General features: G+C 36.8%; 3 protein-coding genes across 3 annotated transcripts; 1 reads left to right on the top strand and 2 right to left on the bottom strand.

Moving 5' to 3' along the window:
• The first annotated feature begins 17,036 nt into the window (after nt 1-17,036).
• LOC127791049 (cinnamoyl-CoA reductase 1-like) lies at nt 17,037-22,489 on the top strand. Its single transcript, XM_052320784.1, has 5 exons — nt 17,037-17,266; nt 17,374-17,528; nt 18,647-18,832; nt 19,396-19,748; nt 22,068-22,489. Exons 1-5 carry the CDS (start codon nt 17,146-17,148, stop codon nt 22,261-22,263), a joined length of 1,011 nt encoding a protein of 336 aa, XP_052176744.1. The 5' UTR covers nt 17,037-17,145; the 3' UTR covers nt 22,264-22,489.
• Nucleotides 22,490-33,369: 10,880 nt separating this feature from the next.
• On the bottom strand, nt 33,370-51,419 carry LOC127790583 (mitochondrial import inner membrane translocase subunit PAM16 like 2-like). Its single transcript, XM_052320153.1, has 5 exons — nt 51,207-51,419; nt 35,996-36,100; nt 35,505-35,592; nt 33,739-33,872; nt 33,370-33,631 (listed from the first exon to the last, which is right to left on the bottom strand). The coding sequence occupies exons 2-5, from the start codon at nt 35,996-35,998 to the stop codon at nt 33,500-33,502; spliced, it is 357 nt and encodes a 118-aa protein (XP_052176113.1). The 5' UTR covers nt 35,999-36,100; nt 51,207-51,419; the 3' UTR covers nt 33,370-33,499.
• Nucleotides 46,477-47,509, bottom strand: LOC127790980 (uncharacterized). Its single transcript, XM_052320718.1, has 2 exons — nt 47,105-47,509; nt 46,477-46,863 (listed from the first exon to the last, which is right to left on the bottom strand). Exons 1-2 carry the CDS (start codon nt 47,507-47,509, stop codon nt 46,477-46,479), a joined length of 792 nt encoding a protein of 263 aa, XP_052176678.1.
• Nucleotides 51,420-72,089: the final 20,670 nt, after the last annotated feature.

The following is a 72,089-nucleotide window of genomic DNA, read 5'->3' as shown; positions in this document are numbered from 1 at the left end:
ATAAGGGAAATTAAAAACCTAAGCGCCATCAAGAAGTGAATTTGCACTAACAGGTCGAAAAGAATGCAACCAAGACAACCATTTATCATAGTGTATTTGTATTGATTTGCCATTGTCGACCTAATAACTAATGCATCTTCCAACAAAAACTTAGCATGCCATGTACATCTCCACACCTATGATGGGTTAGCACCAAGGCTAGATTGAAGAAATGAAGAATGGGGAAACATCAACCTTTCAATATCTTAGTAACAAGAGAATCAGGATATGACAAAAGGCACCACCTTTATTTAGCAAGAATGGCAAACACTCTAAACCAAGTTCACCTAACTCTTTTGGTAAACACTTTTATTAACCTTTGACAAGTGAGTTGAGTTTTTTTTTTTTTTTGTAAAATTTTATGTAATTATGGTAAAAAGTTTAATAAAAAGTGCATATTATAGCAAATCTCAATATATTTATGTAATTATCCTTTTTATTTTTTATGAGATGCTTATAAAATAAAAACAATTCTTGATTTAGTATGGGTACAAATACAGCATCCTTTGGCTTGTCCTAGATTTTCATATAACTTTAAATATTTTTAGATTTTATTTAGAAAAAATTATTAATGTTTAGATAAGCCAAATTTGAGCCTAAATACCTTATCAACTATTCTTTATATTCTTTTGAATCTTCAAAAATGATATTTTTTGTATTATTTTAGTGTCTTGAACTTTAATAGCAACTAGTGTTAAACCCGTGCGATATACGAGAGATGTAATCAAAATAAATTTATAAATTTAAAAATAAAAAATTAACATTGTTATTTTAAATGACTAGCAAGACTGATAACCACAGTTTTTTTTTCTTTTAATACTCAGTCTTTTATCAAAATTTAAATTTAATTAATTATCTGTCATTCAATGTACTGTCATTTAATGTGCTAAAAAATAATTAACATATTAAGTAGGTTGTCAAATTTTTTCGCTTGTCCTTCCACAAAATTCTTGGCACTTAGCATTGTTTTTGTCAACGACCTCTCCAATTATATCTTTAATAAAATTGAAAAAAAAAAGTGTCAGTTATAAGGGCATAAATAATTGCATAATCAACTTTATACTTATCAAATAATTATTTTTCGTTAAGTTCAACAACACTCAAAATATTAATAAATGATCTAAAGATAAAATTTTGTATTGGAAAAGTTTCATCCATAGCATTTACAATAGTAGTCTTTGACATTAAGTTTATGACTGCCAAAAAAATAATAATAAATAAATAGTCTAAGAATAAGAAATGCCACGTCGCAGCCCCAGGATCTGCCATGTGGAAGGCCATCAAGTTGCCACCTAGCTGCTTCATGCAACTAGGAGGGGGAACCACGTATGACCGCTTCGTGCAACCAAGAAGGGGGTCCCCAGGTCGCATGGAAGCGACCACAGTGGTCATTTCCCCCTTTACGCTACCATGTAGCAGCGTGGCCATAGAAATTGGGGGCCTCCACCCCTGAGAGACCTCTCTTAGGGGTACTTCACACCCCCAAGGAAGGTCCATCGGGGGTGCCTAATGCGCGCCTCAGCGCATACACCTGCATACGTTCGCATGCCTGCACCTATGAGCCCTCACGCCGATGACCCCACAAGACTCAATCAAAACCGCTTCTAAGATGCCCACCGAGAAAATCAGGCCACTCGACACATGGATGCCCCTTTAATCACTATAAATAAAGGGTTTTTTCCCTCATTCGATATGCAATCTCTCATACTCACATCTCCTTCTTGCATTCGACTACTTTACATTTTCGAGAGACTAACTTAGGCATCGGAAGGTGTGCGCGGGGATCCTCACCTGCGCCCCTAACCGATCTTCTTTCTTGAATAGGTCATCCATCGCTCTCAACCTAGCCGAGGGATTCATCCATCGTTGTTGCTACCCTTGGGAGACTCATCCATCGCTGTTGTTACCCTCGAGAGACTATCATCCATCAATGTTGCTACCCTCGGGAGACTCATTCATCGATGTCGCTCCACCCTAAGAGAGTCACCCATCTCTTTCGATAATTACTCATCATTTCGATAATCCACACCTCACCTATCGCCTGAAGGAGTCATTTGTAACACCCCGCCTTCCCAGGACGTTAGGTAACGTAAGATTCGGGGGATATATATTTTTTCCAACGGAAACTCAACACAAAAATTGTTCTCCGAATATCTCGTTACACCTTCTCAGTATATCAACTTAGAATCATTAATAAACTAAGGCAGGTAAATCACTTCAAATGCAAAAGCTAGATTGAAACCTCAATAAAACATAACCGAAATCACTTTATTCATAACATAAAGTCAAACCAACGTTTTACATGATATTATCAAAATAAACAAAATAATTGAAAACGAAATATTATAAACTATCCACTAATCGTCGTCATTCCTTGGCAATCCCTTTTCCCTTTGCACCACTGCCTTCACCTGGAACATTTGAATATTTCAAGGACAAAGTCCATATTAGATGATGAATCATCTAAGTGAGAGTTCAAACACACATTTTCATGAATGAATGCAAGACATAAAATAAACCAACACAACCTGGCAAACCCTAGCCCAAGAGAACCCCACACAGTGCTCAACCTTACCACGGGGAGAGAGCAATCTCTCTAAAGGCCATGCCACCATACCAACGCATCGACACGACGCAGTCCTAGCTTAAGAAGGGTAAGGTCAACGCATCTCCCCAACATCTCGAGAACAATCATTACCACTCCTGGCCTAGGAGCGTCACATCAACGCAAGAACCCGGCTCACCATAATTACGTTAGGGATTACGTTCCCACTCAAAAGCATCTAGGAATCACTATCCAATCCCAACTCAAATCCCATATGGACCACCTAATCATCCTAGTGTAACTTCCCTGACCATACGGTCTAGCACGAAAACCTAGGCGGCTATCCCGGCATGCACACTAGCACAAGATACCCTTATATATTATTCCGACAACATCCTTGGGGAATTACGGCTACACTATCCAGACAACATTCTAGGCTGACATTCCATATGAACAACACAAAACACATGATAATGCCACATTTCACAACTCAATGCATCATATAAACAATATTTTATAAAATACAATGCACAAGTACAAAACATTTAGGGACGAACCTCCCTCATGAAATCAACCATCACCGGTTATCATTCGCATGCAACAAAATCATTTTGCATGAAATCATAACACATTTAGGTAGAACAAAACCAAGTTTTTTAGTAGAACATTCACAAGTCAAAACCAAGTTTTTAGGATAAAATCACTCACAATAAATCAAGTTTTAGGGCCAAACACTCACCTTGAACGAAACTCAGAACACCTTAAATCTTGTGTCCAACCTCGATTTTCGTGCAACTCCTCAAGTCTTTTGTCCAAACCACCACCTTACACACCCTCACGTGCTGCCCAAGTGCTCTACGCATGTGAAGCCTCGTGTATACTTTAAAAACCCTCTATCCACTAAACCCAAAGCACTCTCGTCTAGCACGAATTTATCACAATTTTGAATGAGAGAATCCTTAGCCATAAACACCCTATTTATAGACTTTGGAAACTTAGCTACCAAGTAAGTCACATTATAATACAATATTCCTTAATCATTTCAAATTGCAAAATCTTCTCCAATCATTCCAAATCTTTTAAGATCTTCTGCAATCATTCCAAATCTTGAAGATCTTCTGCAATCATTCTAAATCTTCTAAGATTTTATATAATCATTCCAAATCTTCTAAGATCTTCTACAATCATTCTAATTGTTTTGAGATTTTCTATAATCATTTCAAATCTTATCCAAATCAAATCTTATCTTATCTTTAAGGTCATCATGAGCCTTCATCTTATCTCTAACATCATCATTAGCTTTTATCTTATCTCGGAAGTCATCATGAGCCTTCATCTTATCTCTAACGTCATCATGAGCCTTTTCCTAAATCTCCCAAATTCCCCTTGGAAAAAGGTTTCAAGAATTACACTTTACCCCGAACTTTTTGGGTAATTGCACTTAGACCCTTTTCAACATGGTCCTGAGCTAATTTTTAATTGTATTTTTGTCCCTAAAGAAAGGATTAATTACACTAATATCAATAAGTTTTAGGTAAATTACACTTTTCTCGAACCTCAAAAATTATGATTTTGCCTCTAGCTCAAAAATTAAACTTTTGTCTCCAGACTTCCACAATCCCTTGAAATATCATGTTTCATCAAGTGTTTGAATCCAAAAATCTTGAGTATTACATCTTTTATGATCATTCGATTTTCCAGGCTAAAATTAGTAGTACCGAGAAATTATTTTTGTTCCAATCACTTTCAGTGTCATAAATCTTGTCTCAAGACACTCGTCAATGACATACCTCTTTCCTTAGATATTTACGTTTTGGGGTACTCCATTCCGTCAATTCGATAATTACTTAACTAAATTCTCAAACTAATTTCTAGTTCCATGAACTTACTTAACACTACGAAATATGAGGTATTACATCATCCATCCCCCGAGTGAGTCATTCATCGAGCAGATACGCCACACAAGAGCCATCCATCGACAGTTTCCCATCTACAAATTTATTGTTGTAATTATGCAACAACAATTAGCGTCATTTGTGGGAAACCAACAAAAGGCCAAGAAATCCTCATTCACCATGGCATAAACTAGAAGCAGCTTACAAACCCTCTCCTGTGGTGCACAATTACCTAGACAACTGACTCTTTCCCATGTGGAAGATCAACATCCCCTTACCCATCAGCCCCCTCGTGAGGGCCAGCTCGCTCTCATCCATCAGTCCTCCCGTGAGGGCCCGCCACCCCTCACCCATCAATCCCTATGTGAGGGTCATCCACCTCTCACTCAGCAACTGCTCTTCCTAAGGCATTCACATCCGTTGGAGATTCAGTTCCAAGCTCCACCACTTATCAACTCGCATGCCCTTCCAGGACCCTATTTTCCTACTCGCATTAGCTTAAGTGTACCAGCCCCACCCATGGTTCCTCAGGCTAAGTATGAAGCACTGCAGCACAGCATGCTGAGAGGATGCAAGCCCTCGTGAAATGGTTGGGATATTGCAAGGTTTGGTTCCTCGAGCCTCGATGCCAGCTACCTTAAGGAAGTTTATACCAGAAACAACTCCATCTAATGGGACATGTCAAGAGGTGCCAAGAAATGGCTCCTATCGAGTGGTTACTCCTGACTCTCATGCTCAATCTGCCCCTTCTCGAAACAGACGACCAAGGTCTCCTACCCAAGGGGCTCCTACCCAAATCTTTCCCTATCAAGAAAATCAATGAGGGGTCGAACTTCCAAAGGAAGGTAGGCGAAGCCCTCATAGGGAGAGATTTTCTAAGACAGTGGCCAACACCTCCATGAAGGGAGAATAAAACTCTTTTAAACTAGTGTCAAGGTGGAATGATGAGCCCAATGACAACCCTACAACCTTTAGTGCCCGAGAGACGAGATATATGAAGAAAATGATTGAGCGATTGTTATAGCAAAATAAATTATTACCAGTTTCAGAAGAGCAATCATGAGGGAGGTTGCCATTTGTGGTAGAAGTAATGGAAAAGCCCTTGCCCAAGAAATTTAAGATGCCCCAAATAACCCCTTACTCTGGCAAAGATGATCCTTACGATCACATGCAAAACTACAAGTCTTTGATGATGCTCCATGGATGGGACGATGGTTAACCCTAGTTGAACATGCTCGAGCTTGGTTTAATGGTTTACCCAAAGTATCCATTTCCTCGTTTGGGCAACTAAAAGCAGAATTTATCATAGCATTCATTATTAACAGCCAAAGAAAGAAAGACGCGACATACCTCCTTAGCATTCGATAGGGAAGCAAAAAGACTCTACGCCATTATGTGGACAGATTTCGGAACGCTACGCTTGAGATTCACAACCTACCAATTGAGATGGCAGTGTTCGACATGTTCCAAAGGGTGCGATTGACTTCTTTTCAAGAATCCTTATCTTTAGACCCGCCAAAATCCTTGGCAGATTTGTTCGTCAGGGCTAATAAATATACCGAGTACCGGCTAGATAAATATTTCTGATTAATTAAGCTAGTGATGGCGCGGCAACAAGCGAGATATTGAAGAAGACCTTAATTGGTAACAAGAGAGGGCCTGAAGACTGGATTATGTCAGGGCCCAGTTTAATCACTATACCTAGCTCACAGCCATTGCTAACTTTTGTATTTTTTTTTTTTTTTAGTGATGGGGGTGCCCCCGTCGCTAACTTTTGTATAATAAATTTATTTTTTTCTCTTTTTTTTACAATGGCTTCATCCTCGTCGCTAACATTTTTTATTTTTAATTTATTTTTTCTTTTTCAGCGACGAATTTTTTCGTCGCAAAATTTTAAATTTATTAAAAATATTAAAAATTATTTAGTGATTGATTTTTCCTTAGCTAAATGTAGTGACAGGTCTTTTCGTCACTGAATTAAAAAAATGTTTAAAAAAATTAGCGATGAAAATCTGTCGCTAATCCGTCGCTAAATGGTGACAGATTTATCCCGTCGCTAATTCTGTCACTAAATAGTGTATTTCTTGTAGTGTCTACCATATTAGCAGCCATAGTATGATCAGGCCTAATCAGACTTCCAAAAAATATGATCGACTTATAGGGAAGAATCAAGATGAGTACTGCCAATGCCATAGGACTCGTGGCCATTCCACTGATTAATGTCAGGAATTGAAAAATCAAATTGAGATGTTTATCTGGAAAGGGAACTTATAAAGATATGTACGAGAAGAAGAAGGAAATAACAGGGAGCCACAAAAAAGGGAAGAGAGGCCTGAACCACATGAAAGACATAATCCAAGACAGCAAGAGAAAGGGAGCAACCACAAACAGAATCCCCCTTAGATAATAAACCAACACATCAAGCTATACACGTCATTTCAGGCGGTGAAACCTTGGCTGGAGACAACTCCTCTTCCTGAAAGGCCTATGCCCATTTGGCCTAACAAGTCAATTTAGTAATGGAGGTTAGAGAAAATGAAAAGCCTATTATGTTCACACCTGCTGACAGAGGAGATGTAATCATTCCTCATAATGACCCGATGGTAATCTCAATTATCATTGCAAAGCACCCAATTGGGAGAATTTTGGTGGACAATGGCAGCTCTATTAACCTCATTTACTGGAATTGTCTCCTGCAAATGCACATTTCCCAAGATCAACTAAAAATGTCTCTTTCTTTTTATATAGTTTCACTGGGGAGACTATCTCGGTGGCTAGTTCAATTCAATTGCCAGTCACATTGGGCTCTAATCCTCAGAGCACAACACGCCAGGTCTACTTTGTGGTGGTAATTAAAATCTCATCAACTGCATACAACATAATTTTTGGTCGTCCCCTACTCAACGACATGAGGGTTGTAATCTCTTCCTACTATCTATTGATGAAATTTCCTACACCTCAAGGAGTGGGACAAGTCCAAGGGGATCAAAGGAAAGCCCGCACGTGCTATATTGCCTCTACAAAAGGAAAAAAAAAAAATGAAGAGACTTTATCAATTGCCAAGCAAACTATGCAAGACTAAGTTATATTATTTCTTTCATTTCAATTATTTGTATTGTAATAATATGGGTGCAAAACGGAATTGTGGACGTAGGCACATTTAGCTGAACCACATCAAAATGCTTGTACTCACTCCTACAAATAAATTATCGTTATTGTGTCCATTATTATCTACTAGATTCCATCAAGGGTTCTTTTCAAACGAAAAGCTTGTTGCCCCGTGCATAGCCCGGTAACGAGGTGAAAGCTAAAGGCCCGTTGCCCCATGCATAGCCCGACAACAAGGTGAAAGCTAAAAGCCCGTTGCCCTGCTCATAGCCCGGCAACGAAGTGAAAGTTAAAAGCTTGTTGCCCCGCGCATAGCCTAACAATGAGGTGAGAGCTAAAAGCTTGTTACCCTGCTCATAGCTCGACAACAAGGGAGATAGCAAGGCCATTGTCCCACACGTAACCCTACAATAAGGGAAAAATAAGACATTGTCTTGCATATAGCCCGATAATAGATATTTTTTCTAATCGCAGACATAGACGTTATGTCGAACAGCAAAAAAAAAACAAAAAACAAAATATTTACGCCACTTAATTGCGGACATAGACATTATGTCGAACTGCAAAAAAATAAAATATTGATGCCACTTAATTGCTGACGTAGGCGTCACACAGAACCACAAGAAAAAAAACATGTTGCAAATGTAGACATTGGCCTACAATACCAACAAGCATGTACACACGAAACTAGGGAGCCATGATATTATAACAAACAAAAACCCATTGCCCCGCTCACAGCCTGACAACAAGGAAGCACATCCCATTGCCCTACACGTAGCTGACCATGAGAAGGCATAAGGCCATTGTCCCGCGATTAGCCATACATCGAGGAAGCATAATATTAATGGCCTCGCAAGCGACTTATGCCACTTCGGTTAGCGTCCGAATGGCGCAATAACTATTGTCCTGCAAGAAGAGATGTCATATTCATCATTTTGCAAGTAATCTGACAAACCAGGAAATGAAACGCCAATCATCATGAACACCCTTGGATTCAAAGAAAATTCCCTAATATGCTAATTCATCTCTCGACAAAATGTATATACATATATAAGCCAATAATGGCATGGTCACTCTTGAGTTGATTTGAAGATCCTTTCAAGCTCCTGTCACCTCGGGAGCTAGGAGAGTATGAAGAAATCATGTCTATACTCCTAGAAGATTAAGAACTGAATGCATGAACCACCGCTACAAAGGCGAGAGCTTTGGCACGCCATGTGAAAACTCTGCCACATCTTCTTAAAGTCATTGGCGCTTATGAGAAGTCAAAATAAGAAAATGCCAGAGCTACAAATAACGTTGAAGACTCATTGAAACAATGGCCAAATGAGAAGCTCAAGCCTCCTTTTATAAAGGCACACAGGGAGCAGAATGTCAAATACAGCTATGAAAGACATGAAGGAGAAGATTACTACAAAATAAAAGAGAAAAAATAGCCTCTTAAAAATAAGGCAGTGCTACAAGCAAAATACTCTTCTTCTCGGGAGACCCGACAGAAAGAGTAAGGAGCAATTGTTATGCCTGCCAAAAAAAAAAAACTAATAATAATAATAAATAAATAATCCAAGAAGAAGAAATGCCTCGTTGTAACGCCCCACTTTTCCAAATACACAATGATGTAAAATATTAGCCAACATCATTCCGGGCGTTATGGAAACCCTTGCCAACGGAAGCATTTGGATCGAACCTGCAAGCTTAACCAAAGCTAAATAAAAGGGTTTCCGCTAGACTTTCTTTACAAGAGTAATAAATGCACATGGCTTCCAATACACCAAAAACACATCACACCACTATACGTACAGTTGTAGGACACCCACATACACACATCTCTTACAACCTTGAGTACCCTAGCTGCTATTCACAATACATTACTTAGATTATAAGGGTACATAATGAAACCAAGATCCCAAACCTAATGAAGCTCCATCTCCTTGCCCATGCTTTGATCTTGCAACCTGAAACACTTGATACTTCTGACAAAATTGGGACGATGAATGTCCCAGGGGTATAAACACCCGAGTTAGATTATTACATCTAAGTGAGTGGTAAGAAAGAAAGAAATAGTGCATGCAAGAGTAATATGTAGCTTTGCTAGGAAACATGCAGAAATAAGAATGAAATCTCTCCATGATCACGGCTCGCCACAAGAGCAAGAGGTCTAAGCTCACCTCAAGAGCACGAAACTCCCTGTGATGTCTCAACAACTGGCCACAAATACAAATATCGAGATGCATACAAAAATAAATAAGATGTACTCAAGGCAACAAGCATGAGATGTAACCTCTCGGCCCCCTTACACAGGCACGAGATATCCTCCTTACTTACCATATATGAACCTCTCGGCCCCCTTACACAAGCTTGAGGTTGCCCCCTTACACAGGCCCCCATGGTAGTTCACACACGTCAAGCCACTAACTCGCCACAGTCACCCAAATGACACGATGTCCGACAAAGCAGAAGGAATATACATAGCCAAGGGAAAATAAGATGTGTAAGCCACAAAGGCATGATATGCAAGCCAACATCCACACACAAGTGAAGCAACATATGCTCAAAGTGTCACAAAACATGCAGGAATCACTCACCTCGTTCGTTTCCCTTCAGTAGCACTATTTGTAGCCTTGTTTTCCAGTACTAGGGTTGTTTCTACAGAAATCACGGATTTAGGTGAACCCAAACTTAAATATTACTACATGGAGTTGTGGAAAATTAAAATAGGAGAATAATGATGAAAATTTTAGGCCAAACGGAGGCCGGACGCGTCCTCACACGCCCCTGGAAGGTTGGCCACGCCCAACCTCCTTCCCTATTACGGATTTTGCTTTCGAAGATTAAAACAGCTATAACTTTTTCATTTTAACTCCGATTCATCTTCCGTTTGAACCTACGGACTCCCCTTTCAGAGTACTAAGACCCTATGGAAAGAAAAGTGGCTTACCTCTTTGGTTTCTTCTCCGTTTTTGGTGTTTTCTCAAGCTGGTCTTCCTATTTTGGCTTCTTTTGTTTCCTTTCTTTGGATTCTTCTCTCCTTTGCTTTTCTCTTCTACTTTTCCTCTACGTGGTCCACTTCTCCAACCCCTTTATAGCCTCTTTTATCTCCAAGCTCAAGGTTGCACTTATCCCTTTTAAGTTGGCTATTTTCTTCCTTAGCCATAATTGCTATCTTTGAAAACTTACCATTTGATTCTATCTTCTCTTGGAAGCTTTTACTCTTCCAATCTAATTCCTCCATTTGCTCCTTTCGTGACTTTCTAAACAACCCATCTTATCTTCATCTTTTAGAGGGCCAATAGAATTCTTCCAAATCTACATACTTTGAATTTAGGGATATGAGTAATTATGGTTATCTTAACTTTAAGACTTTTGAGTTAAATCCTCCAATACAATTTCACCAACTCAAGGCTTCTCAAACAAGCCTTTATCATGACAACTATTTGGAGAAGTTACCCTTTATTTTTCATTTAAGTCCTTAAAACCATTTCCGTTTGCACTTAAATCCAAAACTTCTATTAAAACACTTTATTGCATTATCCAACTTCTACATTAAATTTTTGGGGTATTACACTCGTGGCAGCCCCAGGAGCTGCCACGTGGCAGGCCATCAAGTTGCCACCTGGCTACTTCATGCTGCCAGAAGGGGGAACCCCTACGTATGGTTGCTTTGTACGACTAAGAGAGAGACCCCCAGGCTACATGGAAGCAGCCACAGTGGCCGCTTCCTCCCCCCCCCCCCCCCCACGCTGCCACGCAGCACGTGGCTAAGAAAATAGGGGGGGGACTCCATCCCCGAGAGATGTCTCTTAGGCGTATTCTCACGCCCCTGAGAAACCTCTCTCAGGGGTACTTCACACCTCCGAATGAGGTCATTCAGGGGTGCCTAATGCGTACCTCTACGCTCGCACATGCATACGCTCACGTGCCTGCACCTATGCTCCCTTGCATTGATGGTCCCACAAGATTTAGTTAAAACCGCTTCTGAGATGCCCATTGAGAAAATCGAGCCACTCGACACATTGATGCCCCTCCCATCGCTATAAATAGAGTGTCTTTTTCCCTCATTCGATATGCAATCTCTCACACTTACATCTCCCTCTTGCATTCGACTACTTTACATTTTCGAAAGACTAACTTAAGCATCGGAGTGTCTGCGCGGGGATCCTTACTCGAGCCCTTAACCGATCTTCTTTCTTGAATAGGTCATCCATTGCTCTCAACCTAGCCAAGGGATTCATCTATCGCTGTTGCTATCATTGGGAGACTCATCCATCACTATTGTTACTCCCAGAAGACTCATCGATTATTGTTGCTATCCCCGGGAGATCCATCCATCGTTGTCACTCCACCCCAAGAGAGTCACCCATCTTTCCCGATAATTACTCATCGTTTGGATAATCCACACATCACCCATTGCCCGAATGAGTCATTCATCTCCCGAGTGAGTCATCCATCGCTCGGATACACCACACAAGAGTCATCCATCACTCAGATAAGCCACATGTGGGTCATCCATCGGCAGTTCCCATCTGCAAATTTATGGTTGTAATCGTGCAAGAACAAACTTGTACTTGTGACTTGTAGTCTTGTATTTCATATCGTTCTATCTAAGTATAAAATTGGGTATAAAATACAATTATTCTTCACAAATCAATGTTTTAAAAAATTGAACTAACTAACACTTAATTGTTGCATGAATCCTTCCACCTTATAAATTTAATGACAAAATCTATATAAATAATTAACAATAAATTTTTAAAGAAAAAAAAATATGTTCATCCATGAAAATTATCTCAATGACAATGCTATAAATTTCTAATTTATCTTCAAAGTATGGAATCTCCCAAAGTCTCACGACTCGAACCTTCAATATCCATTGCGCTTTGCTAGCCTTGATTTAATTAACAAAATTAACTCTTTTATCCATACTTTGAAAAGTTACTTTAAAAAACTTTTATTAAATTACATGTCATATAAAATAAAAAATCTTGACTTGAACTTTCTATTTATACAAAAAAAGTATTGCATTGGAACAACAAATCATTAAATATTTACATTAAATTAAAAGTAGTAAAAATTAATTATTAAAGTTAAATTATTTATTATATTATATATTTATTAATAAATTATAAATATAAATTAGAACTCCTAAACGTAAGGGAGCATGAGTTTTTCCAATACTAATTAAAAATTCTCTTGAAACTTTTAATTTCTACTCTTGAAAGTTTATTTCTACAATGATAACAAAACATTGTAAATATAGATTTTGACTTATTTTTCTTTCACAATACATTAATTTTCTTCCATGGTCTTGAAATATAATATATTAAATCTTAATTAGTATTGAAAAATTCATGCATTAGTCTTGAAAATGTAATATCTTAAATTTTAATTAGTATTGAAAAACTCATACATTAGTCTTATATTAACTTAAAGATAGTGATTAATTAATTATTAAAGTAAAAACTTTTATTTATAAAAATATAAATATAAATTAAAACTCTTAAATGTGGAGAAGCATGGGTTTTCTAATGCTAATTAAAAATTCTCTTAAAATTTTTAATTTCTGATCTTGAAATTTAATTTCTGCAATGATAACAAAACCTTAAAAATATGAATTTTGACTTTTTTTTCTTTCACTATGCATTAATTTTTTTCCTTAGTCTTGAAAATGTGATATCTTAAATCTTAATTAGTATTGGAAAACCCATGCATTAGTCTTGCATTAAATTAAAGGTAGTGATTAATTAATTATCAAAATAAAACTATTTATTATATTATATATTTAATTAAAAATTATAAATATAATATAAATTAAAACTCATAAATGTGGGGAAGCATGGGTTTTCCAATGCTAAGTAAAAGTTCTCTTGAAATTTTTAATTTTTGATATTGAAATTTAATTTCTGTAATAATAACAAAACTTTAAAAATATGAATTTTGACTTATAAATATAAATATAAATTAAATTTCTAAATGTAAGAAAGCATGGGTTTTCCAATGCTAACTAAAAATTCTATTGAAATTTTTAATTTCTAATCTTGAAATTTAATTTATGCAATGATAACAAAACTTTAAAAATATGGATTTTGACTTATTTTTCTTTCACTATGCATTAATTTTCTTCCATAGTCTTGAAAATGTGATATTTTAAATCTCAATTAGTATTGAAAAATTCATGCATTAATCTTGAAAATGTGATATCATAAATCTTAATTAGTATTGAAAAACTTATGCATTAGTCTTAAAAATGGAGGGGAAATAGTTTATATTTTCAAGATTGTGGAAAAAAAATTAATGCATGGTTATTGATTCATTTAACTATGCAAGTTTCCCCATGTGATTATTACCATGCAATGCGTGGGTTTCTCATAGGTTCATCAATGTTATTTAAGATATATTACATTTTCTTATTGCTTCCAATACCATATGCGTGCCCTTAGTACTGGAGGAAGTTGCTTTCTCTTCAGTGTTTGGTTAGATCCTATTTTGGTTGGCGGATTAGGAATGATCAAAGTGTATTCTTTTGGCATGATCAGTGGCATTCTCTTGGAGTGCTCACAGATCATTTCTCTCACCAATTGCCTCATCAATTAGGCATTTTTAGTTTGGCTAGAGTCTCAGATATAATCTCAGATGGTTCATGGGTCTGGCCTTAGATGGGTCATTCCCCATACCTTATTCAAGACAATATGCCTACCCTGCTTAGGATCAGGCGACGCGATGAGCTTTGTTAGCTCTCTACCTCAAATGAGGTTTTCTCTGTTTGTTCTACTTATTAGGCTCTTTTAGTGCAACAACTTTGCGTTCCATGGCATCATTTGGTCTAGTCCCACTGTGGTATTCCAGCCCATATGTTTATTTTTTGGTTGGCAATTTGAGAAAGGTTATCTATTATTGATCATATTAACTTGTACTTGTCTTTTCCAAATAGATGTTTACTTTACAGGGCGGAGGCAGAGAATCTTAGGCGTTTGTTCTTCGGTTACCCTTTTTCCTATCAAGTGTTGCAGCACTTCTGTAGATCAAAGAAATTCGGATGGCCCTAGCATTGCTAGGAGACTGGGGTGTCTTGGGTAGCGGCTAGATGGAGAGGGAAGGGTTCTGAGCATGTGGCTAATCGACTGACTCTTCAAGCATTGGTGTACTTCATTTGGAGAAAATGCAACAATAGATGCTTCAATGATCAAGAGAGATCTGCGTCACAATTGGACCATCAAATCCAATTTGTTGTATGGGTTCGTCTGGCCACTATTCGCTTTTAGCCATCTCTTCAGAATAGTGCTCTCCGTCATTTCTTGCGGCTCCCACCTAACCAGTCTTCTATTTTTCATAGATCCTTTCATTTTTTTTCTCTCTCTTTTTTCGACTCTTCGAGCTGGTGTTATTCTCTTGGTAGTCTTCTTTGAGTCTCGTTGTTTCTCATTTCATTTCATTGCCTTCGAATGCGTTCTAGTTAGTGTTTTATTTGTATATATTTTAGGTTAGGCTGAATCAGAGGACATTCGTATTCAGGTGCTTGTGTTTTTATTTGACGATTTTCTTTTGGTCCGGGGTATGCCTTGACCTTCGGTTGTACATGCTTTGGCGTCATTTGTTTATATATTTTTCTTATTTACCAAAAAAAAAGATATATTACATTTTCAAGACTAATGCATAAGTTTTTCAATACTAATATATTTATAAATAAATATAATATAATAAATGATTTTACTTTAATAATTAATTAATCACTATATTTAATTTAATACAAATTTTTTGTGGGAAAACAGATCACCATTGATTGCCACATGACAAAATACTTTGCCAGACTATCTTAATATATTAATAAAATAGGAATTTTAATTTATACTATTGAAATTTAATTTCTACGATAATAACAAAATATTAGATTTTGATTTCTTCTATCGTCTTAAAAATGTGATATCTTAAATATTAATTAACATTGAAAAACCCATACATTTGACTACCTTAAATAATTTTTTATAGATTTGTTAAGATATCATATTGTCAAAACTATAATAATATAATAAATGTTTTTTCTATAATTATTAAAATAAAATTAATAATTAATTAATTACTGCATTTGATTTGATGTAAGTTTTGGAGAAAAAACAATTCACCATTGATGGTCACTTGGCAAGATACTTATAAATTTTTTTATTTATTATATTATATTTATTTATAAATAAATATTATAAAATTTATAATATATCCACTCAAATACTTTCGTTATTTTTTATTTATTATATTATATTATTTATAAATATAAATTAAAACTCTTAAATAAGGGAAAACATGAGTTTTTCAATGATAACAAAATTTTGAAAATATGGATTTTAATTTCTTCCATAGTCTTGAAAATATGATATCTTAAATATTAATTAGCATTAAAAAATTAACTATTTGACTATCGTAAATAATTTTTTTATGAATTTATTAAGATATCATATTTTTAAAATTATAATATAATAAATAATTTTACTATAATCATTAAAGTAAAATTAACAATTAATTAATAACTATATTTGATTTTATGTAAGTTTTGAAGAAAAAAAATTCACCAAATACTTTGGCTACTATGCTACTTTAATATATTATTATATATAGGACATGATAGGATATAGGATAGGATTATATGATAGGATAAGATATGAAATATGAAATATCTATGATGAGAAATATATGGTTGGAAATATTAATTAATTAATTTTTAAAAATAAATTAATTTTAAAAAATAAAATTAAAAATAAAAGGTGAGGACAAGAATGAACGAAGGAGATAAGGATTACCCAATTTGGGCCACTTCTAAAATAGAAGGGTTACTTGATAGAGATATTTTAATAATAAATAGTTATAATATTATTAAATTAATTATATATATTATTTATATATAACACTAATTTCAGCCTCACTGTTTGGGCAAAATTGATTTACGAGGTGTTTCACGCAATCACCGAATCAGCTCGCCTACGAGATTGGGCTAATAAGCTTACAAGGCATAAAGTGAGCGACACACAATGAATATATTTGGATTAGTATTGGTAGGTCATAAACTCGATACTCAGGTTATGTAAGGATTAAAGATTTGCTTGCGTTTTATTTTCTCTGCTTAAATCCAGAATACGAAAGGTGGAGACTGCATAAAAATGATAATTATATGAGTTTGGATTAATAAATACAATTATTTTATAAATAATTAATATTTATACAATTAAAACTTTTAATCAAATTAATGAATTAATGGTCGGAAGAATTGAAGCGCTGTTGCTGCTGCTGCTGCAGCAGTGCAAAGGAGTGAAGATTCTTACATGTTATGATGACGCATCATTTATGTAAAATTCCCGGAATATTTGTTTATTTTCCTATTTTCCAGGTGCGGTTGGTGAGAGAGGAGGCTGCCCTCTGACGCATCATTTTTCTTCCTTATATATACAGCAAAAGCCATCCCATGGCTTCTCCAACTTTCTTCCTTCCCAAACTAGCCCTACCCGCCTCTTATTCGTCCACTATATCACATCGTGATCGCCGATCAACTCCATCTCTCTCGCCGCAAAACCAAACATGCCGTCTGCTTCCGGCCAAACCGTGTGCGTCACCGGCGCCGGTGGCTTCATCGCCTCCTGGTTAGTCAAGCTGCTCCTGGAGAAAGGCTATACTGTCAGAGGAACAGTCAGGAATCCAGGCAAGACCACGCGTCTACGTCTATATATATATATATATATACATATTGTCAATATATGGATATGGATCTTGATCGATGTCATTGTGTCATGTGTTGTTCTGTTGCAGATGATCCGAAGAATGCTCATCTGAGAGAGCTTGAAGGAGCGAAGGAGAGGTTGATTCTGTGCAAGGCGGATCTTCTCGATTACGAGAGCCTCAGAGAAGCCATTAATGGATGCGATGGCGTCTTCCACACCGCTTCCCCCGTGACTGATAATCCTGTAAGTTCCGATTCACCTTCCGCCTCCAACCGCCTGTTTGGTAGGACCGAAAACGAAAGGAAAAGTACGGAAAAGAAAATTCCACAAAATTGTTGTTATCATCGTGAATTTTGTTACTCTTATTTTCACTTCTTTTCATTATATAAAAATAATTAAATAATATTTATATATATATATATATTAGTTCACATGAAATTTCTTTAAACATTCTTTAATTATAATATATGCTTTTAAAGGAGTTGATGAATTTCCGTCCTTAGCATATCCGTTTTTATAAATGTAAACCGTTGATGAATTGTTTTGTTTTAGTAAACAAATACATTAAATTATTATATATAGAGAGGGTAAGGGGCAATGTTTATTCAGTATATGCATATAAGGAATATTATTTCTAATTTTAAAATAATATTGTTAATTTAATAATAAACACATCTTATTTTATAATAGAATAATATTATTCATCTAAATTGAAAATAATAAGTGATACTTTTTATTAAATAATAAAAAAATATAAATATTAATATTTATTGTATATTTTTTATATATCACCTCCTGAAGATGAGATGAATAGCAGTACTTTTACAATATTGTGTACATCATCGTAGAAGAAAGCTACATCTACCTACCAAGAAACAGAGGCGCAGATCTCAGTGCGGAGGTTAACTCGAGTGCAATTTTGTTCACCCCCTTTAACGGGGTGAACATCACCCTCACAAAACTGTGAGGGTGAAAAAAAACAACGAAATGGTCTGAATTAATTGATTGCGTTTCGTTGCTTTTCCACCCTTATAATTTTTGTGAGCGTGATGTTCACCCGTTAAAGGGATGAACAAAATCGCACTCGGTTAACTCTGGGCCATGCTTTTATTTGGTGGGTTCCGCAACAATCATTAATCTGCTGTTGCCATCCCAATAATCAAGAGTAAAGTTTTTTGAAGGAATATGCCGTTAATTTGGCGAATTATTTATTATAAATGCATATCAATTTTTGGTGCAAATATAATTTTCCTTTTGACACGAGAATTTCTGCATTATTCAATTGTCATCTATTTTCTCGGCAACCAAACAGATGCGTCAGGGTTTTTTAAGTGACGTGTTGTGTGCATTTGATTGTGAAGGAAGAAATGGTGGAACCGGCTGTCAACGGAACGAAGAATGTGATAATTGCGGCGGCTGAAGCGAAGGTCCGGCGGGTGGTGTTCACTTCATCGATCGGTGCAGTGACCATGGACCCTAACCGTGGTCCTGACGCCGTTGTGGACGAGAGCTGCTGGAGCGATCTCGAGTTCTGCAAGAACACCAAGGTAGATTACTAGTAGCTTAAAAAAAAATCGTAGATAAGTACAGAAATTGATTAGAGTTTGCCATATTTTCATTAAATTTTTAATCATTTTATAAAAATATACTTGAATAGTGTTTAATTTAACAATATCTACTTAAAATGCACGCCTTAGTGAAAAAATTGACTCTGAATTTGAGATCTATATATTTTAATGTCTTTGTCTTGCCAATAAATTAAAGTTTCATTAACAGATAACATTTGAGATTTATTTTGTCATTTTTATAAATTCTTTCAATGATTTGTCCGACGCCTCTAACAATACTTTTTTGGGCTATTTCGAAACTGATCTAAAACGATCTTTAGTAGTTAAATTTTTTTTATATCTAAACTAATTCTTTTGAATTTGTAATTTTGTCAATATTTTTCTTTGTTTTCGAAATGACTATTTAAAAAAATTCACAAAAATCTGAAGTTTAAGTAGATGCATCTTAACTTAAAAAATGATCTAACCCAAGGCTTATGTAAGTAACAAAGAGGATCTGATATTGATATTGATGACCAGTATGAAATTAAATTGAAATGTAGAATTGGTACTGTTACGGGAAGGCGGTGGCGGAGCAGGCGGCGTGGGCGGTGGCGCAGGAGAGAGGGGTGGACCTGGTGGTGGTGAACCCAGTGCTGGTGCTTGGGCCGCTGTTGCAGCCCACTCTGAACGCCAGCATCATTCACGTTCTCAAGTACCTGAACGGGTCCACCAAGACATACGCCAACTCGGTTCAGGCCTACGTCCACGTCCAGGATGTGGCCCTCGCCCACATCCTCGTCTACGAGACGCCTTCCGCCTCCGGCCGCTACCTTTGCGCTGAGAGCGTCCTTCACCGCGGCGACGTCGTCGATATTCTTTCCAAGTTCTTCCCCGAGTATCCTGTTCCTACCAGGTAAGTTCATCAACACCTCCTCACAGTATGCTATTTTGACTGAATTTTACTGCACAAATATTGGTTAATATGGTACAACAATAATTTTTGTTTTTCCCTAGCCATGCAATTGTTTATATAAAAATTAGGATAAAATTTTACTTAAAACCAAAGTTTAGGTTGTTGTTTTAATTAAACATTCAAATAATAGTAAGATAACTCCTCCTTTTTCTTCCTTATTTCCTTTCCTTTTCTTTCTTTTATATACCCCTTTCTTCCTTCTCTCCAAAATCCCCAAACATACCTAAAAGAAATATGTTTAGGTTGTAAGATATTTTTAAAAGATTAAATCATAAGAATCTAAAATGTAGAAAATAAATTACATCGGGTATTTATAAAAATGATCTAAACCAAAGTTTACATTTGGAACAAAGCTTTTATAGCGCGGGTCCTTGAGTTCTGTGTGCATTATGTTTAAAGTGTAAATAAAAGTTAGACCCCTTCAAATAAGGGAAATGTTATATTCGTGTATAAGTTTGATAAATAATTTTTATAAATTTATATAGTATGTATAGAATTATAATAGTTTTACATGAATTTATATTAATTTTTTAAATTTATAATAAATTATTTAAAACTAATAATAAATTTATTTACAATTATTATGAAAAATTATTAATTTTGAGTAAAATTATTATAAATTTAAATAAAAGTTATTATGAATTTATATATGCTATGTTAATTTATAAAAAATTATTATTTTTTAATTTATTTATGAATATAGTCTTTCTTTAACAATAAAAAACAAAATTGGAACCCTACTAGACCCAAAATCTGTTATCATGACCTATAATAAGAAACAAGAAAAACAGAAAAAATGTTAGAATAATTTTTAGAAGAAATCTGAGGTACAATTATGCAACGCTAACACGTTTGGAGAACTCCACATTCACACACATGATGATGTGACATTTTGTGGCCCCATTGTACCAATTAGCATGCAATCAATCATCCTCTTACACCAGATAGATCATTGTCAAAATATATTATTGGCAGAACATATTAAGATGTTGAACAAATTATGCTAATAAGTGTAAGGCTTCACACTAAATGATTAGCGAAACGTAATCTAATTTGAAGAGATAATTTGATATAATTTTTAAATCATAAGAGTGATTGTTATAATTTTAAAAGTAGGGCGCACTCTTTGTATTTATACCTCAACGGGTCTACCTCAATAGGTCTAAATGTTGATTGAAGGTTAAGTTCTATTTTGCAGTGTAACTTCGACTTTAGACTTGAGATCATAACATAGATTCAGATTCAAAGTAACGGAAAAGAAAATGTTAGGTTAAAAAGAGAAGATTGAGGAAGCTTGGAATTTAGTACCCACGAAATTAGTGGACATGGAGAGTCCTCACCTACCCCTAGGTCATTGTCCCCAATTTGAGGGCCCAAATCGTGTTTTTCCACTGCCATTTCTTTCCACTCCTTTGATAAGGGTGGCGAGCAATGATTCGGTGGGAACACTTCTTTTCAATAAAGTTAAAGCGATGGTTGGTTCTCGTTGCTTATCAGCAATCTTATTTTTATTTAAAGTTAGGCGATGGAGGGATCTTGTCTTATTTTATTTTTATAAAATCATATAATTGTTTTTTTTTTTTCTTCTTCTTCGACACCTTTTGAAATTATTTTGATATATTTTTTATTAATACATTTTGTTAAAAATAAAGTTTTTCCTTTCTTTTTATTGGCGGGCAATTACTGCTTGGCCTGAATGGCTTCTCAATAGAGAATATAGTTGATTACTAATTAGCATGAAATATGGGTAACGGACACTTGTGATCAAGCACTGATTACATTAGAAGAATGAAATCTGTACTCTCTGACTGATGCTGTTATCGTTGGTGCATTTCTAAGTATATATTAATCACAGTATTCAAAATTAATATAATTTATTTTTATTTTGGATTATGTTTCTAAAGTTGTGACTATGCATTACCTACGAGGGAGATTGATTTTTTTTTTGTTTTTTATTTACTAGGAGGAAATCAAATATAATCATTGCTTGCGTGCGTGTGTGGATTATTATGGGATTCAATCCTATTCCCTAGAGGTGTAGGATAAGTAAAATTGACTGTCTCGTGCTAAATTACTGTTTTTAGTTAGACAACTAACAACAATTATGATTCATTAGATCATCTTTCAAATTGTCGACTATAATAATATATAAAAGACATTGACTAGCAATTTCTAGTAGAAAGAAAAATGAAAAATAAAACATCTTAGATACATATATTTTAATTAGCATAGAATAATAATTTGGTAATTTAACTGCAGGTGCAAGGATGAAGGAAGGCCAAGAGTCGAACCCTACAAATTCTCAAACCAAAAGCTAAAGGACTTGGGCTTGGAGTTCACGCCAGTAAAGCAATCCCTTTATGACACTGTCAATAGCCTCCAAGGAAAGGGTCACCTACCATTACCCACTTCCCAACATAATGAACCTAATAATAATATTCATATTCGGTCCTAATTATAAAGCTCCTTATCCGCGTCCTCAAATAATAAAAAAAAAAAAAACATAATAATAATAAAGAACGACCGCTTGTTTCTGTGGTGCACTAAATCATCCTATACATGTGGTTGATATTTTAGAAGTCTGGAATAGTGTATATTGATGTGGTGTTGGTTTCTAGGCATTCTGGTGGAGTGGTTGGCCAGATTTGCAAATCAAAAATAGTATTCATTGTTGAGCTTTAGCTCCCGAGTCTATCTTTGATCCTCTCAATCAGTGTGCCGCTTAGTTTATATATATATATATATATATATATTAGTGTTGTAATGATATTCACCTTCAAAATTTGACACAATAAATCAAGGCTTCAAATTACTGGGAGGATATTCAATTCTAGTTGTAGCCTTTGATGCCCAAAATACAATAAAATTGACATAATGTGGCAGTCATCAGTTGATTAAAAAGGGTCCATCCAGACAAAAGGCATGAAAGGAGTTGAAGAGTTGTTGATAATGCTAGCAAGCTATCGCACCTCTACATCTCCCAGTAATTAAGATGCCAAATTTTATCAGTTTCCAACCAATAATAATTAAGAAGAAAATTGAAAAGGAAATCGTGTGTTGTGGTGGGTAGGTGATGGCAAGATCTAGGTCATTGCTGAGCGTATCCATCAACGTCCGACCAACCATCAGCCCCACCCCGCCAACTTCACCGATAGCGCGCGCACACACACTTATATATATATATATATACACGTATATATATTGGTTCAAAAAGTGAAATTACTCACCCGGGCGCCCCCCATACCCGGTCCGATAGGACGTGGGAGGAGGTTAATCATGGTGACTCAGTCGGACGTAGTAGCTAGACCCGGACTCACCGCGCACAAGGAGTCTCCCTTACTTTGGAGAGAGGTACCCCACACTGCTACTTGCGAGACTCGATCCTCGATTTTGGTCTAAAATTCACCACGAAAGACATTTTGTGCCTTCTTCTTGACCAACTAAGCTGCCCATACGTGCCACACGCACATATATTACTATTAAGGAAGGTGGGTGAGGGGTTGAAATGGGTATTTCACCTCTCTAAGTGGGCCACCTCATCACTATTTTGAAAAGTATTTTTATAAACTCTTATACTACTTATTATTATTATTATTATTATTAATAATAATAATAATAATAAAACACTTTTTTAGAAAATAATTTTACATGCAAATCAAAAATCGGAAAATAAGATAGAAAAATAATTTTTTTGTTTTCACATGTAACTTATTTTTTAAAGAGTCTACATATAAATTAAGGTTGAAATTGATAAATATTATCCCTACATAATCAATCTCTACCTTACAAGAGATACATGTTTGCAAAGATATACACAAATTAAGTTTTGTTTTTGATGCTTTAGATATTCGTATTATTTCATTCATGTAGGATTGCTCTCTTTTTATTTTTGACCCACTGAGTGGCTTCCACTCAAAGTTAGGTGTTACCATACACCCTCTTATCTCCCTTCTCTCAAAGAACAAATAAAAGTCAATCTTCAATGCCGGTACCAACAATTCCCTTTTCTTTGACTCCGATGATGACCTCGAAGAGACAACCTTCCGATTTTGATTTCGATTCTGAGGCTGTTTGCAACCTTGATTTTGGTTTTTGGATTGCTTATCTCCAAAAATCGGCACAACTGAAGCAGCAACAGCCACCGATGAGAGACCAAGACCCATTACCGTTGCCATCCTTTTCAAGGAGGAGCCACACCATGGGGTTGTGGGTGTCAATGAAGTCCGGATGATACTTGAATTAAGTGGACATCTCGTTGTAATGTCTTGACCTTTTAGGACGCCAGCTCGTCATTAATGGTGTTTGGATTACTAGTTTGACCACTTATAAACTACTCATTTAGCTTATAAGCTATATAATTTATTTTATTTTATGTTTGTTAAAAATTTAAGAGTTTAAACATTACCAAACTTATAAGTTATTTTAGTAGTTTATGCATAAACTCTCATTTCCTAATTTTTTCAAATAAGCTCTTGATAGCTTATTTTGTTCCAAACAAATGCCCATTTTCCCTCAAATAACTTCCTAATTTCTAACCTCTACCCATCTCATTTATCTCTCTACCTTACCTCTACCCATCTCCTTTTATCCTTCTACCTTATCTATCATCACCTTCCTCTAACTCCTCCATCAATGTCGCTGTCAGTGCCTCCAAACCCATCCTCATCTCCATTGGTCGCCACCTCTAAACCCATCCCCATCCTCTTCGGTTGCTTCTTTTATGTCTGTCATCGTCGTTTGTTGCCTGTGCTTCCATCGTCCGCCGCTTCCTCTTCTATCGACTTGACTTTTTTGTATACATGTATATATTTAACAGTTGTGTATAATTTATCATATATTTAATATATATATTGTATTAATATATTTTTTAATAATTATGTATAATTTATCAATGTGTAATTGGAATAATTTTATTAGCTAGGCATCAATTTATAATTTATTTTTATTAAAAAATAGTATTTTTATAAATTTTATTTGTATTATTTAGCAACATATTTATTTTAGTCTTTTTATTAAGTTTTGATAACTTATCAGGTTTTTTAAACTAAATACATAACTATATAAATAATATATTAAACCACATTTATCCAAACATGTTATCAAGTTAAACACTATTTAACTTTTAAATTTTAGATAACTTAAAAGTTAAATAGCTTATAAGCTAATTTTAAAAAGGGTAAGCTAAATAGGCTCCTAATAGCTATTATTTTGGTAATCTAAAATTAAAAAAAAAAAAGTAACATAATCCGTTTTAGATTTATTTGGCTTATTCGATGAAATCAATATGTATGAAGGATCTCATTGGAGCCCAACCGACGGTGACACCCTAATTGCAACAGCGCATCACGAAGGACAGAGGAATGCCCAAAATGGCGATTCGAGTTCGCCGAAGCTTTTACCAATAATTTCCTCGATCGGCGCTGCAAAACAACGCCCGACAGATCTCAACAGTTGCCGGAACCAAAAACAGTGAATCGCATAAACACAGAGAGATTGAGAGTTCGAAACGATTGAGATATTGGAGAAATTGAGATTACCCACTTTCAATGTTTGTTGATCCTCCTTTATGAGAATCTACCAAGGGAGGATCCCTTCGGCTAAAGGAGCCTGTTGGGAACCCTTTTGGCCAAAAAAAGTCTCGAGAGAACTTAAGGTTTGAGTCTCTTCAATTCCTTCTACATGTCTTTTAGCCTTTTTGTTTTATCGTTTTAGGCTTGGTCTTCGTGGGCTTTCATAGGTAGGCCTTGGTTTGTAGACTTATGCACATCAATTGCTCTCCGCTTTTTCCTTTGGGTCTCCTAGAGGAAAGCATTTTTACTTTTACCGATTTGTCTTCCCCAAGTGACACTTCTAGGTGGAATCTTTTTTGTCTTTTTATTGGCGGTGGTAAAAAATTTGTCTAAGGATGGACTTGACTTTACTAAATCCTTTTATTTTGATCCAATTGCTATGGCCTTTCACGGAGATTTTTGTCAAGCGATTTGGATCACCCATGCTCTATCGTTTTATCTTCTGGGGTTATAGAGAGGCCTCGATCATTTTTTGTTTTTATTTTTACTTTTCACCCACTTTCTAAAGCAATTTTTAGTTTTTACTCAAGTCTTCTAGAAGATTCTCTTGAGTATCTCTCGACTTCACTCGTAGACCTACTCACATGCTTTAAAAGTCGATCAAACTCTCTCAGCTCTCGATTTCTTTCATAGAGTCATTTTGACTTTCTTGGTTTCTTTTGCAAAGTCACTTGGACTCTCTCGTGAACTTACTCAGTTTCACTCGAAGACTCTTCAGGATTTTTCAGATGCCACTTGATGAGTTTTCTTATTTTAAGCGATGCCTAGAATGAAATAGGTTCAAAGGCTTTCCATTACTCAAGAGATTGGGCTAGTTTTAGGCCATAACTCTCATCTCTCAGATGCCGATCTTGTGAGGGTTTGTATGTTATATAATTTCCTCGTGAATTAAACTAGGTCTCCTTAAAGGAAATGAACACATGTATTGCTTATGTGGGCCATGATTGCCTAAGAATCTGTGAGGCCTATTTAGCCATTGGTCTTAGGTTTCCTCTTCCTGAGTTTGGGATAGCCTTTTTGAGGGAGAGTCACTTGGTTCTAGCTGATTTATCCCAAATGTGTGACCACAACTAGTGGATTTTTTTCATCTTGTGTAAGGGTGTGCATGGTTCAATTTGGCCAATTTTTGACATTTTCAATTTGCCAAACGTCTTGTGCGATTTTTCTATCAAACCAGATCGTGCGGTCTGGTTTGGTGCCCAGAAATTGCACCAAACCGCACCGCAAAATACGGTACAGTTTGGTGCGATTTCCGCGATTTGTCCAAAATATCCAAAATATTAATCTACCTATTTTCGTGGTGCGATTTCCATGGTTTCATAAATTATTTCATCAACTATTTAACTCATAAACTAAAATAAATAAGAAATTATTTATATATAAACAATCTGTTTAAAAAATAAACATATTGTTTCATAATTTTTAAAATAAATTGTTATTATAAACAATTATATAAATAATTTATTGTTTCAAAATAAATTATTTTATAATTTTTTTATTTTCTCGAGCGGTTCGGTTCAAACCAAAATGAAAAATCCTCAAACCGCAAACTGCACGGTTTGAGAAATTTTCAAACCGTGTCGGACCGTCCCCTCAAAAAATCGCACGGTGTAGTTTGGTTCGGTCGGTTTTCGCAATTTGTCAGTTTTTTTGAATGCCCCTAATCTTGTGCCACCAGAGAGGGGTGGCACCTACCCTAAAGTCTTTCAACTATTTTTATAGGATACGAAGGATCAAAAAAGCATGTAGGTTTATTTACCCTTTATCATATGTTAGGGGTTAGTCAACTTTTTTTTTACCTTCCCAACAACTGGGTTGCACGAAAATGGAAACAAGAAATATTTTCGATACAAAATAGAAATGGAGAAATGACATTTTTTCAAAAAAGTAGGAAATGGAAACACAAGGTAAAGTGTAAATTTAAAAAATATAAGGATTTTTTTTCTTTTTTATAAATATAATTTTTAATATAAAAAATTATAAAAAATAGTTCAAGGATGATACAAACACAAACAATAATCATTGGCATACATGGTTATAAAATTATTTACACTAGACATACATGGTTATAAAACAATAATTGTGACACCTACGCTTTGTATGTAAGGTAATGTCATTTGATCTTATATGATCTATAGAAATCCGAATACTATAGTAATAAAATTACATTTAAATTTACACTAGAAATATATGGTTATAAAATTATTTGAATTTAAAATTGAAAAATCAGTTCTATACATATTAAGAAACATTAAAATATCATTTATGCTTGAGTGATTGAGATGGCTGTGAACATCAAAATTGTTGAGATGGCTGTGAACATTAAAATCATTGAGTGATTGACCAACATGTAAAATAGGTGAGTGTGACCAACAAGTAAAAAAGGGTGAGAGTGGACACATACACAAATGCATGAATAGAGAGAGAGATGTAAAATTGGTGAGAGTGAACACAAACATAAACGCATGAAGAGAGAGAGAGAGAGAGAGAGAGAGATGGGGGGTTACTTAGAAGGAACGACTGGCGGGCCCCGACAACGTAAGAAGGAACGACAATAGTGTTGAGCCAAATTACTCTAATCAACCTATTGTGTATTTTGATGTTTGATAAAATATAATTTTAGTAAAATTATTTTTGGTATATTTAAAATCCCTAATAGATTTTTATGTCTTATATTATAGTATTTTGTGTATCAAAATAAATCAAGAAATGTTATTTCTCTAAGTTTGGAATATTAGTGCATTATAAGGAGACATATAAGAAAATGTTTTCATTTTGAAAAACGATTTCCCGGTATTTCGATAGCTAATATTCATTATTGTTAAAATGATTTTTAATGAATTTTTCAAGAAATAGAATGTATGTATTTTGGAGGTGGTAAAATTGATAAATCTTGAATTTGTACTAAAACTAAAAATTTACTTTCTTATTATTTTGGATTTTGATTTTTTAGATATTTTTATTGAATCCAAATAAAGGGTACTTTCTTATTTACATTTATGTATTAAAGTAAATAAAAGGTAAAATATAAATTAAAGAAAATGATGACATTTACTTGTAATGTATACATGCTATATGGATTATGTCTTCAAAACAATTGCTATATGTATAAAATTTATTTTTTGTAAAATCTGGTCTCAGAAGTCGACTCTTGGTTCAATGAAGTCAATTTCCCTTAAGTTGAAGTTGACTCTTGCAAAGGTAGAGTCGACCTAGCCGAGAGCATGTTATACAAAGTCGAAGAGTCGACTCTAACATTAGAGAAGTCGACTCATCGGGTCCAACAGTCGAATTTTTTTTAGCCGTTACAGATTCGTTGAAAATTCCACTATATATATCAAGAAGGGATTTTTGGAGAAGGCTAATGCTCTATCAAGATCCATCATCCTAAAGCACACCCAAACTCTTAAGCATCCATTTCAAGCAATCCAAGGCTCAAGCTTAAAGTCTAATATTTGGAATCCAAGGCAAATGAGATATTCTCTCCAAGTGTGGTAAAAATTGTATCATTATATTTATTCATTTTCCTTGTATAGTTTCATTGTATTCATATCCATATTAGTCCAAATTTGTTGGACATAGGATTTTTTATTTGTATTAATTGTGGATTGTGAGTGGCCTCCCAGAGCCCAAGTAGTCTAGGTGTATTTGTTGTATTAGTTTTCGGGGTAAGCTAAGGGGAAAATATCGGTGTTGTGTAAAAGTTTCCTAGGTGAACTTGTTGGGAAACTTAGGTGTAGTTTTAATGGAACCTCAAGTGTCGAGTTGACCTTGAAAGAGTGGAGTAGGTGCTGGAGACACCGAACCACTATATATTCTTGTGTTGATTATTGTTGTTTGTGTATTTATATTGTTATCACTCTCAAACAACATATATATTTATAACAAGTATTTTCCTTGTATAAGAAAAGCTCAAGAGTTTTTAAAAGGAAAGAATTCGGTTGAATAAGTTTTTAATCACTCAATTCACCCCCCTTTTGAGTGGCCAGGTTGTCCGGTTTTGCGAGTGAGGCAACCCTGAAGTATTTTCGGGTGGAATGAAGGTCCCGTGTAGGCGCAAGGACGAAATCGACCTTTATCGAGTAAGAACCGGTAATTAATTTTTGATAAATTAAGAATGTATGTGGCTTGATGGTATTTAAATTAAACCCTTAGAGGGTCCAAGTGTAATTATAATTTTCTTAAGTGATATTAATGGGATTTTGAGGATTTAATGTGTAATAATTATATATATAATTATGGCTTGGGACCTAGCAGCATTGGATCCGAAATTATGTTCTCTCATTTAAGAGAATGGCCGTGAAGCAGAGAAGAGTGAGAGAGATCGTGAGAGAAAAGTGAGATTGAGAGAGGGAGATGGTGGATGGTGGTCAGCCATTGAGCAGCAACCAGCGGCCATGGCTAGCAGCGATGGAAGCTTGGCAAAGCGCAACAGAGACGAGCAGCACTCGCGATGGTGGCTAAGACAGCGCGGGGGGCTGGATTGGCCGGCGGTCGATGGCAGCGAGGAAGGCCGACGACGGAGCAGAGTAGTGCTGGGTAGCGCGCGAGGCAGCCAATGGTGGTCGCGGCGATAGAGGTCGGCCATGGCTGAAGCAGCCACGGTAGGAGGAGACGCTAGAGGTGCAGCGTACCGACTGGTTACGCGAGGAGGCTACGGTGGTGACGACCGACGATGGCGATTGTGCAATGGTGAGAAGCGGAGCTGAAAGGTGGCGGTGGCTGGTGGTCGGGGCTGCTGGCGCGCACTTAGGAGGCAGGCGCGATGAAGAAGATGATGAACAATGGAGAAGGAGAAGAAAATAAGAAAAGAAAAGGAAATAAAGAAAAAGAAAAGAATTTTTGAAAAATGGAGAAAATAGGGGAAAAATTTCAGAAAATTAGAGAAAATTCTAAAAATTAATTTAGGGCTCGAGGAGCGTGCCAGAAGCTCGAAAATGAGGTTGTGAGTGCAAGGTTGCGTCCCATGAGGCGACGCCAGTGTGGGCGTTTGGTCGGTTTTCTCCTCCAAAATTTCATGAGGTAAAATAATTCATTCTTTCTAGTTATTTGCATTATATGAGATGATGTAATGTGAATTGTTGGTTAGATTAGACCCTCAGTTGGAGTTGTTGGAAGTGGTTGATGAGTGGTTCTTTGTGGTGAATAGTAAAAACATAGATCCTGGTTTAATTTTGTTGTTGGGTTTTGTGATTGCCTCTAGGGTCGACCGAGGAGGCGGTGATTCTAGAAGAGTTCAGAGTTCAGGCTGGAGTTTGTTCCAAGACAAAGATGAGGCTTCAAGGTAGGTAAGAGACGACCCCAAGGATGGAGGCCTTGCGAATGTTTGGTAATATGGTTCAATATATGTTGTTTGTAATACTAGTTGTGCATGTTCTATAGGTGGTCTAGCGGAGTCCTATGGCTATAGGATAGACTAGATGCATGCTAGGGGTAATATGGGAGGTAAGTGCCTCAAACAAGTAGGTTAAAAGGGAAATGATACCTCGTCATTCATGCATATTTACTTGTCATTGCATCGCATATATTATCTTGTTTACATTTATTTGCATTTTTACTGAGTCTTTATGACTCATGAGGTTTTACCTTGTGTTGTAGATGTTGCGAGTCCAAATGTAAGTAGGGATTATATCGAGAGGTTGAAGTGACAACTAACGTTGTTGCCCGCATTGTAAATTGTATTATCTCTTGTATATATTCATGTGGTGGAATATATATATATATATCCTTGCGGGTGAATGTGTATGTTGTGGGCGCTGGATGGTATCCAATTTGTTGTAATCGGTATAAGGTAGTATATGATTATGTAGACTTCTGGTTGATAGTGGCTTGTTTGGTGGAGCCAAGTTTTAGGATTAGGTAAGGATCAAAGAGGTATTTCTCATAAATCCCCAGTACTCAGAAGATATTTGATGTGGTAGTTTTGTGCCTAGGTCACATTTGGCTTATTAAGTGACAAGCTGAAGAAAGGTGAAGCTCACTCAGGTTTCAGGTCCCATCCACTATGTTTCTTTTTATGTTTTGGGACCGATTTCTCGAATGGAGCGAAGGGAAGGACGAATCCTAGTGCCCACCTAGGGCGTTTCCTTTTGAAACATAGTCCAACCCTTCAGTTGTTGGTTTGTCGTGTGAGTAATCCGGTCATTTATTCACTGATAGCGCCTGTAAGTGGGAGCGAGTCGTTACAGTTTGTATCAGAGCATAGCTAGCTATGTGAGTGGGGAAGGCTAGCGTGTTGGGGTGTCATGTATGGTCGGTTAAGTGATTGATGTGAGCAATTGTCAGAGTTAGGAGTTAAGAATGTTTGGCTTGGTTAGATGTGAGTCGGAATGTCCTAGTTGCTGAGTTGGGATCGAGAACGGTTGGTTTGAAATTTTGAGATTTTGATGTAAGGTTGATTCGATGGCCTCGAAAGTAAGGACATATGGTCCGAGGACCCTAGGGTTTGGGTCGAAGCATTGAGGTTTGTGATGGTTTGAAGGGTATGCTTGGATATTCCTATTTTAGGAATCAAAAAATATCATGGGTTGAGATGATATACCCATAAGTAATATACAGGTCGAGGCAAAGAAGAACCGAAACCTAGGTGTGGGTGTTGGTGTCAAGATACCCGTATATGGGAATTTTAGGGATATTAAGCATTCTAAGGATGAGAATTCTAGAGATTGAGGTGTCGAGGCTTGTGTGGGGGACATGAAGCCGAGTCATGACAAGAGTCATGAAAGGGCAAGGAGAGCCTGAGGCATAACTAATCCAAGAAGGGATTAGTGAAGCGTCCCTATGTCGGGGATTTGCCAAGCCTGTTTGAGGAAGAGGAGTTGTTCTCTTAGAGGTGGTGCGATAAGGGTTGTGTGCTTAAGAACAAGTGAGCTAAAGTGAAAGTTAGCTCGAGGCTCAAAGAAAAGAGTCGTCAATGGGTTATGTGACGAGCTCCAGGAAGGGAGTGTGCATGTAATGCATATGCATGTCATAGCCAGGGTAAGCATGACGTAAGTAGCATCCGGAAGGACTCCGAGGGAAGTTGGGTGTGTGATGAATGCATGCTAGAGTGGTGCGATGTAATCGTATCGTTATGGCAATCTTGAAGGGGATGTGTCTAGGGTATGAGTGGACTCTAGTTGGTTTCGAGATGAATTGAGGTCTATCTTAAGGAAGGTTAGGTGTATGGTAGATGGAAAGTCCCTAGCGGGTCGAGCTAGGATTTAGGGAAATCCCAATTGAGAATGAAGGAGTTGGGCATGTGTTGATACGTGTGCGGAAGCCATAGGAATTAAAAGTCCATGTTGAAAAGGGCCAAAAGACTGTTCATATGATTGATGGATGAGAGGTTAATAAAACTCTCGTGGTGACGCTTGGGATCTGGTGGAACGCTTAAGGTCGAGAGATGAGAGGTGAATAGACCCTCATTGTAATGCTTGGGGTTGAGGATGACACCTAAGGTCACGAGATTCTTATTGGGGTGATGTGGAGGTCACCTAATGAAGGGTGTGAACGAGTTATGTGATCCGAGTGCAGTGATGGGAGAGTTGTAATGTAGTTATAGTTTGCTGAAGTGATGTACAAATAGGTTTTGCACAAATGTCCAGTTTTGAAAAATAACAAAAATAATAAGAAAAATGTTCACATCAAGAATTGTTTGAGAAACACAATAATCTACATAATTTTAACACAAAACACCACCTAAGCGCACCTGCTTCTTAGACTGGGAATGGTTGTCACAACACAAAACGTACCACATTCGTGCAAACCATGGGGGTAATTTACCCCAAAAAAAAAAAGAATAATTATCCTGCTAGTTACAATTATGTTTAGATTCTGTGAACTAAATTACATATATTCAATTAGAATGTGGCAATAAAAGTCCAAGCATTTGCCACAAAGAAGTGCTTATTATTCTTAATTGGAACATGTTTCAAATTTCATGCTAGCCATTAACGTAAGATATAGCCACACCAATCATGACAAAATTTAAAGGATGGTGAAGAGGAGGATAAAAGAAATTCCAGACACTCGGCATTCATTAATGAGTTCATCATCCATCAGTAGAATTTTTGTTAGCTATACAAAATTCCAAGGTGCCAGTAATGCACAAAAAAAGATGATCCCATAACATATGCGTTCTCAACCAGCAAGAGTCGTCGTCCGGTCTTTGGGTTGATATAAAGGTTCCAAACACTCCTTGGCCCTGTGTACTTTGGATTGCAAGTAAAAGCTCCCATTCTTAGCATTCTTTTCAAATAGATTATCGTACTTCTGCACAGGTTGGAGAAAAAGGGGCTGGTAAATCATTTAGTTATAGGAGTAAGACGATCAAAGACCCAAAGAAAACACCAAAATACAGCAGCATCAGAGACTTTTGCCTGCGCAATCTCCTCCCATGTGGACTGCTCAGTTACGCCAAGAATCTGCCTTGCTTCTTGCTGTGTCATGATTTTGCTTGCTCTGTGCGTAGCATTCCGTATTGTCTCCTGAGCAACGCCAGTTTTTGAGGCATCTGAAATTGGACGACGGAATTATTTAGTAGCATAAAATATATACTTGATGCCCGTGACTTTTTCACTCAAATAAAGGCTCCAAGATACATGTACCCAAATGACCATAACTCAATTTGTATGTAGAACTTCAACAGATGAACTCAGGCCAGCAGATCAAAGCAAAAGGACAGTAGGCTACAACGACGTGAGATGCTACTACTGCAAAAGGATTAGCTGTACGGTTATAGATTGGAATTAACGGAATTGGGAGTTTACACCCAAACATGTGGGCTTTTTACAATCTTCTATACAAAGGTAACTTGTTCAGCAATAGCCTGAAAGATGCTTTTAATCTCAATTATAGCTGATGCACAACGGGGACAGATACAAAACAGAAAACGAGGTATGCAGCTATTTGAGAGATCTATTTCATGACTGACAATCATGAAAAATATAAACGGCACTCAAAGACATGAAAAGTTCAGGAAATGATTAATGACACAGCTGTTGGCAGAGGTAGCTCCAGTTTGCAGGTAAAACAAAGAGGTGTCGGTGGCCATATAAATTGCTTATGAAAAGATGTATTGAAAATGTCCACTTAAATGGAGCCATTAGGACAAACAGAGAAGGAGACAGTTACTTGAATAGGAAAACTCAGAAATTTCCAAGTGATAATGGTGAAACTAATGAATTTTCAATATTTGAAAATGCATGTGCATATTCTGGACAACCCGCACAAAGGTGAATCATCTCGTTACAACTTTCTTCATGACTCAAAGCAAAGAATCCAGAAATGATAGGACTAAAAAGACAAAGAACAAATGTTATAAATAAGGTTCCTTTTTTAACTCGTTCTGAGGGGTTTAGTCACAATAAGCAAAATTGAAAGAAAAAAAGGATGCATACAAGGGATAGTTAATATCAGGGCTGTAACAATAGGCCAGATAACAAGATCTTATCCTGTTTAGGGTAACTTTTCTGTGGTGCAATAATGAATTTTTCCCCCTAAACAGTGTTTTCACAAAATTATAACACACCCAGATCACAATGAGTTTTAACTCCAAATGCAGGGATCATAGGAAGCACCTGCCTTCATCTAGTTATTCATACATACATACATATATATATATATATATATACATGGGCTACAACTATAAAAGCACATCATTCACATTGTTCAGCCCATGGCCAATTCACCACTCCTCTGTCATGGCTGCCAAATAAAAAACCATGTTGCCAACAGATAGTGTCACAAACCCAATTCCTCGTTGGTAGTCTACTTGAGGGGCCTTGGAAATGCTATTTAGTCTCAGGAACACAAAAGTCAACTTCATCTAGAACTTTTAGGTGTGGACCTATGATGTTACAAGTGATATCTAAGCCAACCCAGGCCCAGTACTGCGTTGGTGCAGGGCAATAAAGTGTTTTTGAGACTAATTTAGGTCGGATTGAGATATGGGATTCTTGGCCTAGCAAGGATGCCAGGAGTTAAAAGGAGGCACTGTATCACGACTCAATCTCGAATTGGTAAGGACTTGGGTATATTATTTGGTCCCCATAACCCAAAAGTCACCTTTAGTTGGCACTTTGAAGTGAGGGTCTGTGGTGTTACATATAGCATCTTGAAAACATAATTAGATCAATAAACTTACTTGCAAGTGCTTGACGGTATGCTTGAACAAAAGCTCTGGCCAAAATCCCAGAGCCCATTACAATGAAATTTGCAAGAATCTTTGCAGCCTGTAAAACAAATTTTTGGATCAGTTATGTAGTTTGCGTAACATGATCATATCCATAAAAATATCCAGGATATATTCACATTATTTTATGCGTAAATGTGGCTGTTGTCCTAGTAAAGAGATCATAAAGCAATTACCAATATGAATAAACGGGTCATAATTTGTTGCGCCCCAGGTTCGGAGGCCGTGACTGACACTACCCCCTAAGAAGCCATAGACTCCAATAGGGAATAGTAAGCCTTACAATATATATAACCTTTCGACATTTGAACATCTCAACTGAATTACAAAACAACTCCATTACCTTTAAACTGAAATTTGAAGCGCCCGCCGGGCCAAAATTCATCATATACTTACAACATTCAAAATTTACTAATTCACATAAGAAAGAAACATAAACTTACCATGAGGTGAGGTGTATATGCTGTAGCCCGAAGGGTGACTAAGGTAAACGTAATAGAATCGATTACCACAATCCTTAACGTCAAAATTGATGCCAACCTACAAATCTAAAATATTAAAGGGGTAAGCCTACCACTCGCTTAATAAGGGGTAACGAGCATTATAATGGGGGAAAATGTAGGATCAAGGCATCCAAGATAAACAATCATGCCAAGTAGTAATTATAACATTATAAGAGATGACGAATAAACATGCATATTTAGGAGTAAACAATTTAGAACCATAATTCATATATTCCAGTAACTTAAACATGGATGGTTTAATTTCCCATGCCAACAAGGGATTTAAACATGGATGGCAAAACCTCTGACGCCAACAAGTAATTTAAACGTGGATGGCAGAACTTCTCACACGGCTCAGTTTTATTGTAGTTAGCAACACAAGGTTTTAACTATTACTCCACTTAATACACAGAATATACTATCATGTAGTATTAACAAGTGCCGCATGCAATATATCACATATAAGTATCAATAGCAGCTCACACGGACCATGGAAGGTACAAGAAATCAACTCTCTTAACATACTTTTGATTGAATTTGGGGACCTCTTTTTCGAACCAGATTCCCTACCACCCAAAAGACCATATGATCACACCATTAACCTTAAACCAAATACAGAGCTTGTTAATTTAAGATCTTACTGTTACCCACCTAGACAAAAAACTGAAATTGAAAAGCTCATTAAGGATATGTTACAAAAGTCTATCATCCAACCAAGCCATAGCCCATTTACATCACCCCTGTTGTTTGACAAAAAGAAAGATGATTCATGGCGATTTTGTGTTGATTATCGCCAACTCAATGCCATGACCATCAAAGATAAATTTTCCATACCCATTGTGGAAGATTTGCTTGATGAATTGAAAAATGCTTCTATTTTCACCAAACTCGACCTAAGATCAAGTTGTCATCAAATTAGGATGAGGCCTGAAGACATTCCTAAGACAGCCTTCAAAACCCACCAAGGGCATTATGAATACATAGTAATGCCCTTTGACCTCACCAATGCTCCAACAACCTTTAAGGCATTGATGAACCAAATTTTTGAACCCTATTTATGCAAATTGATAATGGTATTTTTTGATGACATCTTAATCTACAACCCTACTTTTGCCCAGCACTTAGACCACCTAAAAACTGTTACGACCCTAAGATTTGCCTAGGGTCTAGGAAGGAATTTGGTAAGAATTAAAAGAAGATAGGGTAGAAAGGGAGGGAATGAACAGAACAAACAGAGAGTTGAGGAAGAAGAGAGAAAGACGGGAGAGAGAACTAGGAGAATTGAGAGAGGAAAAATAAGAGAATTCAAATCATTCATTAAGCTAACTTCCACTAACTACTCAAGCCTATTTATAGGCTTACAATTGAAGATGCTAACAACAACAACAACAGAAAATGTAACTAATGCAACTAATAAGGAAAACACATGACATATATTACTAATATATCCTTGGGTTCCTTAGGGTCGTGACAATCCCCACCACTTCAAACAATTCATGTCCTCAAGAATTGACAGCTGTTGATCCTATTCCTTAGCCAATTCCAACCTTAACAATCTAATTTCTTCTTCGCCTTTTGTTGTGCTTATCTCGTATTCTCCTTTTCTTTTGCCTTTCCACATCTTTTTCTCTAAAAACAACAATACTAGGATTTGTTGCAACACCTGGTTTGGCCATCCACCCCTTTCCTGTGGCTATCAGAATTAATTCCAATTGATCTGTCATACCTTCCACCATGTCATCTCCAATAGTAGAGAGGGATTCACACTGCTCTGCAAGCCAAAACCAGAATTGATGCAGTTGCTCTCCAACGGAAATTTGAACAAGCACAACAGCAAAAGTCTCGTTTTCCTCGACAACAAATTCCTCCACCGTCTTCCCAGCATCTGCTCCTTCCTCATCTTCAGTAGAGGTCTCCTTCATTGGAGTATCTCTTACTTCATGCACATATAAACTGTGATTCCCACCGACATCCTTGCTCCTTCTTTCCTCCTTGCTGGATTTTTTTGTTACAATTGGCTGGTCCAACTCCAAGTTTTCCTCAGATTCGTGTTCGACCTAATTTTCAGTCATAAAGGCTCCTTCAATCTGTTGGCTGCTCTCAGTAGATCTGTTAGGCTGCAGCTCATTCTTTCTAAATATGGCTTCCAAGGTGCGTTCTTGATGCCTTGCTTTCTCAACGGCCTGTTTCATAGTTGTAGGCATCATCATCTTAACCAATGATCTCAATTCGTTCTTCAAACCTCTAATAAAATTGGAGACAAAGTACCTCTCCGTTAAGGCATGTTGCAAGGTCAACACCAAAGACCTTAATTCTTCAAACCTATCCCGATACTCCCTCACCGATCTAACTTGTTTAAGTTTGTGAAATTCGTCAATCGCTTCAGTCATTAACTTCTCTCCAACTAGTCACCTCGATCATCCACAAACTCAGTCCGATTAACCTCCATTTCAATCGAAATACTGACCCAATACATCCTAGCAAGCCAAAGCAGCAATTCGTCCATTCGATCCAGTGTTTGCTTGAAGTTATCGCAACTTTTCTCCCACGATTGCATAGCACTTTCCCCAATTTCCTCAATTCCTCTTGAGTTGAATCCAACAGATCTCCCCATAGAGAAATGCTGAGACTGCATCATAGACATACTATTATCATGAAGCTATTCTTTATGGTACAAGTCCATGGCATAATCAGCATTGCCCCTTTTGAATCCCGGTAAAGCCAGAAAATCTTCATTCTGGATGCTGAACTCTTGGTTTTGCTGAACCATGGGACTAACTCCAAGGCCTTGTTTACGAAGTGAACCCAATTGTCCTTGAGACCCTCTAGCAAAACTGGAATGGCTAGTTAGCTGGACATGGCTCTGAGATAATGGCCGACCAGCAGTTGGATAGGAGTGTCATGAACCTAGGGTTTAGCCTAAGATTGGAATGACAATCGGAAGGAGCTGATGAATAGAATCAAGAACAGAACATTTGAGAGGAAGAAATGGACAAAAATGGGGAAAGAATGTAGAGAGAAATGAGGGAGGGAGAGAAGTAGAGACAAAATGAGAGGGAGATTGTAGAGAATTGTAGAGAAAGAACTAGAAATTCATTTAATCAATTCAAGCCTATCATCTCCTCTTACAATGGGCTTTTTTATAAGCATAGTAGCTAGTGGCTTAACTAATTTCTAACAGCATCCTAACAGCACCCATGTGCTTCTAACAACTTGTAAAAATATCCTAATAAACCATTGCAACCCTATTACAATGATGCCCTTCTATTATTCCTTGGGTCATGACAATTTCCCCCTCCTTGAGAGAATTCTTGTTCCCAAGAACTTGTAGCAACTATTCATTGCTTTTCATCCAATACTCGCTTTCTCAATCCATTTCATTCTTCTTTCTTGCTTGAGTCTTTTAGGCCTCTTCTTCGTTCTTAGGTTTCTAAGATCCTTCCCAGGTATACTTTAGCCTAGAACTTCAATGGAAGCAACCTGATAGTGTTCAAATCCAATACACCCACCTTCTACAATAGCTGCCCGATCAAACTTGATCTCCAATCTATGGACATGATCAGCAAATTCTGGACAGACATACTTAGTAGCTAAAATTTGGAGTCCAACATAAAGACTATCCGTGTCCGTTACCTCCATTAGTAGTTCTTTACCATCCAATACAAGTAAGAATGGTAGACCTTCATCCTTAGTTGCAGTTATTGTCTTCCCTTTCAACTCACAACCATGCTTCGTTGCAGAAATATCAACAACATCCTCAAAACGCAGCAATGGAGGACTGTATACTTGCCTTGGATACTCATACCAAGGCTGTTTGTGAACATTAGCATTAGGAGTTGCTGCAACTTCAATTCCAGCCAATGATTTCTTAATGATTGACACCTGGCCAAGTGTCTCAGCACTAGTAAGAGTGCTTGAGAGGTTGTCAATTGATTGAGTGCCATCCTCCAATTCCATTTCCTCACTCTCTTCTTCCACCTCCTCTTCTGCCTCTTCTCCTTCTTCCTTAAAGTTGGACTGATCTTGTTGCAGAATCCCAAAAACATCACCATCGAGAACTTCTTTTTCAAAGGAATCGGTGTGTTCCTTTAATTCTCCTTTCGCCTTTATTGCCCTATTAATCTGTTCATCACAGATTCCCTTTGAATAATGCCATTCACCACCAATATCATCACTAATGTTGCATTCCTCCTTGATAATTTTGCTGGAACCGGTATACTTCTTCCACTCCACATTGGAAATAGGTAGTGAATCCGCTTCTCGACTTCTTGCTTTCTCCTTCGGCTGCTTCTTTGTTAAAACTTCTATGATAATCCTCAAAGAATTCAGCAAGGAAGCTATAATGATACTTCTTCGTAAGTATCATCGCAAACTCCTACAATTGTTCGTGTAGCATCCGGCCGAATTCCTTGCTTGATTCATGTACCACACTTCTTGTTCCCTTGTCCAATTGGTTGATCCCCTTCTCCTGTTTCTTATTGTTTTCCGCTGAAATTGCAGCCTCCTTTTGCTGTCATTGAGGCTCCAATTGCCTCATGCATGCATTGCTTTCCATGGCTGATTTTTTCACAAATCTTATACTTCGAAATCCAACGTTTCTGCTACGCAAATGCTTCCGGACTTGATTGAATTATGCTATGCAAATACTTCCGGACTTGATTGAATCGATTCGGCCTCCAAATTTACCTCACAAAAGCCCTGAGATCTGGATCTACTTTGCCTCCAAATCCGATTCAATTCCGATTAACTAAATCGGTGATGGACCTCAATTAATCAAATCAGCTCTACCTCAATTCAACCTTCTTACCCAATCACCGACTAATGGTTGGAGGACCCCCCCGCACTCTTCGAGTTCACCTTTCAAATTCGTCTCACTCTTCACCCTCTGACGGACTCCAATTACCTCGAAACTTCCACTACAGTTTACCTTCTGAGTCGGAATCCCCAACCGATCAAAGCGACAGCATTAGCAATGCACCTAATTGAATTCGCACTCACCTCCCCCAGAATTGTTTCTCACCGTTTGGGATCGGACTTGCTTGCTTGTGCTCGTCTCACCCAATCACTTCTCTGAAACGCCTTTGGACTAGCAACTCGCTGATGTTTAACAATGGCGTAGGAACTTGCTTCTCGTCGTCAACTTCCTAATTTGCATCAATTGCCGAAGGCCGCCTGAGTTCCAACGGAGAAATGATCGGCTCGCCACCAGTCACCCACAGCGAACGTTCCTATGTTCGCATCACCTCTAACCTGTTACTTGAATTCGCTGGAATGATGCACAACTTCTTGTGATATAATTGGCTACCAAATCTGTTGAAATTGCTTTGCCCTTCCACTTCAGCCAAGAATTACTGCAATTCATAGCCAAGCATCACCTCTTGCTTCGCCTTCCAAGTTCGCCTAGCTTGTCGAAATTCACGGCCAAAATCATTGACCTGTTCCTCCAGTCTCTACAAGTCTCCTCTACACTAGCTTCACTAATTCGCCTTTATCACCCTATAGGATTAGGTTGGATTCACTGTTCGCACTCGCCCAACACCACCGAGGCCTACGAAAATTGTCGGAGCTCTTGAACTCATACGAATCCCTAAAAGCATCGCTTAATTGGTTCCGCCCCTAGTCGTCTTGCTCTACCAGTCCTAATATGCTATTGAGATCGCGAGAATTACCTTTGGAACCGTTCGTCTTCAATTCCGAACAGAGTTACCAACACTCTTAGCCAAGAGTCACTATTCCGTGCGTTGGAATCAAATTCCAAGATTCAACTGCATCGGATAGCATCGTCGGAATTTAATCAACAAAGAAAACTGCCAAGGAACGATGCTCTAATACCATTTGTCATGAACCTAGGGTTTAGCTTAGGATTGGAATGACAATCGGAAGGAACTAATGAATAGAATCAAGAATAGAACATTTGAGAGAAATGAGAGAGAGAAGTAGAGAGAAAATGAGAAGGAGATTGTAGAGAATTGTAGAGAGAGAATTAGAAATTCATTTAATCAATTCAAGCCTATCATCTCCTCTTACAATGGGTCTTTTTATAAGCATAGTAGCTAGTTGCTTAACTAATTTCTAACAGCACCAATGTGCTTCTAACTTGTAAAAATATCCTAACAAACCATTGCAACCCTATTACAATGATGCCCTTCTATTATTCCTTGGGTCATGACAAGGAGTTTCCTAACATAGAAATCACCTGCGGAGAAACTTGTTCAAATACACCACTAATTAGTCTGTTAGGGCCTTGAACACTTAAATTTCCAGAGCCACTGTTGGTAGCTAAATTTAGGCGAGAAGCAAGACTAGGCATAAATAATCCTCCACCAGAACTCATGCTTCTCCCGATGCTTCCCCCACCTACCATGTTTCCCATTGAACTAGTTATTTGAGGACCAACATTTCCCAAAATTGGAGACACTCCAAGTCCTGGAACAGCACTACAGTTACCCCTCGCTGCAGCAGTTGGTAGAATGCTAGGAATAGAACCACCAACTCTATTATTGTTGCTACTAAATCCAGGGCTTCCAACAATACCAATTCCACCTCTATTTGTCATGCTTGAGTGACCATGTGAGCTTCCAAGTACACCAGAAAACTCCACTTTAGCTACTTTTAAGGCCGATAGTTCCTCTTTTTAGAATGATCAACAGCGTCGCAAATCAATCTTCCATCAATTCCTTGAAAATTCACTGTTGTAACAACCTCTTGCTCGGCTTCTAAGGATCTCTTCGAAAATTTATTCTAGTACTAAAATTCAACAACCCAAGCCAATGCAATTGTTGCTTCCAATTCAGCAACCTTAATCTGCTTCAGACATTGCCTTAGCAGTAGCCTACATTTGAATCAGCTTTTTAGCTGCTGCTAAACAGCCTCTGTCACAACCCCGCTAGACGATAGCTGGGTTTACCGCAATTCCGAGAGGATTGAAAGGAGAAGAAAAGAATGTGAGGGAGAGTAGACGAGAGAGAGAGAGAGAGAGAAGGAAAGAGACTGGAAGAGAATATTCTTGTTTGTCTTTTTCATATCGTTACACTGCATAGAGGGATCCTATATAAGAGCGTTTGGGAAATCATTCCCTGATAGTGGGCCTTCTCCCTTAACCGTGTAACAGAATATTCTAACAACCTACTGCTCCTGCTATGGCGTACTACTACAGCTGGAGGGAATTACATTAAAAGGCAAAAATTAAAAAATCTATCTGAGTAGTTGCCTGCATGACACTGCTCCCCTCTTAAGTGCTTCCTTGTCCTCAAGGAAGATTGATTAGGCTAACCGCGCGAGGGAATTTCTGAAGCAATTCAAGTAGGTATTCCCAAGTGTTTCCTTCCTTAGTGCTCCCTTGCCATTTGACCAAGACTTGGATTAAGGGCACTCCTCCTTGCTGGATCACTCGTCTTCCGAGTATGGCTTCTAGTTCTACCGCTTGCTCACTCTCCTTAGGCAAAGGTGGTAGCGTGGCATTTGCTGGCTGACCCCCAATTGACCTCTTCAATAGCGAAACATGAAATACGGGATGGATGTGGGTGTCGGACGATAATTGCAATCGATACGCCACCTTCCCTACCTTGTTAGTTATAGGGAAAGGCCAGAAATACCTGGGACTGAGCTTAGTAGCTTTCCCTTGTGTCAATGATCTCAGGTGTGGCTGTTTCAATCTTAGATACACTTCATCCCCGACCTCAAACTCCCTTTCCGTCCTCCTCCTGTCCGCATACTGCTTCATACGGTGCTGAGCGGAGCCAGCTCTTGTTTTATTTGCCGTGTCACTTCTCTCTTTTTCTGTAAGTATTCTTCTACTGTGGCTGCGTCTGATCCTCCTCCTATTGCCGATAGCACGGGGGGTTTGTAACCGAATAGAGCTTCAAAGGGGGTTGTCCTAATAGCTGAGTGTCGGGTGGTGTTATACCACCACTGCGCCAGGGACAACCACCTATGCCATTCCTTGGGTCGTAATAGGCATATGCACCTTAGATAAGTCTCGAGGCTTTGATTCACCCTCTCGGTTTGGCCGTCCGTTTGGGGGTGGTAGGCCATGGACAACCTTAGGTTCGTTCCTAGAGATTTCATCAATTCCTGCCAAAATAGGTTGGTGAACATGCTATCCCTAACGGATACTATATTCTGAGGGACCCCGTGCAGCTGGATCACACGATCCAAGAAGGCTCTCGCCACCTCCTGAGCCGTGTAAGGATGGGATAACCCGATGATGTTGGCGAATTTCGTGAACCTATCCACCACCACCAGGACACTGTCTTTCCCCTCTGATCTGGGTAAGCCATCCATGAAATCCATCGACACACTTGACCAAGCTTGATTCGGAATGGGGAGGGGTTGCAGCAGCCCGGGGTAAGGTACCCGCTCCATTTTGCACCTTTTGCAAACATCACAACTCTTCACAAACTCCTTTACCTCCGTCTTCATTCTTGGCCAATAGAATATCCTTTAACCCTTACATACGTATTCTGTTCGCCGGAATGGCCTCCCAAAGGTGACTCATGCAAGGCTTGCATGATCTTCCTTTTTAGCTCAGCCTGGTTCCCGATCACTATTCGTCCCTAATACCTCAGCATTCCTCCTTTCAGAGTATATCCCTCCACCTCTTCCTGCTTCACAGTCAGTTTCTCTAGCAAGGCCGTGATCCTTGGGTCGTTCCCATAGCTATTGATTACTTCCTCGTACCACTGTGGAGTCACTATGGTGACTACTACAAGGCTTCCTTCTTCGTGGCACCGGGATAGGGCATCCGTAGCTATGTTTTCTTTCCCTTTTCTGTACTGTATCGTGTAATCCAGCCCCATGAGCTTAGCCATTCCCTTGCACTGCAGCTGCGTTTGAAGTCTTTGCTGCAAGAGGTATTTCAGACTTTCATGGTCTGTTTTGATGATGAACCGCCCCCCTTCCAAGTAATGTCTCCATCGATCCACGGCCATTAGGACTGCCAGAAATTCCTTCTCATAGATGCTTAACCTAGAATGTCAGGGACCTAACACTTGGCTTAGGAAGGCAATTGGTCTTCCTTCCTGTGCTAGCACTGCCCCAATGCCAGTGCCACATGCATCGGTCTCTAGGGTGGAAGGCTTCTCAAAATCTGGCAGCTTCAACTTAGGCACCTTGCTCATTGCCTCCTTCACCTCATTGAATGTTGTTTCTGCCTTGGGACCCCAATGAAACTCTCCCTTTTTTAGCAGCTCCGTCAATGGTCGGCTGATGACCCCATAGTTCTTAACAAACCGCCTGTAATAGCCTGTTAACCCAAGAAATCCCCTTAGGGCCCTCACAGTTGTGGGCCTCGGCCAAGCCACCATACCTTCGATCTTCCTAGGATGAGTGCTCACCTTTCCTTTAGAGATTAGGTGTCCCAAATACTCCACCTGCCCCTGACCAAACTCACATTTGGATTTCTTGATGAATAATTGGTGGGACCGAAGGATGTCTAGGGTGATTTGCAAGTGCAATAGGTGTTGTTCGAAGGTGGGACTATAAGTAAGGATGTCATCAAAAAAAACTAAGATGAATTTCCGCAAGTGGGTCTCGAAGATGCGGTTCATGAGTGATTGAAAGGTGGCTGGGGCGTTGGTAAGCCCAAATGGTATTACCAAAAATTCAAAGTGGCCATGGTGGGTTTTGAATGCAGTCTTAGGAGTATCCTCGGGTTTCATCCTAATTTGATGATAACCCAAACGTAAATCAAGCTTGGAAAAGAACTTGGCATTGTGGAGTTCGTCTAAAAGATCTTCCACTAACGGTATGGAAAATTTATCCTTGATTGTGATAGAATTCAAGTGGCGGTAGTCTACACAAAATTGCCATGTTCCATCCTTTTTCACTAACAAAACAAGGGAAGCAAAGGGGCTTTGGCTTGGTTTGATAATGGATTGTTGGAGCATATCCCTAACCATCCTCTCAATCTCATTCTTTTGGATAGGGGGGTATCGGTAGGCTCGGATATTAACTGGTTCGGTGTTTGGCTTGAGGGTGATAGAGTGGTTAAACAGCTAGTTAGCGGGTAGGGATCTTGGTTCTACAAAGAGGTCCTCATACTTCACCAATAATTCATCAAGTAAAGCCAAGTGTGTTACATGGTCAGGGGACTCCTCCCGATTGCTGACTGTTAAGTAATACTGCCCCAGCTCTCCTTGTTTCTCGGGTGCGTCCTCTATGGCCACTATTGAAAAGAGTTGTGCCCATTGAACCCACTTCCCCTTCATGACTCTCTTCAAAACCTTTCCAGACATCAGCTTGCACACCCCAACTTCTTTCTCGCTCTTGATTGCCATTCTCTTGCCCTCCTTCTCAAAAGACACTTCCATGCGGTTAAAATCAAAGCTAATTGAGCTTACTCCTTTCATCCAATCCACCCCCAAGACCATATCGCAACCTCCCAACTGCAGCAGTCTTAAATCGGTTACAAATTTCTCTCCTTATATTTCCCACAAAAACCCATTGCAGGCCGAAGTACTCAACACCTTCTGTCCATTGGCCACTGTCACGCGTAGGGGTGGCGTTCCTGTTAGCTGGCAATTTAGCCTTCTTGCTGTGTGCTCATCAATAAAACTGTGGGTACTCCCACTGTCGATCAGAATCATTAGAGTACTTCCCTTGGCCTGGCCTTCTACTTTGATAATTTTGTTATTGGCCACCCCCTTCAAGGCATGAATGGATATTTCTCCATTGTCTTCCATGCCCCCGTCATCCCCATCTATCTCTTCCTCCACCTCCTGGTCACCTCTTTCATTCCCTTCTAACAGCAGAATCTGCCTCTTGCAAGGTTGCCGGGTGGTACTTGTCCCCACATCGAAAGCATAGTCCTGCCATTCTTCTTTGCTCCCTCAACGGATCTCCAGGGGGTGCTACGCTTTGACCCACAACTCCTCTTACCCCACAGGTCCACTTGCTTGCTTCTCGGTTAAAATGCCTCCCTACCCCATTTTGGGTCCCTGTCACCATTCCCCTTGTCTGCTGCCTCTGCCACTTTAACAAGGCCTCTATTGCCAACTCCTATAGTCGAGCATCTTCCGATGCCTGAGCTATCGTCTGGGGCCTGAGCACCTTAACCATTGGCCTTAATTCATCATTGAGGCCACTTAAGTAACTTGATACGAAATAGGCTTCGGTGAGGTAGGGGTTGTATTGGATCATGTAAGACCTCAGCTCCTCGAAGCGTTTCTGGTACATCTCTACACTTCCTGACTGTTTAAGCTTGTTGAACTCTTCCACAATGTCAGCCATACTTCCTTCTCCAAACCTTCCACATAGAGCCTCTGTGAACTCCCCCCATGTCGGGTTTCTCCTTAGCCGTATGACTCCTTGATACCAAGCATCAACCTCTTTGTTGAAGTAGGCTGCTGCCAACGACACCTTCTGCAGCTCTGGAATGTTATGCCATTCGAACAGCCTTTCGCATTTCCTTATCCACCATCGTGGATTAACCCCTTCGAACACTGGAATGTCCATCTTAGGGAGAGGGAACCCTTGTGGATGATGGTTCACCAGGCCTACTGGCCCTCTTCCCAGTATTCCTTCTTCTCGGCCACCCTAGGTAAGCTCCTCCTCATGTATTTCCAACTCCCGACCAGCTCTATCCCTTTGGGGAATAGGGTCTATCCCTTCTCTCGAAGGGAATTCAGGTGCTAGCCTTATCGGTTGTTGTCAGCCTAACATGGCCATGTATTGCTGCATTTATGTAGCTAGTTCCTCCCGTACCCGTGTAATGGACTCGTCCAACCTCCTTTCCATTCCATCCATGGCGCTCTCCACTCGACGATCCAGTGCAAGGATAGCCTCCTGATTCCGAGTCGTTCCCAACTCCAATTCCTCCATCTTACTTTTTCATTCCGCCATGATCACCCCAGTTTGCTGCAACTGTGTTTCAAAGTTCTTCATACGCGTTCCCTCAACCATCGCTAGACCTTCTCACCCACTCGATCAAAACAGTGCTCTGATACCAATATGTCACAACCCCGCTGGACGATAGCTGGGTTTACCGCAATTCCGAGAGGATTGCAAAGGAGAAGAAAAGAAAGTGAGGGAGAGTAGACGAGAGAGAGAGAGAGAAGGAAAGAGACTAGAAGAGAATATTCTTGATTGTCTTTTTCATATCGTTACACTGCATAGAGGGATCCTATATAAGGGCGTTCGGGAAATCATTCCCTGACAGTGGGCCCTCTCCCTTAACCGTGTAACAGAATATTCTAACAACCTACTGCTCCTGCTATGGCCTACTGCTACAACTGGAGGGAATTACATTAAGAAGCAAAAATTAAAAAATCTATTCGAGTAGCTGCCTGCGTGACAGCCTCCAAATCAATTTCCAAAATCTAATCGAGTTTGTTTGACCTTCAAGTTAGCCTACTATCAACTTCCATCTCACCCTATCACAGCTTCTTGATTAGCTTTTAAGGATCCCCTTGGCAACCAGAATTGGTTCCGGTAAACCTATTTCGCCTCTTTAGTGACTTCAAGTTTTGCTAACAAATTCTGCCTCAATTGGAATCCGCCGAAATCAACCGAAATCTCTTGCTTCACCCTATCACATGCAGGAACCTAGATTTGAATTTCCGTTCATGACCGCGCCTGCCTGCTCGCCTCAACCACATGCAGCGAGTTTGCCGGAATCAAAGTGATTCAAGGATCGCTCCAGTCTCACCCAATCACCGACCTCTACTTGGAATTCTCTTGAATTCTTGAATCGCCAAAGGCTCTGCTTCAATCGTGCCTTCACTACTCGTCGAATCGAAGTGAATCACGATCGCCTTCCAATTTCGAGCGCCTATTCTCAATTTCGTTGAATCCTGATACCAGCAACTAATCATCGTTTGCTTCACCCAATCGTCGTCCAACAATTGTTGGAGTTCACCCGAGTTCACTTATCTCTACTTCGTTAGATCAGTTGATAAACATTGCCGGAATCACTTGCATCAATTGAGAATCAACCTGATACCACCTATCATAGTCGGATTTGATAAACCAGTAGCCTATGAGTTGCCTTGAGCTTAGCTCCCTGAATCGACGCCTACGAATCCGTTCCGCTTCAATGTCGAACCTGATTCAGGAGCAGGAGAGGTCGCAAAGTTCCGCAACTTTGATCGACCATCAAGAGTCACCGAGATCTCTTGACTCTTAGCCAAGAATTAACCTCCGTGCGTCGGAATCAAGTTCCAAAATCAAATGTGTCCATAGGCAACTGTGATATTACTTAATAGAGAGAATTGCAGAGAAAAGATGGCTCTGATACCAAATGTTATGACCCTAGGATTTGCCTTGGGTCTAGGAAGGAATTTGATAAGAATTAAAGGAAGATAGGGCAGAAGGGGAGGGAAAGAATAAAATGGACAGAGAATTGAGGAAGAAGAGAGAAAGATGGGAGAGAGAACTAGGAGAATTGAGAGAGGGAAAATAAGAGAATTCAAATCATTCATTAAGCTAACTTCCTCTAACTACTCAAGCCTATTTATAGGCTTACAATTGAAGATGCTAACAACAATAACAACAACAGAAAATGCAACTAATAAGGAAAACACATGACATGTATTACTAATATATCCTTGGGTTCCTTGGGGTTGTGACAAAAACTACCCTTGAGGTCCTTAGAATCAATAAATTGTATGTTAATGAGTCGAAATGTGCCTTTGCACAGAAGCAAGTTGAATATCTAGGGCATATTATATCAAAAGCAGGGGTAAGTACAGACCCTAACAAGGTGGCAACAATGATTGCTTGGCCCAGACCTCATAATGTCAAGTCAAGGGATAGAGAGGGTTCTTGGGACTAATCGGCTACTACCGCCGATTTGTAAAAGGATATGGTGTCTCATTAGCGAACCCCTCACTAATCTATTGAAGAAAGACGGATTTCAATGGGATTCTAAGGCAGAAGAGGCTTTCTGTGAGCTTAAACAAGCCATGAGTGAGGTGTCAACCCTAGGCCTACCAGACTTCAGCAAGCCTTTTGTTCTTGAGACAGATGCAAATGCTAATGGTATTGGGGTAGCGCTGGTTCAGGAGGGTAGACCATTAGCATTCCTAAGCCAAGCCCTATCGCCTAGGCACCTCGGGCTAAGTATTTATGAAAATGAGTTGTTGGCGGTGTTGATGGCACCGGATAAATGGCATCACTATTTGGAATGAGGAAGATTTATAATTAAAACAGACCACGAGAGTTTGAAATTCTTGCCGCAGCAGAAGTTGCACACACAATTGCAACAGAAGGGAATGACAAAGCTAATGGGATTGGATTATGTAATCCAATACAGGAAGGGAAAGGAAAACCTAGCAGTCGATGCTCTATCTAGGTGTTTTGAGGAAGGAAGTATGGCTGCAATCACAACCACCATCCCCGATTGGTGCCAAGAGGTGGTTGACAGTTATGAAGCAATTGGTAGGACCAAGGAGCTTCTCCAGCAGCTGGTGGTAAACCCAACATCAAGGCCGGGTTACACTCTAAGCAATGGCTTAATTCGGTATCAAGGGAAGTTGGTGATAGGGGAGGATGAAGAGTTGAGGAGGAAAATAATAGAAGCACTGCATGCTTCTCCTATAGGGGGACATTCGGGTATTGAGAACACCTATCACAAGGTCAAACAATTATTCCAATGGCCAGGAATGAAAAGGTACGTCATGGACTTTGTATTGAGCTGTAATACTTGCAGGAGGTGCACGTCCGAGAATGTAGCCAAACCAGGGCTACTACAGCCTTTGAATATTTCCAGGGGGACCATGGGAGAGTATTTCAATGGACTTTATTGAAGGGCTTCCCAAATCACAAGGAACACCTGCCAGCCGCAATCAGTAACTAGAGAAAGGTAAAAACAATCAGAACAAGAAAATATTATATCTGACAAAATTGACGCTCATCTCATGTGAATATATCAGGCATAAAACTCCTCGAGAAACGAAAGAACGCAATCCCCACTAATGTTTAGACACGGTTATAAAAAGCAAATGTTGATAATCGCCCCATTAATAAAACTGCGAATTCAGATCAAGCATATGGCATCGCGAGCCCTACTTTTGCTAAATCCCGGGCTTTAACTAATAAATTGAGATTCGGAAAGACGAAAGCCAATCAGACACGGATCTAGAACAACCGACCGATCAAGAAGATTGGGGAATTAGACGAATCCAGATCTAAAAGAAGAAAGACGGGATCGAACCTGTTGGAGTTGGGCGCGAAGACCAGATCTGGGAGACGGTAGGTACTGCGAATAGCTCCTCAAATCAAATGGAAGTGCACTCGTCTCCTTCAGAGATGGCAACTGGAGAGATGGAAAGGAGGCAGCCAGCTTTGGGGTTTTGGAATTGGAGCTTCTCTCTCTATAATTTCGGGGAGAGAGAGAGAGAGGCGACGAAACAAAGACAACGCACCTCGCACGCAGGAACTTGTGTGCGATTTTGATATTTCTGTATAATTGTAATTAATTAATTAATTTCTAATAAGCAAAATTACCAATTGTAATGAATGTCAATTATTTAATAATATATATATATATATATAAATAGGTTAAGTTAAAGAAGAGGCGGTGGAACCCTGTTAGTAATTCGTCCAATTATTCGGATATAGTAGATAAATTATTTTATATTTTTATTAAAAATATTATACTTATATATTTTTTAAATATTCAAATTAATATGCTTATTATTACACTAAAAAGTATAAAACGAGTTTTAGCTGAATTTTTTAACGATGGCAACGAGATCTGAGTCGGGACAACGACGAAAAAGGGAGAGAAAAAATGCAACAGCAGTTGACGAATCAACGAGAGAGTCGGTGGCCAGAGATCTTGTGTTTTACTTGTATTACTCATAAAATACAAGTAGTATTTTTATATTATCAAATGAAAACTATTATTATTAGTTTTTTTTTAGAGAGAGTGTGGGTATTTTTTGAAAAAGATTTTAATTATTATATATATATATGTAATATATATTATTTAATTATAAAATAATATATTTATGATATTATATTTGTAAAATATATTTTATATGTAAATTAACATATATATTCGGCACGTTACCTATATATAATATGTAGAATTTTTGTTGCTGAATTTATTTAATTGAAACGTATTGAACACGAAGGTTCACTCAGTCAAAATTTTTACAGAAAATACTTTTGGAAGAACACCCAAAGGAAGAAGAGCTTGTGAAATAATCAATTAAAAAGAATTACTCTTCTCCTTAGGTATGCAGTATTGTCACAACACAAATCAACCTCAAACATCGTGGCCAAATAAACAGCCCGTAACCATGCCAGGCTCGCGGCCATGAAGCCACAGCCCACGGTCCATTACTACGGCCCACAGTTGTGCCTCAGTCCACAGCCTCAACTGTAGGCTTAGCTCGCGACCCCATCGAAGTGCACACGAAATTCGATGCACAGCCAAAGTATTTTTTTGAATAAGAGAGGGTCCCACACAATGCGTGAACGATAACTCCAACATATAGAAATTTTTCCATAAAGAAGATAAACAATTATTTATAAGAAATTTTATTTCTAAAAAGACAAGATAAACATCATCTATAAAAGATATATGTTATCCGTAGCTATCTTAATTTCAATCAGAGTAGGATTAATCAAGATAAGTGTTATCTACAAGAATCCTAATTCTTTGACACTTTGGATCATTCTATTTTTCTCTATAAATAGGCAGATTATCATTCCAAATAAGATACATCTCTGATACTGGTGTAAATATTGCTCTTGAACTTTTATCATTTTTAGTATTTAACTTAAGTATCAGAGTGTTTGTGCAGGAACCCTCCTACGTCCTCTGACAATTTTCTTCCTTACAAACTCAGGCAACTAGGCAACGATATTTCCCAACAACTAAATTAATTATTGTATCTTGGAAACAACACCAGTAGTCTTTATAGCTTTGTCCTTCCACTTCATAAAGCTTTGTGTTGATTAGAAAACAAATGTTCATTACGTGATCTGTATAATAAATTGACAATTTGTCATTTTTGGGGGGTTTTTATTGCTTCCTTTGTTGGAACAAACACCTATTGCTTACACTTTTTTTTTTTATTTTTTTTATTTCAAGGTGTCTCCTAAAACTTGTGGCCACACACATGGTAGAAAAGTAGTGTCTAGAGAGAAAGCAGTGATGAGGATAAAAGCAACTCTTGATGCCTAGAAAGAGAGTAAGTCTAACCAGAGCCGACCCTGGGTTAGGGCTACAACCCAAGGCCCACAGTTGAGGGGGGCCTAAATTTTTTTTTAAACTTATGTATACATGTGTATAAAAAATTAAAAAAAAAATTAACAGAAGAAGTTACCTCTCGTACCCTATTAAAAGAAGATTTCATTGCTATTTTTATTTTGTTGGTACATATGATGATTGTTTTTGCTTTGATTAATCGTGGATGATGAAAGTAGGGGTGTCAATGGTTCGGATTGATCCGGTTCTATAAGAATTCAATAATTGAACCATTTTTAACAGTTTCGAAAAAATAAGAATTGTAACCGAACCATTACATATATAAAACTAAACCATAACTAATCCATCACACGGGACCGGTTTTGGTTCGATTTCGGTTCTATCCAATTACCATTTAGCTTCTAAACATTTTCGCAAAATATGAAATTACAAACAAATTTGTTAATTAAAATAAATCCATAACTTAATTAATGCTTTAAGTCTTGAAGTAAAAGTAGAATAAAATAATTCATAGACCAAGGTTGTTAAAATCGGGATTTTAAGTGGGATCGACAAAGAGTCCATATAATCGGATCGTAAAATCAAATCGTAAAATCATAAGATTTTAGAGATAATTAAAAATACCCTTTAATTTTTGTAAATATATGTTTATAATAACATAATTTTGTAGAAAATGAATTAATATCATTTAATAACCTGATTATTCCTTATTATAATTCAAAAGATGATACTTTCAAAATATATCTCAAAAACTAGCAGGTTGGTATAGGCAATTTAGAGGCAAAATATAGGTAATTTAGAGGTAAAATATAGCTTAAAATTCTTTAGATGATGCTTCCAACGTCTTCCATTAGATTTAGATTGTAATTTTTTCTTGATTTACATTGATTAAATCAAGTAATATCCCGATTTGGGGTTGGGTGGTCCATTAATTAATTACTTATTTGTCTTGATTTACTTATGCAATCAATGTTAAATCAAGTAAAAATTATAATTTAAATCAAGTAAATTGGAACTTACGCAATTAATGTTAGATACTATGTGACATTGGAACTTATGTAATCAATGTTAAATCAAGTTCCAATTTAGAGGCAAAATATAACAATTCATTGCATAAGTTCCAATGTCAGATGCTATGTGACATTGAGACGTTGGAAGCATCCTCTAAATTACAACTTAAATCAATGGAGGTCTTTGAATCGTAAAATCGTTTGGGGATCTCTGAAGCGTAAAATCGTACATGTAAAATCGAGATTTTATAGGATTTTATCCCAAATTGGATTTTACATGGGATTTGAATCGTTTGGGGGTCTTCGAATCGTAAAATCGTAAAATTATACGTGTAAAATCGGATTTTAACAACAATGTCATAGACTATCTCATCAAATGAGATTACATCAACCATTTAGTATAGTAATAACGCATAAAAGCCTAGAAATAAAAGAGTTCACGAATCTTACTAGTTTCCTAAGAAGTGATACTATTTATGCATATATATATATATATACCAAAAAAATTATAATATATATAAGTATAATATAGGTTTCGGTTCGGTTCAAACCATGGTTTGAAAAAAAAAAAAACAGTTACCAAACCAAATATATTGGTTCTTAATTTTTTAGAACCAGAATCTAGCCATTGAACCATAAAACCAATCCAAAAGGCACGGTTCAGTCTAATTTGGTCCGGTTAGTCGATTTTCGGATATTTTTTAACAACCCTAGATGAAAGGAAGATTGATCAAATCAAGAAATGCTTACGAAGATTTGGGAGAAAGCATGTAGATTCAAATATGTAGCTTTCATTTTTGAATGTAATATTTACAATGCAAGGTACTCTTTTTCCTTAGTTTGGGGTTTTATCCTATTGGGTTTTCCCCAAACAAGGTTTGAATGAGGCCCTAAATTATTTTTTCTTATCTTTTGTAAATTTTTATAATTTTAATAAAATTAATTAGTTAATAATTTTTATTTTTTTATTTAATTTATATAAAGGGACATTGTTAAAAAAATTTATCCTGAGCATTAGAGAACCCCGGACGGGCTCTTGGTCTGACATTGTTATTATTGCTTGGACAGACTCTCGTCAAGCAGTGTCATTGGAGAGTAGGGGCCTTGGTTGATGCTGGAGCAGAAGTTCTATTTATTGATACCCTTTCTTCTAAAGAAGAAATGAAGGCTTTTTGTGAAGTTTCTCCAGTACTAGTTCCAAAAATGGTATGTGATACTGCCTATGTGTTGGCAAATATCAACTATATATTGGTACTGTATTGTTTGTGAGGGCGCTAGCTACTTTATCACATTCCTCCTCCTATAAAATGAATTGTTTGTGAGGGATTGCTCAATCCACAAGTAGAATTCAATTCAAATTCAATACGACTGAAAAATTTATCACAAACTTTCAAATACCACAACCAAAGGACCACAAACACAACCTAGTAACCAGTCACCCCTTGGACTATTGAACTTAAAACTCAAAAGTTGCTTGCCAAGAAGTGTTTAATTAAAAAGGTGAATCCTACTAATACCTACCCAAACATCTTCCAAATAAGATATATAGCATATATTTGTTTATGGAAAGGCTAGTTTATATTGATAATTTGAATTAGATTAGCTAGCCAACTCAAGGTTTTAGGAACCCTGAATCAATTTAGTAGTGTTAATTGCCTAGAATAAAGTCACTTTTTAAAAGGACAAATATAACACTACTTTAGATTTTTTTTATTCAAGTGGTCCTCAAATAAATAAACATTCTAGAAGAAACATCAAGGATGAATACTTATAGCTACCTAAATATTCTTTATCTGAACACTGACTCTAGTTATTTTTACTTATCACAAAAAAAAATATATATATTTAAACATACTATTCAGTTTCTAGAGTAGTCATTCAGCCAATGCTTATCATGTTTGTATATAATAAACTTGTTAACCAGGAATATTATTGGACTTTCAATTTATTATTTATTTATCTATTGCTTTATAATGACTAGAATTAAAGAAATTTATGTCAACATAATGAACTGCTAATTAATTTTAGTCTTGTGTAGGCAAATATATATGGTTGAAGGAGGGGAAAACGCCAATTCTCAATCCTGTTGAACTTGAGGATCTTGGATATGAACTTGTGGTCTATCCACTTTCCTTGATGGCAGTTTCAATGCAGGTCAGATTGTCTTGCGTTTTACGCTTCTTGACTCACATAAATTTAAGCATAGTGGTTACGTTACATTGCGTTTACTCTTCTAACAAAATGGAGTTGTGGAATGTAAGCACGGTCATATTTTACAAGTTGCTCGTGCTTTACTTTTTCAATCTAATTTACCTATTAGCTTTTGGGGTGACGTGTATTAACTGTTGTCTATTTAATTAACCGCTTGCCCACACCCTTTCTATCTAACATCTCACATTTTGAACATTTGTATCATCACCCACCATCATATAATCATCTTCATGTTGAGTCAAATTGTTCCAATCAACCTATTGTATATTTTGATATTTAACAAAACATAATTTTAGTAAAACTATTTTTGATATATTTAAATCCCTTAATATTTTTTTTTTATCAGAAGATAAATGTATATAAAAGAAACAAAACTGTACAGGAAACACTGGGCATACCCAGGAGGAACAAAATGGCCACTAATGCCCCCAAAACAATAGACTCGTACTGGACTAAAACATGGGAATACAAAGAAAAAATAACTTTGTATATATGTGTTTTAATCCGATGAATAACATAGTCCACATGAGGCATTGAACCCTAAAAAATCTTCATGTTCCACGTGTTCCAAATCTGATAAACAAAGTAGGCGAGAGCGATCCTTTTCATTTTACTGCGCCAAGATGTCCCTCAGCTTTCCTTCTTAATCCACTTTATGGCACTAACAATAGTAGACATAGCCCTAGTGATACCCAACCAGGCTCTGATGTGCCCCCAAATAGTAGAACTGAAAGTGCATTGAAAGAACAAATGCTGCACCAATTCCTTTCCAACCCCACAAAGAGAGCATGTGCTGTCAATGTCCAAAAAAATAAGTCTACCTTTTGTCAAGAACTTAAACTTAGCACATACCTAGAGAATGAAGGCATGCTTTGGCGTGATGCAACTATGCCACACGTCCGCAGCCCACTGTCTCTTGGTCCCCTTAACTCTAGAAAAATTATAGGCCTTTTGGATATAGAAGCTTCCCAAGCTACCCCAAGACGAAATCATTTCAATGGCCTCTGGAATGGACCCCACTGATTGAATAATTCGATCTCTAATAAGGAGGATATTTTTTATGAGATGAGAGTCATCTCTCCTAGCCCTTCTCTCCCAGATGGATGCATTTTTAAGATAATCATGGTTGACCCATTTGACCCACATGGAGTCATTTTTCTAATAGATATTCCACAATGTTTTGCATAACAGAGCCTTATTCTAGACTTTAATATCCTTGAAACCTAGACCTCTCTCCTCCTTAGGGAGACAGACATCATTCCAAGAAATAAGAGAGCTCTTGGTGTTCCACAAGAACCTCTTATAGATCCTATAAACCCTCTCAATGACCGCGGCTGGGATAGGGAGAATGGACAACCAGAAACATTCAACTCCTTGCAAAATCGAACCTATAAGCTCCGCACAACCCGTATATGAGAGAGACGTTGAATTCCAAATATTAATGTAAGTTGCTATCTTGTCCACAAATGGATCAAAATGAACGACCCTAAGCTTCTTCGCTGCAAGAGGAATACCCAAATACCAGAATGACATAGTGCCTTTGGAGAATCCTGTTTGAATTAAAATATCATCCAGCTCTTGACCCTCAAGGCTGTGAAGATGTTGGATTTACTTGCATTTGCTCTCAGCCCAGAGCATTTTTTCAAAGCTGGAAAGGCAGTCCAAAATAATCTTAACCAAGGTAACATCACCATGAGCCATGAGGAGTAGATCATCAGTGAATGCCAAATGAGAAACTCTAAGCTTTATACATTTGGGATGGAAGTTAAACTCTGAATCCACAGTAGCTTCCTTGAAGGACTGAGAAAAATAATCAAGGCACAAAACAAAGAGGAATGGGGAGAGAAGATCACCTTGTCGCAGCCCCTTCTTGCCTTTGAAAAACCCATGCAAGCTACCATTAAGCATGATCGAATAGGAGGGGGTGGACACGCATTCCATCACCCATTGAATAAATTTATAGGGAAACTCAAGACCACAAAGAACAACACGAAGGAACTCCCAATTGATGGAGTCATAAGCTTTTGACAAATCAATCTTGAGTAAATAGCGAGGAGAGACCCTCTTTTTTTATACCTTCGCAAGATCTCTTGAGCAAGGTGAATGTTTTCCACAATGCTACGCCCCTCCACAAACCCGGACTGCGTTGGATCAATAAGGGACCCCATAATAGGCACCAAACAAGCTGAAAGGATCTTTGATATAACTTTATAGACCACATTGCAGCATGCAATTGGTCTAAAGTCCCCTAATGAATTTTTTATACGTCTTATGGTGGAAAACATATTTTAAGTATTATAGTATTTTGTATATCAAAATGAATCAAGAAATGCTATTTTTTTAAGTCTAGAAGATTAGTGCATTATAAGGAGACATATAAGAAAATGTTTTCTTTTTCAAAAACTATCTCCCGGTATTTTAACAGCTAATATTTATTATTGTTAAAATAATTTTTAATAAATTTTTCAATAAATAGTAGGTATGTATTTTGGGGTGGTAAAATCGCTAAATTTCGAGTTTGTACTAAAACCAAAATTCTATTTTCTTATTGTTATGAATTTTGATTTTTTAGATATTTTTATTGAATCAAAATAGGGGTACTTTCTTATTTATATTTATGTATTAAAGTAAATGGAAGATAAAATATAAATTAAAAAAAATGTGATCTATATATGCTATGTTATGGATTATATCATAAAGCTAATTTAATTTTTCTAAAAATCTGGACTGAGAGTCAACTCCCGGTGAGGGACAGTCAACTGTGGGTTATGCAAAGTCGAGGTAGCCGAGAGTAGATTTTGGCCAGTCGACTGTAGGCCAATGAGAGTCGAATGTCGGCATCAAGAGTCGACTGTGGGTGTCGCAGAGTTGACTTTCAGTTAGAATAGTCGACTTTCAGACTCCAACGGTCGGATTTTTCAATTGTTAAAAGAGCTGTTGGAAGCCAAATCTATAAAAGGAAAAAGGAGAAATCTGGAGATGGTGAATGCATAATCAAGATTAATCTTTCTAAAGACACTCTCAAGCACTCAAGAATAGCAATCCAAGGCCCAAGCATTAAAGATATATCATTTGGGGCTCAAGGAAAATAAGAAGAAGTTTTCTTCTTATTGGTAACTTTTGTATTATTTATATTTGCCTTGTAATATCATTGTGTTTAATTCTATTTTGGTCCAAGGTTGTTTGGATATAGGATTTATTTGTATTAATTGTGGATTATGAGTGATATCTCAGAGCCTATTATAATTTAGGTGTGTTGCATTAGTTTCCGGGATGAGCTAAGGGGAAACCTCAGTATTGTGTAAAAATTTCCTAGGTGAGCTTGTTGGAAAACCTAGGTGTGGTTATTGTGGAACCTCAAGTGTTGGGTTGACCTTGAGAAAGTGGACATAGGTGTTGGAGACACCAAACCACTATATATCTTATGTTAATATTGTGGTTATTTGTGTATTTATATTGCTATCACTCTCAAACAAGATATATATTTGTAACAAGTATTTTCTTTGTATTAGTAAAACTCAAAATTTTTAAAATGGAAGAATTCGGTTGAATAAGTTTTTAATCCTCAATTCACCCCCTCTTGAGTGGTCATTCTGTGTTAATGGACCAACACTTCATATTTTTGGACATCTGTGTTATGTGACTATAGTTCAACCTAAATCCAAATTCGAGCCATGTGCTAATCGTTGCATTTTTGTTAGCTATCATACTGGGCACAAAGGTTACAAACTATTTGACTTAGAAATTAGGAAATTTTTTGTTAGTCGAGATGTCAAATTTCATGAAAATACCTTTCCCTTTAAACAAAACATTCCTCCTACTCCTCCATACTTACCCCACATTAGCCCACCCCATCACTATCTCTTTGAATCCACGCCACCCACCACCGAACCTTCCCATCCACCTACCAACTCTCCAAGTCCAACTCCATCAATTTCATTAGACCCATCTAGCCCACTTGACTCACCCACCTCACATATTTCAGACACCACTCATGACTCTCCTCCCACACCTCAACCTATACCAACCCAACCTAGCCATTATTCAAATCGACCCAGTACCCAACCAGCTTGGCATGCAGATTATTATATGAACTTTGCTCACATTGGACCCTGCCAATCATTAACTCCGTTGTCTAGTTTTACTTGAGGTACAAGGCACCATCTCTCTAATTTTTTATCTTATTCACGCATTTCTCCTTCCCAATTTTATTTTCTTACTAATATTTCTAGTCTTCGTGAACCCACTAACTTTTCTCAAGTAGTTCTTGACCCAAAATAGAGAAAGGCTATGCAGGCTGAGCTCGATGCTCTCATCCACAACAACACTTGGCAGTTTGTTTCATTACCCGCAGGACATAGACCTATTGGTTACAAATGACTCTATAAAATTAAATATAATTTTGATGGTTTCAGTTGAACGGTATCACTACAAAAAATCCTGAATTTAGTGACAGAAGAATTCGTCACTAAAATAAGAGAATCTATAGCTAAAAAATTTAGCGATGGGAAAAATTAGTCACTAAAATTGGCGTCGCTAAAATTTATGTTAGAATAGTAGGTTCTATGGCACACACCAAGAGGGGGGGTGAATTGGTTAATTTAAAAACTTAATTGATAGAACTTTGAAATTCTTTTGATTGAAAATAAAAACTCAATGCAAGTGAGGATAATGAAATGCTAGCAGTGATAAACAAATAAAAAGAAACATAAGTAAGAGAGAACACAAAGATTTATAGTGGTTCGGCTTAATCCAAACCTAATCCACTACCTTAGCTCATCACCAAGGATTTTTCAAACCATCCACTATCAACCCCCTACTCAACCCGAGTAGGTCCTCTAGTCCGAGATTAGGAATTACAACCTCCCACTCAAATGGGCCCTTTAGCTACACAAGCTAGGAAAATAACAATGATACAAATGAAAGAGAGAAGCTAAGAGTTAACACTCTTAGTTAAAAGTTCTCTCACAATGAAAACTAAGCTTAAGAATAGATTTACAATGATAGAACAAAGCCTTGCATAGAAAAATATAACAATGAAAGCACAGTGAACACTGTAAGCACGAATAAAATGATTTGTAATATTTAGATCATCTCGTTTCCGTCCATTAGCCTTCTCTTAATCATCCATGACATGTATATATAAGTGTCCCACAAAGTTGAAGAGAAATATAGCCATTTGGAGCCGTTGGGATTTGAAAAAATAGCCGTTGGAAGCTTTCTGCGAAACACATAGTCGACAGAGAAAATAGGTTAGTCGACTATTTTATCAAATAAAACTAGCCATAGTCGACAGACAGAAAAGCATAGTCGACTATCTTATAACATAAAAATCCTATAGTCGACAGATACAAATGTATAGTCGACAGATGTGAAAATGTGAAGAAAATTTTGAATTTACAAAACAAAAATAGTCGACAGATGAAATAGCATAGTCGACTATCCTTTCACAATAGTCGACAGACGCAAAAATAGTCGACAGATGCAAGATATAGTCGACAGACTGAACAAGCATAGTCGACTATCCTTATGCATAGTCGACAGATTGAAGCACATAGTCGACAGATGAAGATGAAAATTTTTATCCTCATTTTGTTTAATTTATATTTTACCTTCCATTTACTTTAATACATAAATGTAAATAAGAAAGCACCCCCCATTTGGATTCAATAAAAATATCAAAAAAATCAAAATCCATAAGAATAAAAAAGTAGAATTTGGGTTTTAGTAGGAATTTAGGATTTTGCGATTTTACCACCTCCATGATATACACTTTTCATTTCTTGAAAAATTCGTTAAAAATCATTTTATCACTAATGAATGTTAGCTATTGAATTACCGAGAGTTAGTTTTCTAAAACTAAAACATTTTCATATATGTCTCCTTATAAGGTGCTAGTCTTCCAGACTTAGAAAAATATTGAAGCGTTATCAAAATGAGTTTCAAGACATGATGCATGAACTAAAGGATTTTTTCATACGATTAAGATTCAAACCAAAACCTTTCATGCATACTTCAAAATATGAAAGCTTATTCTGAAGAATGAGATTAACATAAATGATTTTTCATACTTAAGATTGGAATTTCATCAAACACATTTATGTTCAAGTTGGTCTTTTGCCTTAGAACAATTTTAGCTCTATGTTGACCAATGACTTCAAAGCTAATTTGAAAATCATTTTAGAAGATTCTTTTAAGACTAAAAACTTGACTTTGCAAATCTCTAACTAAAATAGAAAATCATAAATCTTTTTGGTTTTCATTTTAACAATGCACTTGAAATTGATTTTTGTTGAAAACCACCACCTTGATTCATGACTTAGGGATTTAATAAAATATGTTTTTCATCATCAAAACTAAGCACAAGGGTAGAACATCAATTTAGTCACAGAATTTAGTGACGGATCGGTTTAGTGACGAAATTAGCGGCGAGGTCACCCGTCGTAGAGATTAGTGACAAGTGACCCCGTCATTGATCAGCGACAGGAACCCCATCACTAAAATATATTTTTAAAATAAAAAAATATAATATTTTATTTAAATAAAATAAAAATTAAATTAAATTATTTTAAATCATATAAGAATGTAAAAACTAAAAAATAAAATATTTTCATTAATTAAATTAAGTCATATAAATTAAATACAAATGTTAAAATATAATTAAATTTATATAAATTAATTTTTATATAAAAATAAAATATTTTCATAAATATTACTATTTACGTATGTTCACATTTAAAAATTTTAATTTATATATTTTTATAATTTATATAATTATATTAAGAAATATATTAATTAAAATACAAAATTTGATAATTAAGAATTTAATTAATTAATTGAATAGAAAAAAATATGTGAGATAACAAATATAGACATAAAATTCAAATCCATAAATTCTATTACTACAATTATAAATAGTCCACAATAGAATTAACAATCATCATCATTATTTTCATCACTCTCATTTTCTTCCTTTTCACCCTCATTACTTTCGTCATTATAAGATGGATCTACACCTAGTGAGTTTCTCGATGGTCTAGGAGGTGTTGATTTACTTAATACTCTGGACATCATTTGATTCATTTGATCCCTACATGTCATCATATCCTGCATCTATTGTCGTAGCTGTGCATTCTCAACATTCATTAGGGCCACCATCTATCTCATTTGCTGATTCTCCTCGTTTATCTGGGTGAATTGCAATTTCATTTGTTCAAAATCTTGTGTCACGGATCCACATGAACTATTGGAGGTGCTACCGGATGGGGATGGGTAAGACTGATTCCCTTGAGAGCCAAGACCATAGATACGACCCTTCTTATTCCTACCAGTGACAACTTGATAAAAGATGTGGTGCTCATTAACTGCAGGTGAAGAGGACAATTCGCTCTCAACTTGTGAAGATGCCTCGACGTTTAATCTCTCGAACACGTCCTATATAAATTAAAATTAATGTTGACGTTTATAATTAATAAAAAATTCATCAAATAACATACATATAGGTAAATATAATTACCGCGATGGTTTGTAATCTATGATCAATCTACACTTCTTGTCCTTGATCATTTTTTCGAGTGTGGGTTTTCTTGAAAACCTCAAATTCGTTAGCTAGGCTCGTAGTTTTATTCATTTGCCTGTATGACAAATACATATGAAGTAAAAAAGATAAAATACAAACCACTATATATATAAGTTATTAAAATTCTGTAACATTGATATAGAAAAAATAATTACCAGACTTCTTAGAGTCTCGGTGAAATGAATGGATCCGTCTGTGTGCACTTACCCACCGATCTCGGATCTGCGATTCTTTTTATTTTGTTCAGATTTTTTCTTGTACTTATCCTCATCCCACTTTGCTTGTAATACCCTTTGCATGGATGGATCCATCTAATCACCCTTATCAGCACTGCTTTTAACTTTGATCAAATTATTTCTAAAGCTTTGTCAACTTGACTTATTCCAAGTAACTCATATACGATTACTCTCTTCAGCTTGCCACTTGAACATCTTCTATAACAAGTTAAACAAAAAAGAATAAATAAATATAAAATATTAAACTGATAATTAAAAATTAGAATTACACTAACGCTAAACTCTTCGAGCCACATTCATCGTATTATTTATGGAACATCATCCCACTGAACCCAAGGTTCATTGTAATGTCTCTTCCAAAATTTTGAGAGAATAGCCTGGTGGGCTAACCTCAGGGATAAAACTATAAAATTGATATTAAATTCGTCAAAACATGTATTTTTGTGTGTAACAAAATAGATCAATCAATTTAGACATTATATAATATATTTATTTATCACAATTCTGATTACAGGATAATTCTTTTCGATGATCAACTTAGTTTGCATTTGTTGGTTCAGGTTTAGTTGGGCAACATTTTGCAGTGGAGAAGAGGACGAAGGGTGTGGATGTGGTGTTAACATAAATGTGTACGAATAAGTGGTAGGTTGTGGTGTAGGCTCAGGTGGGTGGGTTGTGGGTATAATAGGAGTATATCCCATTGAATATGGCATCACACCGAAATGCTGTGAAAATTGGGTTATGGGAATAAAAGCTTGTGGGTGCATTGATTGGGGAAAGAAGGGAATAGAAGGGACAACATGTGTTGAAACAGAAGAAGAGTGTGAGGTAACAGTAGTAGGATCTGGAGAAGGTGTATCCCTACGGCATCGACAGCTACCCTTACCCTTACTACCCCTACTTTTGCTTACTCCGAGAGGTGAATGTTCTGACATCTATTTCAAGAATTACGTGAAAAATAAAAAATGATAAAAATACAATATCAAATACATTAAAAAATACAACAAATATTATATCATAAAATTTTGGTGTTAATTCACATATGAAAAGATAAATCAATAATCTTTTTCTACATATTCATCTATTAATTCATTATCACTATCTATGTCACCAGACAATAACTCTTACTCGTCATCTTCTGATATGGATTCTTGCTCACTATCATCTTTTTCCTATTGAACGACATTGGAGACATCTATTTCTTCAACTATTCCACCTAAATCTTGTAAGATACCTGTTAGGTTATCAGTTAAATCTACTCGAGGCAATTCTGGTATCTCGTACTCTTGGAAATGTTCTTCCATCTTGGCCTCAGGAGTAATTATTGTACCTTATGCCTTTGTTTTAATAACTAGCCAATCATGTTTATCCTGACAAGTGTCGGGAAACGACACGTAATACACTTGTTCAGCTTGTTGGGCAAATATGAATGGATTATATTTTTTATACCTTCTTGATGATCGAACCTCCACAATACCATACTTTTCATGAATTTTGGTTCCCCGAGGACTTGGATCGTACCATTCACATTTGAATAGAACTACACTCTTAATTGGTAGGCCTGCATATTCCAATTCAATAATATTTATAATTTTTTCATAATAATAGATCTCTGATGATCCAACTCCTGTGCTAGGCACGCAAACACGAAAATTTTTGGTAGACCTACTATTACTCCACTCAACAGTATGAAATTTATATTCATTGACTAAATACATTAGTCAGTGTTGCACGTTTAGAGTTGGTCCCCATCCTATATTCTGAATTAATGGATCTCTAACAACTTGAATACTCGAAGAAAATATTTGAATATATAATATATATAACTAAAATTCAATTTAAAAATAATCTAATATGAAGTAACATACATGATGATGGAACCACATAGGAAAATATTCCTTGATTTGTTTGTCTATTTCTTCGTTAGTGATATTTGAAGATAGTAGACGCAGAATGTTGGTATACACGCTGAAAAATTCAAGTTATGTATCAACCAAATAATACGAACCATATATGACCTTATAAATAAAATCATTTGCTTGTCTAATTCTTACTCAATATAAGGTTTAATCTCTGGAGTATTCAGTAAGACATATAATTTGGTAGCTTCAAACTATTCACATCCATCCACCTGATTTTCATTGAACTAGTAGCATAGTCTGGAAAATTGAAGATGGAAATTTGTGGATATGAAGAATCTCCCCCATCATCATTTTGAGGGACACTTATCCTCCTAGATTGAACGTTTGATACAAAATAATATGAACCAAACGTCGACGTCTCCTCAATTAAATAACCTTCACATATAGATCCTTCTACACGAGGTTTATTGTGAACTTTTTTCTTTAAAGTATTGAGAAACCTAAATCATTCAATAATCAACTCAATACAGGAACAATTCAGTTTTTTTAAAATAAACATACGAAAATATGTCATACGTGATTACCTTTCGAAAGGATACAACTATTTGTACTGTACTGGTCCCCCACATTTGCTTTGTAAATTAAGTGTATTGATAGATACTCCATTGAGTTAAACCATCCCAGAGGAAATACATGCTCTAATTTGAACAAAATAATGGATATGTTTTGCTCCATTACATTTAGGTGTTCAATCCTCAACACTGTTGAGAAAATGTCTTTAAAAAACTGACATAACTCAGTAACCGAATTCCAAATTCGACCTGGTAATGTTGCAAATGCCATTGGAAGTAATCGCTCCATGAGAACATAACAATCATGGATTTTGAACCCAAATACCCTTATATTTCTCATATCAACGCATCTACCCAATCTGGAAGCATATCCATCAGAGAGTTTTAGTTCTTTTATCCATTTCAAAATACTTAACTTTTGCTCCTATGTGAACGTATATTAGGCCTTTGGTTTCCAATCCTTACCCCCACCATGGTTTATTAACTCAAGCTCCTTCCATCGATAATATTCTTTCAAATCCATTCTAGATTTTGCATTATCTTTACTTTTACCTTTGAAATCTATTACTGTATTAAAAAGATTGTCAAAAATATTTTTTTCAATGTGCATCACGTCTAAGTTATGTCGAATCATATTATCTTTCTAGTACTTTGATTCCTAAAAAATGCTTCGTTTGGTCTAATTATGTTCCACACCATACCCAGGCAAAGCACAATCTTACAACTCCATAATAGATGAAAAATTACAAACTCTTTGAAAGGTATTATCTCCAATTAATTGAGGTGGTGAAGGAGAATTATCAACTCTATTTTTTCGAAATGCATTTGTATTTTGTCAAAATATATGATCCATTGGTAAAAATTGCTTATGACAATCAAAATAGGAAGTCTTTCCACCATACTTGAGAGTAAAAACTTTAGTTTTTTTCATACAAATTGGATATGCTAATCTACCAGATGTCATCCAACCAAATAATATTCTATATGTAGGAAAATCGTTAACAGTCCATAATAGAGTAGCCTTTATCATGAAATTGATTTTTGTTGAAATATCATAAGTTAAAACTCCTTCATACCACAATAATTTAAGTTCATCAATAAGAGGTTATAAAAATACATCTATCTTATTTTTTTGGATTTAATGGATCTGGAATAATAACAGTAAAAAAAAGAAACTCTATTTTCAAACACATTCTAGGAGGCAAGTTATATGGGGTCAGAATGATTGGCCAACAAGAATACAGGCGACCAGATTAACCATATAGAGTGAACCCATCTGTATAAAGACCAACCCTCACATTTTTTAGGATCAATGGCAAAATTAGGATATTTCTGATCAAAATGTTTCCATGCTTCCCTATCGGAAGGGTGGGATAATACGCCGAGCTCCTTTCGACTTTCATGATGCCATCTCATGCTCGTAGCTGTAACTGTAGAAGCATATATTCTCTGTAGTCTTGAAATGAGAGACAAATATCACATTTTCTTATAAGAAATTTGTTTAAATTTACCCTTCCCACTTCTTGTAGATTTGAAATGATGATGATAGCAAAACTTACAACTTATCTCTAATTCATCATCCTTATAATACAATGTACACCCATTTGGACAACAATCAATCTTCTTACAACCAAGCCTAAGCTGGGAAACCAACTTTTTGGTATGATAAAGTTAGTTGGCACACGATTACTAGTTGGCATTATTTCATGCATAAACTACATGACTTCATTATAACAACCTTCAGGCATGTTGTAGTCAAACTTAATATTCAGTATTCTAACTACAACGGAAAGTTCACTTGTAAAACTTTTTTCAAATTAGATATCAATTTCACAACTCGAATTTGCTCTTATATTGTTGCTTAAAAATCAAGATTCCTCAAAGCTTAAAATCTTCAAAATATTCATTAAGATCATGTGATTACTATTCAATTTCTTTGGATACATACCTTTGCTTTGATTCAGGAATCCCCAAATTCTTCTAATTTCTGTATACTTCAAGATTCAAGTGTTAGTCATTATTCCACAATAGTTCCCCACATATCCCGTTATTCATCAAGATTTCAAGATCCACACAACATATTTATTATCTAATCCTTGAAAAGAATTGCTCTAAGATTCCTTGGCTTTTCGCCCGTCTCAAAGTCCTGTAAAATGTTAGGTATTATCAAAATAATCTCCCAAACTATTTCTTGACCTCTAAAATCCTCAAGATTTCATAAATTCATCATATCACCAAATATCAAATCCTTAACATTCCATACCTTAGCAAAGAATCATTATAAGATCGTTAGAGAACATACATACAACATTTTCCAAAATTCGGCCAATCGTATTAGCCAGTAAGGATCCCAAAGATAACCTTGCTAAATATTCATGGGTCCTTTTCATTAAGTTCCAAAATTGACTTAAGATTTGATTGTTGAATATCCTTCAAGACTCATTCAATCAAAATGGATACCAATGCTTTCTTGTACCAAACCCATTCTTACACACCTAATAAAGACAATCATTCGTACCTCTCAAAATGGCTTATCCTAACACTAAGAACCTCAAAAATTAGCAGCACCGGGTAAAGATTATATGTATGCGACATCTTATACTACTATTTCGTTTCCAAAATTATGTGGCTTCCTATCTATTTCAAATCCTGTAAAATCGTTAAACATTACCTTTGAAGTAGTCTCCCAAAGATTTGCAAATCATTTTTGCCATTAAACTTAATATAGAATTTAGGGTTGGATTTTTCAAACATTCCTTAAATCTATTTGAACATCTCAAAACAAAAATAAAGCTTACCTTCATTCGTTAAATGAGTCATACCGAACTCAATTCCTTTCTTGGCAAGTCAACCCTTTAAACTTTCCAAAATAGCTATATAATTTTCCTGTCATCCAAAACTCAAGAATTAGTAGTATCAAATGAAGCTAAATCAAACGTCTCGTATCATCAGAAATAGCCATAGTCGATAATCATGAAATTAACCATTTAAGTCTTCCATCAATAATAACCTGAAATGCAACAATCAATTCTTAAGCATCAATCTCCACATGTTTGACAAGTCCTTAAGTCCTTAATTTCCAGAAATTATTTCTTATTGATATTCCAATTTTTTTTTCTAAGTCTCCCCCAATTACAAATGACTTTATAGTTGGATCATAAAACCATAAATTATTTAAGATTTCTAGAATCTTTCAATGGTTCAAACTCTTATCAAATTTTCAGGCTATTATTGATTTTTCTATGCTTGCTAACTAATCTCCTTTTTGTGCCTGTTTTCATTCTTGAAACCACTAATCATCATACATACAGATTACCTCAGAATTATCTTAAGGTTTATTTCATTAAAAATCCAGGGTTAGTCTCCAATATTCCTCAAAAACTTGTACGAGACTTTTATCAAGATTACCTACTATTCATCATGGTTGATCATCCTTTTTCTGCCAAGTGGAGTTATCTATCCTTCTTCTGAATAGCCACAAAATTCCTGACATCCAAAGTCTTCAAGGGTTAGAAATACAAAACTATGTTAAAGATCCCATATTACCCTATATTACCTTTGTACATAGGAAACTTATATACACATATCCATAGTCCCCAATTCACAAATATAGGTTTACTCTTCATTAGTTTTAGAATAGGGAGGGGGGAAGTAAAGGTTTGTTTTTCGGGCACATTTTCTGGTTCAAGCTCATCTAGGAGTATATTTGGTATTCCCATACTTACCTCAATCTCCCATAAGAAGTTAGGAAGGAAAAAAAAATAGTCCTAGGTTATCAAACTGTCCTTGAGCCCAAACTTGATATCCAATATCCTACCATCATAAAACTTCAAGATTAGTAATACCAAAGACAGGGTATATATGGGCATTCTACTACTTGCTTCATACGATCCTTAATTTCATAATAACATATCTATTCTTCGCTTGTTTCAAGATCTAGAAGGAAGATGATGGCTCATCATTTGGTCTGTCTTCTGGATCTAGTATGTCCACTAGGACTTCCTTATCACCCAGGGTTGCTTTAATTTCCCATAGGTGGGTGGTAAAAGCTATAAGAGCATCCGACTTTTGTTTTCAGTATCCTGTCACTTAATAGCAAAAAGAGAAATTCGATAACGTACTTAGAAACCTAACACATAGGAGACCATTTTGACAGAAACTGTAAACATAAACAACATTGTTCCAAAAATTTGCCTAAGGCGTCTAAAGAAAAACCACGAGTTGCCTCTTTTGCCAGAGTTGTCCACCATTCCATGATGATATGTTGGTTTTGGGCCCTTACTATGTATTGATTCATTCTTGTCATAGGCCAAAAATATCCTCAAAATTAGTCAAATCAAGACTCATATTCTGCTCTAATACCAACTGTAACGCCCCATCCCAACCAACAAATATCACTGCAAAAAAAATGATATTTAGCGGCGATTTTTTTTTAATTTAGCGACGGTTTTCAGCAACCGCTGGAATAACCGTCACTAAGTTATATTTTTTGCGGCAGTTTTAAAACCACCGCAAAAAAATTCTAAAATATTGAATTTTAGCGGCAGTTTTAAAACCACTGCAAAAATTCAAAAAATTTTGAAATTCAAAAAAATTTGAATTTATGAAACCTCACCCGCGCGGCCAAGTTGCGCGCCTATCCGCCCACCACTGTGTGCTTGTGCGCTCGCGCGCAAGCACGCCTGGCGCCCCTCCTTCGCCACGTGGTCGTGTGTCCGTGTGCCACGTGGCGGATGCTGGAAATATATTTTCAACTCGAACCCAGAACATCCCTTGACCACATATGCGCATGAGACCAGATGAGCTGCAAAGCCTTGTTGGTAAATCTTCACTCATATAAATTATATACTAACATATAACCACTATTTCCCAGAATTATAATTTATATTCTTTACTATAAATTGAAAAAAATAAATTAATTAATTATTTTTTAAAAGAGTAATGGAATAAAATAAAAATAAATTAATTGATTATTTTTTAAATAAATTAATTGATTAAAAAAATAAAAGAAGATTTTATATATTTTTTAAAATTATAAAAAACTTTATATATTAAAATTTTGTTATTTTGTTTTATTTTCTTAAAATTAAATTTTTAATAAATTTTGCTATAATTTTTTAAAATTGCTACAAATGTTATTTAATTTTATTTGTAAATTTTTTAATTTTTTTTCTAAATTTAGCGACGATTTTTTGAAACCGCCGCAAATATTATTTAATTTTAATTTTTAATTATTAAATTATTTTTTGAATTTAGCACCGATTTTTAAAAAATCGCTGCTAAATTAAATTTTTTAATGAATTTTGCAGCGATTTTGAAAAACTGCCGCAAATGTTATTTAATATTAATTTTTAATTATTAAATTAGTTTTTTGAATATAGAGACGGATTTCAAATAACCGTCGCT

Source organism: Diospyros lotus, chromosome 14 (genome assembly GCF_014633365.1).
Source record: "Diospyros lotus cultivar Yz01 chromosome 14, ASM1463336v1, whole genome shotgun sequence".
NCBI lineage: Eukaryota > Viridiplantae > Streptophyta > Magnoliopsida > Ericales > Ebenaceae > Diospyros > Diospyros lotus.
Note: the sequence above shows the minus strand (reverse complement) of the source record. Positions and strands in the feature narration are given on the sequence as shown.

Coding starts and splice junctions, on each gene's coding strand:
- LOC127791049 (XM_052320784.1), top strand. CDS start 17,146: ATGCCGTCTGCTTCCGGCCAAACCGTGTGCGTCACCGGCGCCGGTGGC. Junction 17,267..17,373: donor AGGAACAGTCAGGAATCCAG/GCAAGACCACGC, acceptor GTTCTGTTGCAG/ATGATCCGAAGAATGCTCAT. Junction 17,529..18,646: donor CCCCCGTGACTGATAATCCT/GTAAGTTCCGAT, acceptor TTGATTGTGAAG/GAAGAAATGGTGGAACCGGC.
- LOC127790980 (XM_052320718.1), bottom strand. CDS start 47,509: ATGGACATTCCAGTGTTCGAAGGGGTTAATCCACGATGGTGGATAAGG. Junction 46,864..47,104: donor AATTAAGGCCAATGGTTAAG/GTGCTCAGGCCC, acceptor GAAGAATGGCAG/GACTATGCTTTCGATGTGGG.
- LOC127790583 (XM_052320153.1), bottom strand. Junction 33,873..35,504: donor ATACCGTCAAGCACTTGCAA/GTAAGTTTATTG, acceptor GTCCAATTTCAG/ATGCCTCAAAAACTGGCGTT. Junction 33,632..33,738: donor CATGGGAGGAGATTGCGCAG/GCAAAAGTCTCT, acceptor CAACCTGTGCAG/AAGTACGATAATCTATTTGA.